The sequence below is a fragment of the Castor canadensis genome, chromosome 5 (genome assembly GCF_047511655.1).
Source record: "Castor canadensis chromosome 5, mCasCan1.hap1v2, whole genome shotgun sequence".
NCBI classification, from domain to species: domain Eukaryota; kingdom Metazoa; phylum Chordata; class Mammalia; order Rodentia; family Castoridae; genus Castor; species Castor canadensis.
In genome coordinates, this window is record NC_133390.1 from 70,394,993 (window position 1) to 70,467,081 (window position 72,089).

Sequence of the window (72,089 nt, forward strand, 5' to 3'; positions counted from 1 at the left end):
GAGGAAATTAATCACCTGAATAGATCTATAACACAAAATGAAATTGAAGCAGCAATCAAGAGTCTCCCCAAAAAGAATAGTCCAGGACCTGATGGATTCTCTGCTGAATTCTAGACCTTTAAAGAAGAACTGATACCAACCCTCCTTAAACTGTTCCACGAAATAGAAAGGGAAGGAAAACTGCCAAACACATTTTATGAAGCCAGTATTACACTTATCCCAAAACCAGGCAAAGACACCTCCAAAAAGGAGAACTATAGGCCAATCTCCTTAATGAACATTGATGCAAAAATCCTCAACAAAATAATGGCAAACCAAATTCAGCAACACATCAAAAAGATTATTCACCACGACCAAGTAGGCTTCATCCCAGGAATGCAGGGGTGGTTCAACATACAAAAATCAATACGTATATACCACATTAACAGAAGCAAAGACAAAAACCACTTGATCATCTCAATAGACGCAGAAAAAGCCTTTGATAAGATCCAACATCATTTCATGATAAAAGCTCTAAGAAAACTAGGAATAGAAGGAAAGTTCCTCAACATTATAAAAGCTATATATGACAAACCTACAGCCAGCATTATACTTAATGGAGAAAAACTAAAACCATTCCCTCTAAAGTCAGGAACCAAACAAGGATGCCCACTATCTCCACTCCTATTCAACATAATACTGGAATTCCTAGCCAGAGCAATTAGGCAAGAAGAAGGAATAAAAGGAATATAAATAGGTAAAGAAACTGTCAGAATATCCCTATTTGCAGACGCCATGATCCTATACCTTAAAGACCCAAAAAACTCTATTCAGAAGCTTCTAGACATCATCAATAGCTATAGCAAGGTAGCAGGATATAAAATCAACATAGAAAAATCATTAGAATTTCTATACACTAACAATGAGCAAACTGAAAAAAAGAATGTATGAAAACAATTCCATTTACAATAGCCTCAAAAAAAATCAAATACCTAGGTGTAAACCTAACAAAAGATGTGAAAGACCTCTACAAGGAAAACTATACACTTCTGAAGAAAGAGATTGAGGAAGACTATAGAAAGTGGAAAGATCTCCCATGCTCATGGATTGGTAGAATCAACATAGTAAAAATGTTGATACTCCCAAAAGTAATCTACATGTTTAATGCAATTCCCATAAAAATCCCAATGACATTCATTAAAGAGATTGAAAAATCTACTGTTAAATTTATATGGAAACACAAGAAGCCACGAATAGCCAAGGCAATACTCAGTCAAAAGAACGATGCAGGAGGTATCACAATACCTGACTTCAAACTATATTACAAAGCAGTAACAATAAAAACAGCATGGTACTGGCACAAAAACAGACATGAAGACCAGTGGAACAGAATAGAGGACCCAGATATGAAGCCACACAACTATAAGCAAACTTATCTTTGACAAAGGAGCTAAAAATATACGATGGAGAAATAGCAGCCTCTTCAACAAAAACTGCTGGGAAAACTGGTTAGCAGTCTGCAAAAAACTGAAACTAGATCCATGTATATCACCCTATACCAAGATTAACTCAAAATGGATCGAGGATCTTAATATCAGACCCCAAACTCTTAAGTTGATACAAGAAAGAGTAGGAAATACTCTGGAGTTAGTAGGTATAGGTAAGAACTTTCTCAATGAAACCCCAGCAGCACAGCAACTAAGAGATAGCATAGATAAATGGGACCTCATAAAACTAAAAAGCTTCTGTTCATCAAAAGAAATGGTCTCTAAACTGAAGAGAATACCCACAGAGTGGGAGAAAATATTTGCCAACTATACATCAGACAAAGGACTGATAACCAGAATATATGGGGAACTTAAAAAACTAAATTCTCCCAAAACTAATGAACCAATAAAGAAATGGGCAAGTGAACTAAACAGAACTTTCTCAAAAGAAGAAATTCAAATGGCCAGAAAACACATGAAAAAATGCTCACCATCTCCAGCAATAAAGGAAATGCAAATTAAAACCACGCTAAGATTCCACCTCACCCCTGTTAGAATAGCCATCATCAGCAACACCACCAACAGGTGTTGGCGAGGATGCGGGGAAAAAGGAACCCTCTTACACTGTTGGTGGGAATGTAGACTAGTACAACCACTCTGGAAAAAAATTTGGAGGCTACTTAAAAAGCTGGACATTGATCTACCATTTGATCCAGCAATACCACTCTTGGAGATATACCCAAAAGACTGTGACACAGGTTACTCCAGAGGCACCTGCACATCCATGTTTATTGCAGCGCTATTCACAATAGCCAAGTTATGGAAACAGCCAAGATGCCCCACCACTGACGAATGGATTAAGAAAATGTGGTATCTATACACAATGGAATTCTATGCAGCCATGAAGAAGAACGAAATGTTATCATTCGCTGGTAAATGGATGGAATTGGAGAACATCATTCTGAGTGAAGTTAGCCTGGCCCAAAAGACCAAAAATCATATGTTCTCCCTCATATGTGGACATTAGATCAAGGGCAAACACAACAAGGGGATTGGACTTTGAGCACATGATAAAAGCGAGAGCACACAAGGGAGGGGTGAGGATAGGTAAGACACCTAAAAAGTTAGTTAGCATTTGTTGCCCTTAACGCAGAGAAACTAAAGCAGATACCTTAAAGCAACTGAGGCCAATAGGAAAAGGGGAACAGGAACTAGAGAAAAGGTGAGATCAAAAAGAATTAACCTAGAAGGTAACAGCCACGCACAGGAAATCAATGTGAGTCAATGCCCTGTATAGCTATCCTTATCTCAACCAGCAAAAACACTTGTCCCTTCCTATTATTGCTTATACTCTCTCTACAACAAAATTAAAAATAAGGGCAAAATAGTTTCTGCTGAGTATTGGCGGGGAGAGGGAGGTGGCGGAGGGGGTGGTAAGGGAGGGGGTGGGGGCAGGGGGGAGAAATGAACCAAGCTTTGTATGCATATATGAATAATAAAAGAAAAATGAAAAAAAATGTAAAGTCTAAATATTTCTATTAAATGATTAAATTATAAAACAATTAAAAAACAAAAAAAAAATTAAAAATATAACTACTGTATGATCCAGCAATACTGCTCTTGGGCATTTATCAGAAGGAATGTAAATCAACATACAAGAAAGACACCTGCACACCCATGTTTATTGTAGCATTATTCACAATAGCCAAACTATGGTATAAGCCTAGATTCCCTTCAACTGATGAACAGGTAAAGAAAATAAGGTATACATACGCAATGGAGTATCATTCAGCCATAAAAAGAATGAAATTATAGCGCTTTCAGGAAAATGGACAGAACTGGAAATGTTAACAAGGTAAGCCAGATTCAGAAGAATAAAGGTTGCATATTCTCTTTCATATCCATGTATATCACATACATGTATATAACATGATTATAACTGTGGAACTGTTGGTGGTAAGGAGAAGAGGGAGAGAGAAAGATAATGATGAGGTGAATAATATATAAATAAATTATATCTATGTATGAGATGGCATGAGGTACCCTACTGAAAGCTGTTGAAAATAGGGGTGGGGTGAAAAAAGGAGAGAGCAATAGAGGGGGTTAATCTGGTCAAAGTACAGTATAAGCAGATGTGAAATACCACAGTGAAACCCTTTGTATATCTAATACATACTCACTTTAAAAAATGCTGGTGATGATGCAAGGTAAAGGAACTCTTAGTCACTGATGTTGGCAGTGTAATTATTCCAGCCACTAGATAAATCAATATGGAGTTTCCTCTATAAAATTAAAAATAGAATTCCATATGATCCAGCGATACCACTTCTGAGTTTATACCCAAAATAGTCAAAGTCACTTTACTACAAAGATACCTGTATATCCATGTTTACCATGTTTATCAACAGCCAAATTATGGAATCAGCTTAGAATCCCATCAACCAATTAATGGATAAAGAAAATATAGTGTATCTACATAATAGAATTTTACTCAGCCATTAAGAAGAATGAAATTATGTGGTTTGCTAGAAAATGGAACTGGAGATCATCATGTTAAGTGAAATAAGCAAGGGGAAAACAAACCAAAAAAACAAGGTTGTGATAGCAAAAGGGGGACATCGAGGGAGATGAGAGGGGAGAAGAAAGAATGAGTACTGTACTTAAACTACACCATATGCATATATGGACATATCATGAAGAAGCCCCTTACTTTTACCATTTAATTCATGGCAATAAATACCATTGCCTGGTATAAAAAGGGATTCATTTATACTGAAATTTCTTCATGTTCATGATTATTAGATTTATAAGTTCATATGTAGGATGGAGGTTTAATTTGTTTTAATTCAGGAATACCACTGACTTATGGAAGCAGAAAACATTTTCTAAATCTCTTCCATAGAACATATTTAGAATGTACTTTCTGAGTGATGATAGATACAACATCCAAATAACCTGAACTTGAGAAGGCAAGGAGGAAGGTCACTGCTGATTTCTTCAAGGAGGTGCTCATGGTTGATGTGTGAAAAAAACACAGAATGAGTACTTAGCACTTATTCCTAGTCATTGACCTGCTCTTATCCCATGGAATTAAAAGATGCTTTAAAATGTCACATCCAAGTATGTTCCAGGTTGGATTCTCTTGGGATTGGCCTCCTCTAACATGAAATCCAATGTGCAGAAAATTTAGTAGGAAGTAACATTGGGGTCGATACCTGTGAAAGGGAGACAGACAAAGTAAGCAAAGAGGTCACGCTACAGCCTCAGCCTATCTCACAGGAAGCAAACAGGATAAAATGACCCATCAGAGTTGCACCATATTCAGAGGGAAAGGCTGAGTGTTTATGGTTGCAACAGAATTGGTCATTGGATGCATACCCCAGGAAGGGTATGACCTTGGACAAGGGGCTCTGAAGCTAAGACAATCCCTAATGCGACTGAGCAGATAGCACTGCCTGCAGTTGAGTTAAAACATCCTTCCACAAAAAGTACTTTACACAGTGGATAACTGTGTTGGATCCCTCAAAAGAGAATAAAACTTTTGGCTGAATACACATCATCCATTTTGCTTCTAAGGAAACTTTTGAAGCAAATACTTCAGGATTCAAAGATGATGGCCCATTTCAAGTAGAACTGACTGAGCTGTGAGCAAAAAGGACTCAAGAAAATTTCATAGACTACCTGGAGTTTTAGGGATGATTTTTTGAACCTGTGAATTATTCTAAATTTTCTATGGGCCTGAACTTAATTTTTTAAATTATATTTGTCCTTGTGAGACAATTCTCATTACTCTTTTTATTTTTTTCCTGAGTAGATTGCCCAAAAATAATGAATATATTAATGAACATTTTTTTCTTGATGGCTAACTGGCAATAGGGATGAAGGACAAAAATCCTCTTTCTAATTTATTTGATTAGGAGAATCATAGTACAATTTTCCTAAGGTGTATGGTATTCAGATACTTCAGTATCTAATAATACTACGTATCTTGGGAGAAGAGTATAGTTTCTGTTGGAGTTGGTACATAACAGATCCCCAGAGCTGATTGTTAAATTTTCAGAAATTGTGTGAGCCAGTAAATAACCAACATTACTTAGGATAACATCATATGAACTTGTATCTAAATAGGTTATATTTCTAAGGTGATAAGCATTGAAAATCATCACTTTCTATTTATTTGACTACATATTACTACTGTCTATGCTCCTGTGCTATTTATGCCTGCTGAATCTATATAGTAGATTATATAATCATGTGCTACTGTTCATCTCTTCCCAACTTTGTTTTCAGCAATATTACATTAGGAACTTAATATTTACAAATGAGCAAACACTACAAATTGTGACTTCATTTGTTTTGTTTATTATAAAGACTTCAGAAAACATTGGAGAGTATGTTCGTAAGACAGATTATTTAAAAGGCTGTCAGGGTATAGCCATTATATTGTAAAGAGCACAGTTTAGGAAATATTCTGTCAGTATTTGAAAACTAATTTCTAATTCAGTACTGAAAGAGACATGAAATTGGTCAATAAAGTGACGTATGTCTTCATTATTTCATTTGCATCTTTCCTGTTAATGTAAGCAAAAGTCTCAACCAATATTTTGCCAGAACTACATGTATACATCAACCACAAACATAGTTTGGCTACAGATAGGTTTGGAAAAATCTTTGAAACATGCTTTGAGAATTGGTTGGCTATTTGCAACATAGAATACTGTATATTATGTCATTATTTATATACTGTGTGCTATACAATAATTATATCAGTAAAACTTGTAATAAACAGATACACATAGGCAAACTTTTCTTCCAGAGAGCAGACTGTTCAATATTTCACAGCATATCAATGCATCATGCATAGTATTATGTGTTTATAAGCTATGTACTCTGAGAGCTAATGCTTGTCTTGAGAAATACACATGTGAGTCTGATTCAATGAGTATAACTGGATGATCATAGATCTTTATTCTGCTTTAATCTTCTCTCTATACAAACTTGAAAAATCAAGTCTACTCTGGACTCTTCTGCAGAAGCCACCCTCTACCACCCACACAACTGTAATACTGGTGAACCTGCATACCTCCTATTAGGGAAAATGCACCACTAGGGACTCCTGTGCAGACTGACTGAGAAGTGAAGACTCACCCTAGGGAACTTGAAGAAGATAAAACTCCAGAAAGAAATTTGTATATAGGGAGTAGGCATCAGGTGACTCCTTCTGAGAGCACAATTTCTTGGAGGCTTCTTCCTTGGCCTATGGCCACATCCTGTTTTGAGGAGACTGGCCAAGAGTTTCACAGCGTCATGAGGTGGAGTGGTAGGCATGAGGTGCTATAATCACTGATTCAGGACAGATGGGAAAGCAGCCCTTTCCCCAAGTTAGATTTCAAGGCAGAACTGGAGAACCTGATGCTAGTTTGTGGACACTGTGAAAGGAGCCTAATACTAAGCTATCAAAGTCTGTAGAGAAGCTGAAAGAGGGAATGTAGATGAAGCAAGCAAAGGGAAGTTCGACCCCAAAGTGCAGACGTGGTTGTCGTGTTACTATTACCTGTGGCTGTGAAGTTGAAAAAAAATCAAGGAACAGGGACGTGAACATGCCACCTGTATATTAGAAGGTCACTTCCTACCCAATCCCCAGCCCCTGAGGGGACACTTGCCTCCTAGGAATAAAGGAAGTTTTAGGAGGCAGACACCATAAGAGACAAAATTGAGAGAGGATGAGCATGCTGCTAGAGAACGGAGGGCTCAAGTGCACAGGGTGAAAGTAACTTAGATAACAAGGTACCGCATAGACTAATGGTGCTCATTTCTGCCTTCCAGAAATTTCTTTCTGTGGCTTTCCAGACGGGCCATCCTGATCCTCTGATAGCTCCTTTCCAATCCACTCAGAAGTGATAAGCAGACTTCATTATAGTAAGCCAAATTTCTGGTAAATAACTTCTGGAAAGACAACCAGAAATGACTAGCTAAAACTTCTATCAATGAAGGTTTTACTTTGACTTAATTTCTTATAAATTGATGATGTGAAAAAAACAGAGATCAAAACCATTTGCCCAGTTTTGGACCTCCACACTGTGGGGCAGTGGAGGGAAGGGGTGATGACAGAGTTCAAGCCCTGAGTCACCACCCTTTGATTGAGGGTTATGACCTATCCTGTGCACTTGCCTTTCTGGGATCCAGGGTTGCTTGGATCAGATCACTAGTGCCATCTGCAGGTAGAAAGGTCAAGGCAGGAGAAAAGTATCTGGACACTGTTTAGCATTGCTATATTAGGAATAAAAGCCCAGGAAATTCCCTTTGGCCCTTCTCTGGTTCTCATCAGCCTGAAATTTAGCTTCATTGTGATTAGGAGAATATTCAAGGTCCAGACCTGCAAAGGAAACAGCTCTGATTTTGGCTAACCCTAAGAGACTTCACTCCTCTCTCAGCGATTCAGGAATCTATTGGCTGAGAACTCCCAGACTGTCCCACCAGTGCTCATCCACAATGACCTGCTGCTGTGCTCCATCTCTGCCTTGCTGCTGGTGACCCAGGGACTGTCCTTCTCCTAAGGTTGATGCCACCAGGAAGCCCTCCACCTTCTTCCAATACCAGTACCTTGCTATTCTACTATCTTAAAAATGTTTAAATTCAGGAAACAAAAATAACCACTTCCTGATCCTATGACCATCCCATCCCCCAGCTGCTGCCTAGCTCCTTCTTCTCTTCCACAGTCACATTTCCAGGAATTGCTGACTATGCTTGTTGCTTCAGCTTCCTTCTCTTCTTTCAGTTTTCAAACCACTGCCACTGCCCCTCCTTCGCCTCCTTCTCCAGGAAGCAGAGATACCAGGGCCCCCAGCAGGTCAACAGATAGTACTCTGGCCTGAGGTATAACAGACACTGGAAGGACAACACTTCCGTGTGACTGGAACTACTCTTGCTTCATGGGTGGAGGACACACACATCTCAATCTTCTCTCCCACCTCTCTGGCTATCCTAGAGTCCACCCATGTCCACTATGCTCTCTTCAGCCACTCGCTTGGGCCAACCATGGACGACCATGGAGTCATCTTGAGCTTTTCCTTCTCTCTTGGCTCACATTCTTTAGCTCTGCCTCCAATACCAATTCAGCCTCCGCTTACTTAGAGTACTTGGTCAGTCACTTGGCTGGCTGTCCAGACTCCACTCTAGCCACCAGCAGAATTGATTCTGTACAAGTAACTCACACCAAGGAGCCCTCCCTGCTTCCCAGCCCTCTAAGATCACCCCTTGATCGTTCCTAGACCTCAGGCAACATGTCACACCAACCTCCTAAAACCCACACACAGGGCTAGGAGCCCCTTCTCATTTGTTCCCAGAACACCCATGCTTTCCTTCTCAAAGTGCCAACTCCTGTCTAATTCCTATTCCCTGCAGTTGGTAAGGGCAGGGACTGTGTCCATTGATAGAATCCATACTGAGTCTCATGGTACCTACTAAAGGTTTCACCAAAACAGGGCAAGTATCATTTCTTCCACATTTTAGACACATGGTATCCACAAGTCAGGCAACAGAACTAAGGACAGCGAAGACACAAGGAGAGAAAGCAAAATTCTGGTAAGTCCATTGATTGCCAAAAAGTTATCCCAAAGTGGGCAGCAAATATCTTAGGACATTTGTGAGCTGTTTTCTTCTCTTGTAAAAAGTGACTTGTAGCAAAAAGGAAAATGTCTGTGTTTGTTGAAGAGTCAGGTGTGGGCTGGGTAAGTGGCAGGCAGTGCTAAGATCTGAGATCGAGACTTGTATCTGTACACAGGTGGAGGGAGACCAGACACCTACAGCCAGCTCCAAAGGGTTAATTCGTGTTTGTTGTGGGTCTGGAGGGAAGGAGAGAACTGGGTGCGGGAGGGTGGAGAACACTATTCCAATCCTGGGGCAACTAAGGGTCAGGAGGAGTTTCCTGAAAAGGAAAGCGAAAGATGTAAAACTAACTTTCCTGAGTCAGGGCAGCCTCATCAGCCCGGTGGACGAGCCCAGCAGAGGATGGCCGCGTCCGGCCCGTTCCCGCTGCTGGTGGAGGGGTCTTGGGGCTCCGACCCCCCAAAGAACTTGAGTACCAAGCTGCAGATGTACTTCCAGAGCCCGAAGAGATCGGGAGGCGGGGAGTGCGAGGTCCGCGCGGAGCCCGGGAGCCCGGGGCGCTTCCTGGTGCTCTTCTTCCCCGAGGACGGTGAGGGGCGCGAGGGGAGCGCTGAGGACCAGGCCGGCTCCTTCTGCGGGGACACTGGTGGCCCGATGGGGGAGGGTGGAAGAAGGGTGGAGGAGGAAGTCTCCAGCAGTAGTGAGGGTAGGTGGCAGGGGTTGGACTCAAGAGCACAACCTGAGTACTGCTATTCCCCTGCGCGCTTGGGCGCAGCCTGGAGGAACTGTGCGAGTCAGTCTGTCAGTCTTTCCTGTCTTTCCCTGTTACGATTATTTCACTTGGGAAAGAAGGGGGCGAAGAAACATGGGAAGTCTCGGGCATTCTTCGTGGTTCATGGACATTTCCAGTGATTCTGGGGTCCCTTGGGAGGGGGAAAGGCACTGTTACCACATTTGGATGTGAAAACGCAAAGAGGAAAGGTACTGTTGTGTACCTCTGTCCAGAACCTGTTCTTGTCTCTTCTGGGTCTCACAGTGACCTGACATTCTGAGGTGATGTGGGTTGAGAGTTTTGAGCAAGGGAAAAGTTCCCTCCTAGCAGGCCTCTGAGCAGCTGAAGGCTCCCCTGTTCCCCACTCTGTCCCTGTTCAGGAAGGGAGGCCAAGAGCCACCTGTTACCTGCTTGCTCAGGTCTGCAATGGGAGGCCCATGGGATTCACAGACTTGGGATTCCAAGAAGGCCACCTTTTCCTCTGGGAGTTCACACACTGCTGGTGACCCTCAGGATGTAGACAATGCCACCTTCCTGTCCTTGGACTTGGGGAAGCATGTGGGCCAGAGGAGAGGCAAGGGGGCTCTGGAGAACATGCAGTGGAGCAGTGGAATGCCCCAGCAGGGCTCCAGAAAGGAAAACACAAAAGAGAGAGACAGGTTGAGAGCAAGAGGATGGACTGGGACAGGAGACCTGCTTGGCTCAGATCCCTTATGGAAAACAGAGTGCAGTGTTGTCTAGGAATTAATTTCACCAGGAGGGTGGAGAAGGGCTGCTGCCTAGTGTCAGTCATTTCCCCTCCATCTTTTCCTTTTCCTAGAGAGGCTCCCCACTTTGATTCCAGCTGTCACCTTCACCATGGACGTGACCCTCAGGGATTTCTTTCTTCTCTAGAATCCTTTCAGGAGTAGCTCTCACACTGGGGACAGAGGAAACCTGCATCTTAGTCACCTACAGGGCAGGTTAACCAGGCACACTGCCAGCTCTGTGCTGGAGATTGGGTACAGTGAATGTGGGGTAACTGGCAATCAGCCTGCTTACCCATCCCCTATGTGACTCTCCTTTCTAGCTCCCAGCACACTATCCCTCTCCCTCCACCCCCAGGCAGGTCAAGTGGTCACTCTTGTCCTTCCTCTCAGCACAGATGACTCAACGCTTACTAAAACTCAAAACTGTTAATAGTAGAGTTCTTAGGGCATGGAAATCCCCATCAATTTCAGGGTCCCTACCTGAGGAACAACTTTCTTAGGAGCAAGTTATCTAGTATTTTCTAGCAATGGGCAGCTTTCCCTTGCAGTCCTGATCTTTCCCTGAGAGAATACCCTCTACCCTCTACCCTGCATGCTAGGAAGTAGCCATAGCTGGTACAGGCCAAAGTGTAATATGGTTTTATTCACATAAATCTGTAATAGCCAAGTCATCTGAGTGAGTCTACCAACACTTCCTGAAATTAGTATATAGCAAATAGAAAGGAATAGGAAACTGAGTTTCACCTTTATATAGTTAACTGTATTTCTGAGGATTTTATTGGAATATGATTTTTTTCCTGTGTTGGTAGTTGAACCTAGGGCTCTGCTCATGTTGCCTAAGCATTCTACATCTGCCAAGCTACATTTGCAGCCCCTGAATAATATTTTAAGCTCCAATGTGTACATTTTATCATTCCTTATTAGTCATAGTTTGATACCTGATTACTGCCTAGGATCCCAGGGGTCCTGGGAGTAAGGAAACTCATCTGCTTAAATAAAATTAGATGTGGATGACCTGAGGTTGGTGCAGGAGGGAGACTGTCAATGTAGGTAAGAGAGGCTGGGCACAGAGTTTCTGTTCTTCCTCTCAGATTGACTTTCCCCTTGTTGGGGATCCCATACTGGTGTTACTACCATCCTCTCCTGGAATATCTATGTCTAGACATATTATACTTATTCTGAGAAGCTGCTGGCAGTTCAGATGCTTGGATGGACTTTATCAAAATCCAGGAAATAAAGGTAGGAATGCAACACAGAGGTACATGACATCAGAGAATGTGGCTTACAAACAGCTTGCTCTCAGCCTTCAGGAGTCCAACCCAGTCCTCAGTCCTGGCTCCAGCTCCGTACAGACCCGCATGAGTCTTTGTGGAAACATCTTCCCTTCCCATGAAGAGTGGAGTTAGAGTGCACTCTTATTCTCAGGTAGATTCTAAGGTCTGTTTCTGAGTGGGCACCCAGGGAAGGCCTGACTTGGCTCACCACATGGCCTCGTGGCTGGCCAAATTGGGAAAGCTATCATGCCCTCCCTTTGTGAAAGATTCTCAGCTCACACATCATCCCAGAGCCATAGCTCAAACAGCAGGGCTGTCAAAATTCCCTTTCTCCCTGACCTCTTTGTACCATCTCACTATGTTGGCCACACCCCCTCCTTTAAACTCACTCCTTCCTTGTTCTCCATGATCTGAAACACACTGATTTCCCTTTTCTCTCTCTCTCTGGCTGCTGCTTTTAATAATTACAACTGACATTTGCATTGCTTTTGAGGGCGTTACCCAGAGTGTTCACAGACAACATGTTGGGCTCTACAGAAGTTAAGATATTTCCTTACAGTCACTCAGCTAGTTTGTGAAATTGGAAGTCAACTCTAGATCTGACTCTTATGTCCCCTGTCCAGTTTTTTCACTGTAGCATACCTGCCTTATGTATGAATTCTCTTTTTACTTGTTTATTTTTGCAACAATTTCTCATCCCTTTTTTCTACTCCCCTTATTATCAGATGTCAGGCCCTTACCATTATAAGTAATGAAGTGGCTGAAATGGTTTTTAGCCAGATGCTTGGTAATCTGCACATGAACACCTGCATTAGCTTTCCAAAATACGGCTTTCATCATACCATTTTCAGTATGCCTTTTTTCCCAGCTCTCCAATTGGGATTCTTTCATTAGTTCACTGAAGTATAGAATTAATATTGGTGCCTTTTTGAGTGCCTACTGAGTATCAGGTACTGTACTAAGTTTTTAAAATTTTTTTCAATTTAATATACACAACAAGAGTACATTCACTAACCTCATTAATAGATATCATCATGTGAGTGTTTGGCAAAGGAAGCCTCCACCTCATGGCCAGAAGTGAAAAAGGGAAGAAGAGGAAGGGACTAGATTCCCAGTAGCCCCTTCAAAGGCATGTTCCCATGCCTTAACTTCCTCCCATTCAGCTCCACTTCTGCAATGTCCCAACACCACCTTTAGCACTATGCACTGACCACTAAGCTTTAAATTCATGGGCCCTAGGGGGACACTGCAGATCTAAACTATAGCACTAAATACTAAAAGGTATGTTCAAACATGAAATTCAAATCTGTGTCTGCTTATTAAACTTTTTCCATTTTTACTACACAGAGACTCCTTTGAGAAACTGGGTGGTGATGAAGTTCATAAATAAGAAAATACTTACATAAATAAAGATTACTTGTCATTTGGCCTTTGGGAGTTTTTGTTGTTATTTGTTTGTTGATTGATTGATTTGACATTTCAGTTCGGCAGGAAGTTCTGGAGAAAGAGAAACATGAATTGGTCTGGCCGGGGAAAGGAACATTCAAGTTAACAGTTTGGTTGCCCACAGGCCCAGATGAAACCACAGTCATTAAGGGGAGGACACCAGCAGAGGTAAGCAAATCTGAGGAGTGATTCAAAGGGAGGGTGTTCTCCCAAGGTGTGTGGGATGGGAATCTCAGTGAAAAAAACATGGTGGGATGAGGAGTGAAAATCAAATTGGAGTGAGAGTGGCTGCTAAGAGATTTGGATTGAGTGAGAGCACTGATGAGAAAGTATGAAATAATGAAGGAGTAGGCACTTTTTGTTGGAAAGGCCAAGACTTGGGGGTTACAATGATGTTGGTTTGGTATATATAAATGGTTATCTTGGCTTCTTTATAACCTAAAAGTTGCTACTTTGTTTTATTTCCACATCATTTTGAAGACAGTGTGGTTCATATTATATGTGTTATCTCCTCAGATGTAAAATGGGTTGTCAGATTATTGTGAGGATTAAATGAGACGACATCTATCAAACACATGGCACAAAGCATGTTGCATAGTACTCTCTCAATAAATGCTGAGGGGGGAAATCATAAGCTAAGCTCTTTTTCTGATTCAGGTCTTAACCCACACCCCAAACACCTGGTGTGAATCGGGGATTCTATTATTTAAGTCTCATTCTCACCAATGATTGTTGTCACTAGCAAGTGGACATGAAGTGACATGTGGCCCCAGATGCATTCAAAATCCCCACTGCAGAAGTGTTTCATTATCACTTCTGTTTGCCCTACATCTGCAGGCTGTCTGGGGATATTTTCTTGATGTAAAGAAATAATTAGTAGTATACTGATCCAGTTTATTGTTTGATTTCAGGAATCCAAGGTGAAAGAAGATGTCAAAGAACCAGGTAAAGTCTCAGTTGAGGTAGCTCCGACCTTCACCAAGCAGTTTTGCTGTCATTAAGGAAGTCACTTGGGGATTTTCCCTCTGTACTTGGCCTGCACTACGCTGGGCTGCATCATCTTTGTCTCTGAGCCATCTGTGTGGAGGGCAGACCCTGTGGGTTCCCTTGGGCTCAAGTCAGGACCTCCTCTGGGTGCTGGGAGATGTGTGTAGTTGAAAAGTGCCTGGAAGTTGACAATGAACTGAAAGCTAGGGCCCATCCGTGCCCAGGCAGCCAATGAGAGGCCAGGACAGGACGTGGCCATGGATGCTGTGTGGCTGAGTCCTTTAGCACTGTTTTGTGAACAGTGTGTGTCATCTGAAGCCACGGCAGGGAGGAGTGACTTCTTGGTGGACAGTAGCTCCCCAACCCTTGTGCAGAAGTGGGTGCAGTGTCCCCAAGGCAGCAAGTCTTCTCACCTCAGCTCTGGTGAGAAATAGCTAGAGCGAAGTAGCCTGTGGACTCTGGCATTCAACTCGTGGCTGGGCATTGCCCTGACATTTATGAAGAAGCAACTAGTTTCCATGGCTAAACACGTTGATACAAAGGGTAGGAAATGATGAACCTCGCTGAATGCACCAAGAGTGAGAAAGCGACACATACATCCAAATCTTACGGAAATGGCATTCTTAAAAATGTGTCAGCATTGTCCTCTCGTCTTGAAATCGTCATGAACATGTGTGGTTTTCTGCACCTTTCTCTTTTTCAAACTGGCATTAGAATGAAAGCTACTTTTACTCAGCAAAATGACTGGTTAGGGACGCATAGAGTTCACCTAATATGGATGTGCTCTTACCCTGTAGACTTGTGTGTTTTTCTTAAGAAGCCCAAGATTTTTATGAGATAGGAATCTTTTTTTTTTTGTCCTTAGATTAGTCCCACTCTCAAGAGTCTTAGGAAATAAGAATTTTTTTGTCTGTTTAGAAAAATTCCTGCTTCCTTTCATCAGATATGAAATTGACTCATCAGTTTCTAAGTTTTTTTTATGATTCCTTAAATTTTTACCATTTTTTTGGAAGACATCATAAGTGCTGTACTCTCAAGTTCAATTTTAGACCCGGAAGTGGCTTGATATTTGTGTATTTATATTTGCACTGTATTTCTGAATCTAAATTTTAATTGTCAGTGTTCTTGTAGTTTTATAGATTTTATATGAACTTTGTTTTAACTGATTTGCTAGTGTTGTTGCAAACGTGCTTCAAACCCTGAGCATATTCTCAATGGGATCTTGCAGTCCCTCTCTACCATGGAATTTTCATCATCCTGGAGATCTTAGAGCCATTTCTAACAGGTTTTTACGTGACCCAGACTCTAAGGGTAGCAGGCAGGTGGGAAGCTGGGTGCTCTTCAGTAGGTCCTTATGTTGGCTCCTTACAGGGAGGAAGAAAAGACAGTTTCAAAATAGAGCAAAATATGTGTGGAGGGTAGTTACCTAACTCGTCCTAAATCTCAAGCATAGGGAAGCAGAGGATTGGGCATACCTGAAACTCAATGCAGAATGTTGAAAACTCAGAAGTTTGTAGGAGTTGACAGACCAGGGCCTGGCCCACACCAGCAAAACCAGTGCCTGGTGCCAGGCTAGGCTTAGTTAGGCTGGGTCAGAAAGGTGAAAACCAAGAACTGGAAAAATCTTGCAGAAGAAATAAGGGCAAAGACAGAGAAATGCTGGTCATTTGTGGTCAGCAAATTCTGAAATTTCCTCATCCTTATCCCCAATGTAGACTCCATTTTAAATTCTAGCTCTCTGTTGGAAATCAGGGCCAACATATTTGAATCCACCTGTGTCTTCTTCCTCCCCAAACTAGTGCCCTTTTGGCTTCCTTGTGTTTTTTGAGGTACACAACCAATTTGTCCTTCACATTCCAGGAATTTTAGGCATCTCTCCTTTTTAACCTTTCATATATCTTGATCACTTAGTCCACTGTTCTCATTTTATAATTAACAGACTTGCCCAAAGGTCACTTCACTAAAGAGGAGCAGCCAGGGATTGAAGACATATATGTTCGTCCGTAGCCCAGTACCTGTTCTAGTTGGTCACGCCTATCTCATTTAATACTGCTATGTTGACAGTTACTCCTTAAGCTATTTTTTATTTAGCATGAGTGTGTGCACATCATCAGATATTCTTGTAGTAGTTCTCCAATTCAGCAAACATTTACTGAGGCTCAGCTATATACCATGTGCCAGGAATACAAGGATGAACATGCTTTGATCTTGCTTTTAAGAAACTTAGTTCTGTAGTTAGAATGTAGTGCTGTGATAGAAATAAATGTCAAGTGCTATGAAGGATGAGGCAGGCTCCTTGGAGAGACAAGACATAATAAAACTGAGCTAGTAGTAATAATAAATAATAGACGATTAAATGCTACCTTTTATTTTTTAATTCACTAAAGCAAAAAGCTATCCAAGAACTGCTTTTAGTTGAGGTAGCCAAGTCAGAAAAGAAAGGGGTCAGGTCTTAGGATAATTTACTCTGCTAAGACCATGATAGATGAATATAATATCTTGTATGTCTTGTTTCCCAAAAACCAGATGTATCAGAAGAACTGGATACAAAACCTTCTCTCAGTAATACATCAAGAAAAATGGAAGACATCCCAAAAGAATGTGAAAATGTTTCTTCTTTGGTGGCATTTGAAAATCTCAAGGAAAATGTGACTGACATGATGTTAACCTTACTAGTGGAGAACATAAGTGGCCTGACCAGTGATAACTTTCAGGTGGAAGTCATACGAGAGATTGATGTTGCTGTGGTTACCTTTCAAAAACATACTGGTGAGCTCAAGTGACATTCCATTTGATAGTCCTCTTTGTATAACGTTTTGGGGTTGGGAACACCCAGTTAATGTAACATCTCTGAAAGTGTGACTCTTTGGAATATGTTTAATACATTGACCTTTATTTATGAGTTCTCGTGTGTGCATGTGTGTGTATGTGTGCATGTGTGTGTATGTGTGCATGTGTGTGTGTGTGTGTGTGTGTGTAAAAGGAAGAGAATAAGGGACAGAGAGAGAGAAGAGAGAAAGAGAGAGGAAGAGGGAGAGAGAACACTCCAATAGAGGTCTAAAGTCTAAGGTTATTAAAGTGATAACAAGTAAGGAGTCAGCATTTTCATGTGTTGCCTCACTGGGAGGAGTAAATATTGATCTATTTACAGCTGGACTTACTGGGAGGTAACAATATTAACAACCACACATACACTTACTGTAAATCAGGTACTATGCTAGGTTTTTACAAGTATTAATTTATAAGTGTTAATTTATTTGTCCCTTTCAACAACCTTATGGAATTACTTACTATCCCCCAATCCACACTTGGGAATACAGAGGCACAAAAGTGCTCATAAATGGAAGAACCTGATTTGAATCCAGGCAGCAGACCTCTACAGCCTGTTCTCTTACCCACTTTACCATATTTACCTAGTGATTTCTAGTCATTCACATATTCATGGATGAGTTAAGTGCATGTGATGTAGAAAACAGTGCTCTTTAAGGTCATTGTCATGAGGAAGAACATCTCCAAGTAAAACAAGGGACATTTCCAATTCCACACCCTTACTGTCCCATGGCCATGGCAGTGGAATGGTAATTAAAACACAGATCATGCAGTCAAAATCCTAGCTCTGGCATTTAACTATATGAGGCTGGCTAAGTTGCTGACTTTTCTGGGCCTTACTTTCCTCCTCTGTGAGCTGGGGGATAATAATACCTACCAAGTTTCTCTAGGATCAAGTGAAGTTATGTTTGAAAGGCAGTTAACATAGTAGCTAAGACATAAGGATTCAATAAAGGAAGCTATTCTTATTTCAAGCTTATTATTATTTCTTTTAAGGGAAAAATCTAAAGATGGACTTGCTTTTGTTCATTGATCAAAAATCTTGCCAGGTGCCAGTGGCTTATGCCTATAATCCTAGCTACTCAGGAGGCAGAGATGAGGAGGATCATAGTTCAAGGCCAGCCCCAGCAAATTGTTTGTGATACCCTATCTCAAAAATAGCCTCAAGTGGTAGAGGACCTGCCTAGCAAGCATGACACTCCAAGTTCAAACCCCAGTACCTCCAAAAAAAAATTTTGAACTTCTACTGTGATAGTCAGGTTTCTGTTACTATAATGAGTACCTGAGATCATCAGCTTATGAAGACAAATGATTTATTTTGTCTTACAGTTTTTAGAGGTTGCAGTCCATGGTCAGTTGCTCTTGCCTATGGTAAGGCATCACAACATGGTGCCAGCACATGGCAAACTGCTTATCTCACGACTGAAACAGAGAGAAGAAGGGGCAAGGTCACCCTATGCCCTTCTATCCCACCCAGTGATTGGAAGACCTCCCACTAGGCCCTACCTCTTAATGTTTCCTCCACTTGCCAATAGCACCAAGCTAGAGACTAAGTCTTTAGCACATGGGACTTGGGGAACATTCTAGATCCAAACAATAGCACCTACTATGTGCCAGGCACTGGTTTAGATGCTGTGGGCACAAAGATGAATAAATCATATTTCCTGCTCTTGAAGAACTCACACTCTGGGAGCAGAGAGGAAGCTCCTGTGTAAGTGAATAATGAGAAACTATGATCTCAGCTATGAGTAACAAGGTGCTTAGTCCTCCTCTTCTCAAGTCTGTACACCAGAAGGACCAGTTGATTTTGCCCAAAATGTACTAAGCTATTCCAAATGCACTAAGCTGTTTCCTCTGTCTCTGTCTTTTACCTTATCCACCTGGTAAACCCCTCTCTATCATTCAAAACCCAGATCAGAGACCATGTACAGTGCAAATCCAAGTCTGCTTCTCAGTGTTTTTCCCTTATTTGATCCCATGAGAGACAAATTTTTGCTTTTAAGACTTCTTCCTTCTGGATGAGAAGCTGGCAAGGACTTAGATTCATACCTGTATTCCCAAACCCTCACACAGTGGTACATCATGGGCCCACCATCAGTCTTTATTAACTTGAAAAAAGACATGAAGGATGAACAAAGGCAAGATTAAAAAAAGTTGCAGAGGGCTGGGGATGAGCTTGGTGGCAAAATGTTTGCCTAACATGACAAGGCATCTATCACAGCAAAAAACAAAAACCAGCAAAAAAAAGTTGGAGAAGGGCATTCCAGACACAGGAAATTAAAAATAATGACTGGCATTTGTAGCAACATGAAAAACAAAATGAATGGCAGGGAAGAACCAAAGGTGATGCTTAGAAATTTGTTTGGAATCTAACAGTCAATGGCACTATGAACCTGCCTAAGGAGCATGGTCTCCTACCTGCAGATAAGGGGCCACTGAAGGGTCTGAGAAAGGAATGAAAGGAGGAGATGTATTGTAGAAAAACACTCAGGGGGTGGCCACAACTATGACCTGAGAGACATAGCTCAGTGGCAATAACAAGGTGAGACATTTATATGTGTATCTCTCAGAGACAGGGAGTTTTAGGCATGTGTGTTTTCATGTAGGTATTAAAATCTTATGGCAAATTAGTAGCAATTTACAGGAACTCTACTCCAAAATGGAGTGATTAGCTTTCTCTTTTATCTCAGTTAATGATCATACCATTTCTTCTATATAATATAGAAATATAAGCATGAATTTCTGATGTTTTTCTTTTGTAGATACCATGAAGTTTGTTGATGATTGTACCAGGCACCATTCAATTAAAAAACTTCAGATTTCTCCAAGACTTCTAGAAATAACAAAAACAATCAAGGTTGAAAACCTGCCACCTAGTGTTGATGACTACCAGTTACAGCTTTTCTTTGAAAATCCTTTTAATGGAGGAGGAAGAGTTGCCAGTGTTGAATGTTTTCCTGAAGAGAGTTCGGCTCTGGTTGAATTTTGTGACAGAAAAGGTAACAGCTCTCAGCCTCACACACCTGGCATGAAGTAGACTATTTTAGCAGGTCTGGTGCATTTTGCTTGTTTATCCATATGATTTTGTCAGAAATTAAATTAGTCATCTGTACACTTGGGATATGATGTTTAATGAGGGCAGCAATTCAAACTTTAGAGAAGAAATACCTAGTTTTGAAAGAGAAGGGGAGATTCTCTAATGGGTCTCCACCTATGATTGACTGAAAAATGTATCATTTTTAGAACCATTAAATTACCATAGATGAAAAAACAATTTGATTTTAGCCATTGACATAAATTCTCAAATTAATTCCAAGAAATTTAGATTAAAACATACATATGTAAGAGTTCCTGTAAAGTTTTGCTATTTTGTATTGTACCTGTGTGTGTCATCACGTATTATTCTTCCTCTCTACTAACCTGATGTTGCCAGGATGGAATTGCTAGGCATATTAAGGTATGATGTCAGTGGTTCTTGAGTCAAACAGACCTGAGTTTGAATCTTAGCTAAACTGTGATCTTGGGCAAGTTTCTGTAACCCACCAAATCCTCTGTTTTCTTATCTATAAAATGGGTATCACATTAAATTTGCTACCTTAGAGAAATGTTAGCATAATTAAATGAAATGGTACCTGCAAAGTTTTTTGGCACAGGGCTCTGCTCAGTATTATCTATTATCCCTGTTGCTGCTATGGCACAGAGCCTCTTTTAGGCCTTTGATGGTCATATTCTTTCCGTCATGCCTGACACCAGCCCTAGCTCCCAGCCACACATAAGATGAGCTTATTTTAACCTCGTTCACCATCAAAGCATTTTAATCCAAGTATTATTGGGATTCATTCTTATCCCCCTGCTGATACTTCTTGTACCTGCCTAAAAGCTAACACAAAATGAGGAGGGGCTTGGAAAAGAAAACACAGACACACACACACACACACACACACACACACACACACACATGGTGGGGGCTGTCCCAGTACACGTGGCAGGAGGGAGATTGTAGCAGAGGCAGGAGAAGGTGCAGAGCTCACTGAATCATAGTCTCTGGCCTGGGCTCCCAGATGACCATGAGGACAATATTGGGTTAATAGAGGGGAAGAGCATGGGCTTTGAGGCTGACAACTGTTGAATATTAGCTCAAATATTTACCCTATTCTGTAGAATCCTGCTCAAGTTACCTAACCTTTCCCAGCCTCAGTGTTAGCATTTATGAATAGGGATGATAATAATAGTGTCTTTACCTCAAAGAGCTGTTGTGAGGGTTCCATGAATTAAATTTGTGTAAAGCACCTAGAATAGTGTCTGGCACATGGTAAACTGTCACAGTTATTACGCTTTTCCTTGTGAAAGTATTCATGGAATGTTAGTCAACTGTGAAGGCTTCATTTCTGGGACTTTACAAGAAGGAACAAATAGCATGAGACTCAGATGAATTGTACTTTAAGCACCGAAATATTCTTTACACTGTGTCAAACATCTTCCACATGCTTAGGAACACACTCTTATCTGTTTCTTAACATGGTAATAATACATCAGTGATATCAAAAAACAGAGAATAGAATTTAATTAACAGGATTTCAGCATAGAGTGATCTAGGGTAGAAAACAATTACTGCATTAAATAAGATCACCTGTGCACTGTTAATACATAACATTTACATCTCCGTACTGTGGGGATACTTCTGGCTTTTAAAAATGTCACATCAAAGTTCTATAAACATTAGGATTTCTCTCTTCTAGGATGGAAGTTTTATCTTCTTTGGTTTCATTTGACACATATCACATTGAGATTACTTTATTTTTATTTATTTTTTTATTTTTTGCTATTAAAGTTTGGAACACCGTCATCAAAAAGAAACATAACTTCAATAAGATGCCGCTCTCTGTCTTCCCCTACTACCCCTCTTTGGGCACGGCCTTGTATGGCAAGGAGAAGCCTCTGATCAATCTCCCAGAACCATTCCAAGAGTCACTGGATCCTGCCTTGTGGAAGTTCTTTCAGAAAGTGAATCCTCTGATTGAGGAGATAAATGATGAAATGAGAGGTTGTCACTGTGAGCTAACCTGGTCCCAAGTCAACAGTATGGTGACCATCAGACCTGCAGCCACCCTAGTCAATCAAAAAAGGCCGATGATCAAGACCTGGCAGAAAGATGCATCCACAGCACTCTCTGGCATCAGGTCTAAATATAAAGTGACCTCATTTAAAGTGGACCCAGTAGTGTGGGATGCCATAAAATATGACTTAGAAGATGATAGCATTTTGATTGAGTTTGATACACTTAAGGAGATTATTACCTTAGCAGGAAAATCAGAAGATGTCCAAAATATTGACCTGAAAATTAAGGAATTAATAAAAAGCACCATGCAAAAAATTAGAAAGGAAGAGGAAAGTCTGGAGGAAAAGGTGTGCATCTCTCCAGGAAAGTATTTTCTTTTGCAACACAGAGGCGTCCTGGAGCATCTATGCACAGAGTGCCCAGAGATGGAAATTTCTTATACTGAAGCCACTCGGTTCCTACATTTGAAAGGCCCCCGTGCAGATGTGTATAAAATAAAGTGTGAAATCCAGGCAAAGGTGTTTGCCATGGATCAGAAAAACATTCAGGTTTCTCTTGAGGTCTTCAACTTTTTACAGCAGGTAGACTGTAAGGAATTGTCTAAGCTTCTTTTTATAGAGAAGAAGATTCTTGCAACTTATGAGCTAAAGGGTAAAAGTGTTGTATTAACCAGCTTTTCTTTTGAAGACCTGGTACAAGCTGAGAAGCAAATGCTCAGTGCCTTAAATTATAAGCGCATTGAAGTTGAGGACAAGGAAGTTCTCAACAGCAATAAGTGGAAAAAGAAAATTCATGGCTTGCAAAAGAAACACAATTCCTTCATAAACATTGTGGTAACCAATGAATTAGCTGCAGGAACTCCGGCTGCGGTGACCATCACAGGCTGCATGAGAGAAGTCACTGAAATCCACAGCTTGCTTTTTGACTTCTTGGAAAAAAACATGAAAATGGAGAGATTGATTGAGGTGACGCCAACCTTGCTTATGCACTATTTAAAGGCAAACAAGAAGGACATCTTGTCAAAAATAAAGAAAGTAAATGTGCAGATAACTTTCAAGCCTGACAACAAACAAAAAGGCATTTTGCTAGTTGGCTCCAAGTGTGAAGTGCTGGAAGGTGCCAGCATCATTGAGAAAGTGCGGGATTCAGTCTGTCTTAAAACATTCCAAATTGATAAGCCAGGAGCCAGGCAATTCTTCCAGGATAAAGCAAGGTATTACAAAGGGGAGGTCAAACGGTTGTATGGCTGCTTCATTGACCTCCAGGAGAATGAAGAGCAGGAGGGGGGCAGCGCTGACGGGCACAAGTGCTTCTGTAAGAGGGATCTGGCCCCTGGCATCACGCTGATTGCACAACAGGGTGACTTGACTCAGTTTCCCGTCGATGTGGTGGTGAATGCTGCGAATGAGGAACTTAAGCATAGTGGTGGTCTTGCTGCTGCTCTCTTAAAAGCAGCTGGCCCAGAGCTGCAAACAGAATGTGATCAGATAGTGAGTATAGAAGGCAGGCTTCTACCTGGCAATGTCACCATCTCGAAAGCAGGAAAGCTCACTTGCCACCGTGTGATCCATGCAGTAGCGCCACGATGGAAGGCAGACGAGGCTCCCAGGTGTGTGTATCTGTTAAAGAGAGCTGTGGATATGAGCCTCCGTTTAGCTGAGAAATACAAGTACCGGTCCATAGCCATCCCAGCTATTAGTTCTGGAGTCTTTGGCTTTCCCTTATACCAGTGTACAGAGACCATTGTTTCATCCATCAAGGAAAACTTCCAATATAAGCCGGATGGACGCACCTTGAAAGAGATTTACCTTGTGGACCCATCTGAGAAGACTACTGCAGCCTTTGTTGAAGCTATGAAAACTATATTTAAAGATACCAGACCCAACAGAGCCTCCAAGTCCAAGACCGAATCCCTGTCCAACACTGCCTCCCATCACCGTTTCACAGTAGCAGCCAAACCTGTACAAATATCAAAGAAACCTTCATGTTTGGTGTCCCCAGAAGGACTGAGGATAATGTTGGTGACAGCAGGTGTGCAGAATGCTATGGTGAGTTTCTCTATTTACAGAACACCACCGGTGCTGTGATGCCTCTTAGACTGTGGCTGTCTTTGAGGGCCAAAGGAAGACAGGAATGGCGGGGAGAACAAAGGTGATAATCCCATGCCTTCTGTCCCTGCCTTGAAACTGGTTTCTTTAGAAAATTGGGCTGGTTATCAAGTCACTTACTAATAGAGATTGGCTCATTATTTGTGAGTAGTTAAAGGGCATTGAACTTGGATCAGAGGTTGCGAGTAAGTATGAAAATCCATAGTGAGATCATACATTTAGATGGCTCCCTATATAGTTTCATTATCTTTACACCTCCCATATTTTGGTATATCTAATTTGGTTTTCTATCATATTTACTGATCACAGATACAAAACAGAGTATGGGGGATACAGAGGACAGGAATCTTGTTAATGGAGTTGAGCAAGGGGGAGTTTGGGGCCAGAATCTGAGAGGCTATTAGCACCTATACCAGTTTATCTGCTGTTTATGGTTAGAGGGGTGTAGTGAACCTAAGGAAAGTCCAGGCATTAGGTAGGAACAATTCTTGTAGGCTGGATGTGTGTTGAGGAGGAAGGCTTAGTGGGATAATGTGATTTTTTTTTTAATATTTAACATGCTTTCCAACATGGGCTCTCACCAATTAGAACAACATCCATCTTACGGATGACCTGGATCCCTTCTACTGAATCAGGTTACACTTCTTCAATTAGAGGATTATGAGGAGTCCTGGGAAGAGTTTCCTGGTGGGAGGTGGAGTGAGTTGGTGGGAGCATTGGGGGCAGGGCAGCATAGCCCCTGCTTGCCAACCTACAACCATATTTCTCTGTACAGCAAATCTGCTTTATTCACAAATTTGTTGCACATGGTTGTGAGCAAGAGCAGTCAAATATTATAATAAATTTTTTTAAATGAAAAGAAAGTTCCAAAACAGAAGTTTTAAGTTCTCACACATGCATTATGCAGCTCAGTTGTCATGAGGAAGCTCTTAGTCAGGTCTACTTTATCAGCAGTTGTGTTAAATTCTTGTATGATCTTCTGAGTGTTTCTTGGCCCTTGATTTTATGAAAATTTGTCTCCCAAAAAAGCAAATGCTGACCCCAAACCAAGGTAAAAGTTGTAATCCTCCCAAGCCAAAAGTGTATGTATTATGCTTAATCTAAGTGATAAAGTGAAATTTTTATATTTGTTAGAATACAGAATGTCTTTAGAGGAAGATGGGCAGAGTTGTAGGAAAAATGAATCAAGCATCCACAGTGTTTGAGAAATAAGATCTAGTTTTTGGTAAACATTGTTAACGTTCACAATGATTTTTGTGACAGCAATGTAGCCTACTCCATACAGCTTCAAGTAATGGATGCTCAGACCTACTGTATGTATTGTATAGGTAAATTCAAGTAATTTTAGAATACTTAACTCCATGCCTTCTGAGCATTCTGTTTTCCTCAATGACTGTCTTCTTGGAACGACATTCCCACAGATACCATGGGTCTACTATATATATTGCAAAAGTGCCATCACCATAGCTGTGTCTTCTGGTGAACATTAGCCCCAGCCTTCCCTTGCTGGCTTTAGAGGGGCTGGGGAAGTACTCAGGCTGCCAAAAAGAGCATGGGGCACAGGATGGGTGAATGCCCTGCCTGTGTCCCAGACAGCTCTGAGGTCTTTCTGGGTCTACTTTTTAAAAGGAAGATTTATTAGCACAATACACCTAAAAGGAAAAAGGCATCACAACACAACACAATGAAGTTTGTAATCAAGCTTCAAAGTTTTATTCAAAAACCTCAATTGTCACCATTAGATGACACTTGTCCTTAAACACTTATCTTTAAACAGCACACAGCTGGGTATGCTTTATATGATATTAGATGGAGTAGATTTAATAAAACTGTTAAATGTTTTGCTATAAATTGTTTACAAGAAAGGATATCTTTTAGAATCTAACCAAAACAGTGTCCAATTCAATGTGATAGCCAGTGACACATTTTTATCACTCCAGAAGGAAAACTGTGTCCAATATCAGTCACTCCCATTTGATCTACCCATCAACCACACCTCTCTAACCCTAGGCAACCACTAATCTTCTATTTTTCTACAAATTAGACTATTCTGGAAATTTCATATAAATGAAATCATACAATAAGTGATCTTCTGTGACTGGCTTTTTTCACTGAGAAGAATATCTGTAAGATTCATCCATGTTGTAGCATGTATCAGTACTTCATTGCTTTTTAAAACTAAATGATATTTCATTGTATGGATATATATTTTGTTTACCCAATCATCAGCTGGTAAACATTTGAATTTTGAATTTTTTATACTCTTTGACTTTTTTAGTGGGACTGTGATTTCAACTCAGGGTCTTGTTCTTCTTGGAAGGCCCTCTACCACTTGAGTCATGCCTCTAACCCTTTTGGCTTTGATCATTTTTTGAAATAGGGTATCATATTTATGTCTGGGCTGGCCTAGACTGTGATCCTCCTATGTACACTTCTCACCTAACTGGGGTGACAGGTGTGTGCTACCATGTACAGCTTTTTAGTGATTGAGGTAGTATCTTGCTAACTTTTTGCCCAGCCTGACCTCAAATCATGATCCCCATCTCATAGGTATGTACCACTGCACCCAGCTTACACTTTCACTTTTATGAGTACTGTTTCTATGAGCATTTATTTACCAAATGTGTATTAACAACTATTTTTGATTCTCTTGAGTGATGTCACCTAGGAGTGACATGACTGAGTCATGTGGTAACCCCAGGTTGGACTCTGAGGAACCAGTAGGCAATTTCCCAAGTTGTATCATTTTATATTTCTGTTAGCAAAGTTGAGCATTACAATTTCTTCACATCCTTGTTAAATCTTATTTTTATTTGTCTTTTTTATTATAGCCTGCCTAGAAGTGTGAAGTGATAGCATACTGTGGTTTTGATTTGTAGTTCCCTAATGACTAATGATATCAAGTGTCTTTTCATGTGCCTTTTGGCCTTTTAAATATCTTCTTTGAAGAAATGTCTATTTAGATCCTTTGCCAACTTTTATGTTGGTTGTCCTTTTATTGTGTTGAATTGTAAATGTTCTTCATATATTTTGGATACAGGTCCATTATTAGATATGTGATTTGCAAATGTTTTTTCATATTCTGTGGACCAAGTTTCCTCTATTTCACGTTGCTGCATTTTAAAAAATATTTTTGTTTTAGTTTAAAGTAATAAACTGGAAGATTAATTTGATTTCTCCTTACAGTAAACATAAGCAGTAATTGCAAGAATAATGGCTAACGTTGACTGTTACTTTGTGTCAGACATTGTGCTAAGTGCTTTACCTGCATTTTCTCATTCAATGTCATGCAGTAGATTCTAGGGCATTATTCTCACTTCACATATGAGGGAATGACATTTAGAGGGGTTGAGTAATTTGCGCAAGTCCCACAGCTAGCAAACAGGTAGAGCAAGGATTGAAATTTGTCCAGATTCTTAACTATTGCAACATTCAATATCTTGAAAATAATTTTGTTTCTCATTATAAAAACCAAACAAATAAAGATCATGCTCTTTTGCCCAAGAGGAATGGGAATGAGTTCTGTTCCTGGTCCCCCTGACATGAACATGAAGATGTTCTTTCCATTCCTTTTCCTCCCAAGGTGTGTGGCTTCCACTGCCACAGTAACTACTGTGCTTACTCCTCAGAGACCCACGCAGAGGGACACATTTCTTCTCCTCTCTCTTCTCCGCCTCTCTAATCCAGCCTGATTATCTGCTCACATGTACTCCGATGGAAAAGCTTCCAAGGTTGTGGCTTGGCACACAAGGTGGGCCATCTGCAGTCTACTCCAGGGCACCATGTCTACCCTGGTGGCAGAAGCTCTCCATCAGCTCAGACCAACGTGCTCACAGCTCCCAATCCACCATGAGTAATGCAAGCCATTCCCTGGTGCTCTCTGCCTGCTGCAACTATTCCCATTTCTCAGGCCCCACATTGCCCATGGCATCTTCACCAGGCATTGAAGGGCCTTCTTCTGAACTCCTCAAGTTATCCCATGCCATTTACAGGTTCTTTTTTGAAAGCTCTCTTTTTCCCTGGAGCTTTGCTTAAATAAGTGTCTAGCAACCCTTTGTCTTGGATTGGTATTTCAGTCTCCAAAACCTTAATCATCTTCATTGTTCCCCATTGTGCCAAGCTCAGTGGCTTCAATGAAGCCATGGATGATGAATGCCTTCTGGTTTTGTATTTAAGACCCAGGTCATTGTCAATTCTGTACCCTTGGATCTTGGGCTCCAAGGAGGGCCCCTTTCTCAGGCCCTCTTGGAAAAAGCTGGGCCAAAGCTCCAGAAGGAGTTGGACGCCGCTGGACAAGGAGTCACTGTCAATGTGGGCACAATTCTCCAAACCAACGGTTGTAACCTGCACTGCAGTCATGTGCTTCATGTGGTGGCTCCAATTTGGGGAAATGACAGCACATCTTCACGACAGGTAGGGCCTGTTTTTAAATTCTCTAGGACCTGGGGTAATATTTGGATTGTCCTTTCAGTATTCTCTAGGTTAGATGCTGTCTACTTCTCTTCTGTAGTAATATCACATTTGAGGCAGGTTCCATCATTATGGCCATTGCTTTCAGCTGTGGCTGACATCTTGCTGGGCTAGTTAATAATATAAATTTATTATTGTGCTCAGTAACTACTGGGGTGAGAAGCTATTGAAAATTTTCCTACATTAGTCAGAAAAGTGAGGCAATGCCTGAAAATGGAAGACAATGGAGAACAAGTACATTTGTTGCTTTTCTGCCTTCCTTCATGACAGAGTGAGTTTGAACCATCGTACAGAGTCTCCCACATTCTCTTTTCCCTTTCCTTTTTTCCTGTGTTTTTCTTTTCTCTTCTGACCACTCTTAACCTCTATGGATAGCAAAATAGACAGAACAGAGATCACAAAGTTTATTAATTCTTGTTCTTGGTTCTAACTCTCATTTCTAGGCAAGACATATACAAATGTGCTTTGTGCTTTTCAGATCATGGAAGACATAATCAGAGGCTGTTTGGAGATCACTGAGAAATTATCTTTACAATCAATTGGGTTTCCAGCAATAGGAACAGGAAATTTGGGATTTCCTAAGCCTTTATTTGCTGAATTAATCATTTCAGAAGTGTTGAAATTTAGCAGCAAGAATCAACTGAAATCTTTACAAGAGGTTCAATTTCTGGTGCACCCGAAAGATCATGAAAATATCCAGGTACAACCTTGACTCATTTCTGATTAATTTCACCTGTGTGTGAAAACTAATGTTCTCAAAAGTCTTCTTGATCTAATAAGATGTGTCCTTCATGTATTTCTCATATAGGAAAATAAAAGAGTAGTTGACCAATTGTAACACAAGTTTCAAGAAAAATTATCAAAAAAATTAAGTTTTATTCAGGAAAATTTTAAATACATAAAAAGTTGATTATTCTAATTAACTTCTTCATATCCATTATTTGGATTCAACTGTTATCAGTCCATAGACAATATGTTTTATCTCTATCTACACTAATTTATCATATTACTCCTTTTTGCTGTCATTAGTGAGACTGGAGTTTAAACTCAGGGCTTTGCCCTTGCAAAGCAGGCAATCTACTGGTTGAACCACACCTCTAGCAGGTCATTTTGGAGATGGAGTTCTCACAAACTATTTGCCTGGGCTGGCCTTGAAGCATGGTCATCCAGATGTCTACCTCCCAAATAGCTAGGATTAAGGCTTCAGTCACTGGTGCCCAATTCCCTCTCATATTACTTTGAAGCAAATCCCAGACATAAATATCAGCAATTCATTTCATTTCATTAAAATTTCTTTTCTATACTGGAAGTTGAACCCAGGGTCTCTTGTTTGCTCAGCTAACACTCTACTACTTGAACTACAACCCCACAACTCCCAGAAATTTATTTTAAACAAGGATTTTTTTAAAAAGGTAACATAGCTGCAGTATTGTATCATATCTAAAGCAAATATGGTAATCAATCTTTTTGTTTGATCATTATAAAGTCAATGTTCAAATTTTCAACTGTCTCATTAGTGTTTTGTCTTTACTACTTATGTTTGAATCAGAATCAAATAAAGCTTCCATATTGTAATAGTGGTGACAGATTCCTTAAGATTATTTTAGCCTATAGGATTCCTTTCCATGTGCACCACCTAGACATGATAATACATAATATAAAAGCACAGTTGTGAAGATGTCAGGATGGATACAAATAATTCCTGTTCCTATTCCTAAAAATAAGATTAATTATAAGTGAAAGGTATAGTTAGAATGAATCAGCATATCCCATGTGAGTAGGAGAGTTGGGACCAGGAATACCAAAACCTTCTCAGTAATAATCTACCAGTCAGCTCATATTTACTGAACACTGGTTGGGGGTGAGTCCCTAGACTTGGCGATATGGGAGAACCAGAGGCATTTAAGCCCCTCTCCCTGTCCTCCAGATCTTCATAATCCAGGAGAGTAGATGGCATTAAATGTTTGAAAAGTTCCATGATATTGCAAGAATTTAACTAACTGATTAAAGCCAGCATCCTAAGAGATGTCCATGGATTATTGGACCATCTGAATTTTTAAGTCCTATAAATTCTTTGGAAGCAAGCACATCTGACCCGCATTCCAACAAGGCAACTAAACCATGTGGGTAAAATGCATGATCCATTCAGTTGGCTTCTATAATTACAGTTACTTCTACTCAGTAAAAGAGCTTTTATCAACCTCTCTCTGCTTACATTGTTTGAGGTGATATGGGTCATGGAACACAGTATATAGCATATACTTTCCCTCTTATAAATCATAATTACTTTGGAAACTTAGATTTATATACACAAAGCAAACTAAACTAGAGGCATGAGGTATTGAGCATTTAGAATGGATGGCTGAGTGGCTAGAGGTGTGAATCTGGTAACACAGACCTGCGTCTTCAAACCTTACTGTTTTCATTTTCTTTCCTAAACACTTGAGTATTCGGCAAGTATTCTTTAAAATGGATTAGTTTTACAGATACCTTTAGTACTACTCAAAATGCTGTTTATTCTCCATACATGGCTGTTACATTTTTCTCTTAAGTTTTTTTAAAGACATTTTAACTTTGATTGCATTTTCACAAAAAGGGAAACTTACGGAGATGCTTTTAAGTGGAGAATATAACAGGTTGCAAAACAGCAGCCCACAGTCTAACCATGCTTTCTAGATATGCTTTATTTGGGTTTTTTAAAAATTTTTTAAATTAGTGTCTAATATTTAAAAGCCAAAACATTTCATATAAAACTTCAGATGTCCAAAAATGATGTGGCCTAAAACCTCAACCTTCTGGAAAGCTGGACAGGGATCCCTGCCAAGAAGAGTTTGCTGTGACTGAGTGGCAGGTCCTCACTTGTTCTCCAGACTTAAATCAGTTCACTTTTACCGTGTACTTTACCTGCCTGGCCCTAGAGGCCTGTGAGTCTGAGACCCTTACTCATCAGTCTCTTCCCATCCCTTCCCCACCACTGTGTCAGTCTAGCTTGTATACTGCCAACAAAACTCTCTGTTTCTTGTTTATAAGGAAAAGAAAGTGCTGGGTGCCAGTGCTCATGCCTATAATCCTAGCTACTTGGTAAGCCAAGATTAGGAGGATCGAAGTTTGAGGCCAGTCTGGCAAATAGTTCCTAAGACCTCATCTCCAAAATAACCAGAAGAAAATGGACTAGAGGTGTGACTCAGGCAGTAGAGCCATAGGTTCACATCCTAGTCCAGAAAGGAAGGAAGGAAGGAAAGAAAGGAGGATATTGCAGTGTCCTACTAGTCTTCCCCCCAAAAAAAATGAAAAAAGAAAAGAGAAATTCACAGATTCTTATTGTATGGGATACATGTACTAGCCTCTTGCTCCTCTCCTGATATAGTTAAGAACTTAAAAACTTGTAGGTTTGAGACTGTGGGATTGTCTTTCTTTTAAAACACTATACTTTTTTAAATACATATTGACAAGTTATTTGCTTTTTCTAATTATGAAGGCAATTGATTTTAATGGTAGAAGCTTGAAACAATACAAAATGCATAACTTCTTTACTTGTCTTTCATCTCAGTCTTTTTTGGTGCAAATAGATTTTTAAAGTGGTATTAGGTCTGGACATGGTAGCACATGTCTGGAATCCTAGCTAGAAGGGAGGCAGGGTTAGGAGGCTCACAGTCTAAGGCTACTCCCTGCAAAGAATCAAATTCTATCTGAAAAAAAAACAAAAACAAATGGAATCATAAAGGACTGGGAGCATGGCTCAAGAGATAAGAGTCCTTGCCTAAAAGTTCGAATACCACTACTGCCAAAATTAGTAAAGTGGGATTATATAATATGTAATTTAATATCTTTCTGTTTTTATCTAGTAGGACAAATGAACACTTCTCAATTGCATTAAATATCTTTAATGCAAATGTTTTTCAATGGGTGCTAAATATTCCATTCTAACACATGGACATATCAAAACTTACTTAACCATTTCACTGTTGGATTTTAACTGTTTTATTTTTCTGTATTATGAGTAGCAACTAATGAATATCCTTGTATTTATAGCTTTGTTCACATCTTTGATAATTTTCATAGGACATATTTATAGAAACAGAACTATATGTATTTTTTGTGACTTTAAAAGTCTATCAAAAAATTAAGTAATACTCTTTGAGAATTGTTCTTTCCTAAGTATGTATGTGTAGGTGTATGTGCATGGATGTTCAAAAGCCCTGATGAATCAAATTCATTCATCACCTGAGGGTTGTAATGGTAAAAATTATGTTTGTATTTCTAGGCATTTTCAGATGAATTTTCCAGAAGGAAAAATGGAAATCTTAGTGACAAAATTCCTAAGGCTGAAGATACACAAGGTTCAGTAAGGCTTTTATTAGCATACTAAATTAAGTTCCATAAACCTTAGTGTACAAGACACAGACTTTAGTGATCTGCGGTAAAAGGTGGGACAAATAATATAATCCATACAATGGGTTTTTAAGTAGTTAGTGACCAAACTACTACTTTCAAAGATAATATGACATGTACTTTCCAAAACAGACATATTGAGAGATGGTGCCAACCAAAGGCTTCTCCTCTGTCAAATCTGAGTTGTTATTTTTGAGTTTATCCTGTTTTGAGATTCACCAAGGTATTTTTTGTTGCCCAGGCAGCCTTGAACTCCTGGGGTCAAGTGATTCTCCTGGTTCGGCCTCACAAACAGCTTGGGCTACAGGCCTGTGCAATTATGCCTGGCTTCAAAGTGCCTTCTTGAGTTTAAAAATGTATCTCTTTCATCAAGTTTTGGAACTTCTGAATTATTACAAATGAGACACTCTCTGCACAAGTTGTATCTTTAAGTTTTGAGTCCCTTCCCTAACCTGCCTGCTGCTGTTAACTGTTCAGAGTTCTAAGGTGGTGGCATTTCGAATCTGTTTTGAGTTTCTAGTTGTACTTGTGAGAGAGATTCTAGGACACTGACTTCACCTCTGCCAGTCCAGACACCATTATGATATGAATTGTATTTTCTAATCCTTTTCTAGAAACAGGACATCACTAGGGCTCAGAGACAGGAGCAGGGTAAAGGGTAAAGTCACAGAGAAAGAAGGAAGCCCATGTAAGTCATTCTTGCTCTTGCTGACTTAGTGATTGGCTCCACTTTTTTTCTTGGCAGGTCTCTGTGGGGCTGTTTCTAGCCCTGCTTCAGGAGAACATGAAATGAAGATTGGCCCTATCCTGTTTCAGGTGGCCTCTGGAGATATCACCAAAGAAGCAGCAGATGTAATTGTAAATTCAACATCAAATACATTTAACCTCAAATCAGGTACTTCACTCATATGATTTTGACTAGTGTAATAATTAACAAGGTAGATCCTATGAAAGAGAGTTTCTGTAGCCAAACTGGTTTTGATATCATGGGCTTGCTCATATTAATTGGTAATTTTTAAATATTTTGACAGAATTTCCTAAAATTGGCAAGTTCTTTTATGAATTTTTGTTCATTGCTATCAGTAATACCCAGGTACAGGACTCCATTGATGATAATGAGGCAATTTCTAATTATACTGTAGTGATTTCTTTTTGTTTATTTCTATTTTGATTTTCTCACATAGGAGTCTCCAAAGCGATTTTAGAAGGTGCAGGACAAAATGTGGAAATGGAATGTGCTCGGCTGGGTAAGGACAATGATACTTTTGGTTGTAAATTTTAAGTAGAAGACTGACTATGGGAGGCTATGAAAAGACCAAGAAGTCTTGGGGCTGGGAAGACAACACATTTGTCTTTAAATCATCTATTTTTTTTTTCATTTTTCTTTTATTATTCATATGTGCATACAAAGCTTGGTTCATTTCTCCCCCCTGCCCCCACCTCCTCCCTTACCACCCACTCCGCCCCCTCCCTCTCCTCCCCCCTCAATACCCAGCAGAAACTATTTTGCCCTTATTTCTAATTTTGTTGTAGAGAGAGTATAAGCAATAATAGGAAGGAGCAAGTGTTTTTGCTGGTTGAGATAAGGATAGCTATACAGGGCATTGACTCACATTGTAAATCATCTATTTTATTAAAGAATTCCAATTACAGAAAATTAGACATTAAAAAGAGAAATTAAGCCATAAAATTTCATCAAGGATAGTGTTTCAGGAGTTTCTTATTCACAAAATGCTTCCTTGCCATCTCAGACATTTTGCTTTCTAAACAAAGAGTAGGTTCAACATCTAATTTTGTATTTTTTGTCCATGTTTCCAGCTCATCAGGGCAACAATGAGTATATAGTTACTGAAGGTGGATCACTGAAGTGCAAGAATATTATTCATGTTCATGGTGGGAATAATGTCAAGAAATCTGTTTCCTGTGTGTTGAAAGAATGTGAAAAACGGAATTACTCATCCATTTGCCTCCCAGCTATTGGGACAGGTTTGTGTCCACTTTCCCATGGATTTGTGCCGAGTGTTAATGTGGTTGATACACAACGAGTTCAAGTGAGGACAGTGGCAATGATCTAGGAGTGGAAGCTTCCTCACGCCAAGGCACCTCTGAGGGAATAAGCAAAGCCTATGGGTGCTTTAAGTAAAAGAGGTAAAAAAAATAAATGGGTGCAGTGTCAGAAGTGCCTAGTCCCACTACTGAGAAACCCGAGACAAAAGCTCACACGTTCCAAGCCAGTCTGAGCAACACAGTGAGACACTGTCTATAACAAAATAAAACAGTGTCAAAAGATTAGACAGAAGGGAAGGGAAAGTAATGAGGGAGGAGAGAAGGAAAGCCATGGAAAAACCGTCCCTCATGCTCATTCAGCTTTTCCTCCCTCTTTTTTCACTTCCCCATATATCTTACAACTTGCTTCTCTACCCCTCCCCATGGAGAATATCAGAGCATCTACTTTCTCTGGCCTTAGCTGACTACCAGATGAGCATTTCTAGCCCTCAGCTCATAGTTAGCTCTGCCTGTTGACCTTCATCTACCTCTCTGTAGAAGTCTCTGTTTCCAAAACATAGTAGGCCAGGAACTCAACTCTCCAAGTCCCTCTTTCAGCCCACTTGCTTCTTTTGAGTTTCTCAAACTATGTGCTGATTGTGTGACTCTTCACAAATAGTTATAGTATTTGGGGTTCATCTTTACTGAGGAGATGCCCTTCGAGCTCTGCTCCAGGAATCTGAGTCATGTGCACTGATGAAGGGTTTCTTCTTGATCTCCTAGAGGGGAGCTGGTCAAGAGAAGCATGCACTCTCAGGATAAAAGGGAATTATTTGAACTGGTCCCAGTGAGGGAGCACCCAGCACTGAGCTTTCAATCTTCTTCTCTGGAATCATAGTTTTTGACTGTCTCAGACTGCCATTTTAGGCTCTCCAAAAGTTTAGTCTCAATAAGCTGAGACATCCTAGTCACTCTGGGCCTTCTTCCAATCCTCTGTCCCACACGTTGCTTTCTATACTTCTCTACAATTACCCATAATGTTCCAAGATGAAATTATATGCCTACTTTACAATTTTTGTATTTCAAAAGTATAATTTATGATCCTTCTAAATTTTTATTACCTTATTTTGTCAGCTATTTCTAGCATATTAGCCAGCATTTCACCTGTCCCTCTATCTATCTTTGTACTTATCTACCTTTGTAGACACTCACCAATGTTTCTTCACTCTCTGTGTCCATCTTTTTTTCCTATGAAATCTAGTTTTGTGTTTTCATGTTAAATTACTTTGGCCCAAGAAAGCAGCAGCCCAGGGGTGCATATATCTTCCTGAGTGGAATCAAAAGAAGAAACAAGGAAATAAGGCATTTTCATTTTGTATAAATATGCACACATATTTGAGTATTTCTGTGTTTTTTCTTCCACTTACCTGGTTGAACTCCTGTCTATGAAAATAAATCAGAGTTAGCAACTTCTCCTTGATTGTCTTCATCACCTTTAGCTGTCTTCATCACCACATAAGCTGATCTTTAGATGACCCCTTAGTAGAGTCTATCCAGAGTAAGGACTGGGCTTGTGATTCCATGAAACTTCTCCCTGTTTCTTACAGACACCTATATAAGGAGAGGTAAAAGGGGTCAGCAATAACTGGAAGCACCTAAAACTCATCATAAAATCTAAACTCCTAGTCATTTCTCCCACCAATATAACCTCCATGTTATACCCCCAATCATATGGAAAGCATAGCTTTCCATTCTGAATCCTTAACTCTACTCTCTTTTTCATTCCTGTGTTTATTAGCTCATTACTTTCTGTGATTAAATATTTATGTGTTCAGGACATGAAACCAGAAGGATAACTAAGGAAAGGGTCCAGTCCACAGCAGCTAGAGTCAGAGCACCTAGCCATGTGGGAGAATCAGATGTGTAAATGAATGACTGCAACATAGCACAACCCATGATATAGTGAGGGTATGTGGGTGGCAAAGAGGGATTGGGAAGGGTCAAGTATAAACTTTGTTGGTAACTAGGACCTCTAATTTTACTTCCCAAATGTCTCTTCAGTGCCTGCAGCTGAGTCTTTATTCTGGTCTCCCTACTTTTTTTTTTAAACTGGTCTTTTGCCTAAGTTTGTTAAGGATTTCAGGCTAAACCTGGATTCCCCACTGCAGTGCCACTTCAACCCCTCCACATTTCTCTTTCTCAAAATCTGGTCTATTTTTCTGTCCATGCCAGGCTGACCATGTCATACCCATGACACAGTACCATCTGGCAGTCTTTCCCTTGATTTTCCATACTTTACCTATTGAACCCTCTGTTCATCTCACACATCATATCCTCTATGTCCTAGTGGGTGGACAGGTGCATATCTCACACATAATAGGACATGGCAGATATTTGGAAGGGAACTTTTATGATTTTACTTAGGCAGTAGCTTTCATGGCTTCAGAAACAAAATATGGAGCATTGTGGAAACTGGAATGGATTTGGTCAGTGGCTACCTTGAACCTTGAGTGTCAGCTAAAGTCTCACTGAGTGTGGGACATAAGACTTCCTGGAAGCTCAGAATAACACATGCAAAGAATTATACACTGTAACAAGTAGCTTATAGTTCTGGGTATCTTCCAAAATCACCTTAGTTTAAATGAGGTTACCAACAATATCTGGAAAACATGGATTCATGCATAAAAGCAAGTGATGACAAAGCAAAAAAAGTTGTTTTTTTCCCTCTAAGATGTATGCTCTTTCAATGTGCATTAGCATCTTCTGTTTTTAATAAGCCTTTTGAGGAGGCTAGTAAGCCAAGAAGAAAAGTTACTTATACTCTGTAACAGGTGGGGAGGAACACAGAGACCCGGAGTCAGCTGAACAGGACAACATGAATGTCACAAATCAGAAGTTAGGTTCCAGGGTCCCATGCTGGATGCTAGCTTGTGTACATCCTGGTACAAAAACTCCTCACTATACTTAGGACTTCAAAAATGTTACTGTTTGATGTGTTGTTAGAAAGTTTACAGTTGATAAAGGAGTTGGGGACCAGGAATTTATTCTGCAAAAATAAGAATCCCTAATTTATATTCTTTAGTCTTTTCCAGTTGGATCTTGTTTCCCTCCTCCAATCATTTTTATTATTTGCTTTTGCAGGAAATGCCAGAAAAGGCCCAGATAAGGTTGCTGAAGCCATAATTGATGCCATTGAAGAATTTATCCAGGAAGGATCAGTCCAGTCTGTTAAAAAAGTTAAAGTTGTTATCTTTCAGCCCCAATTACTGGATGTGTTTTATTCCATCATGAAAAAAAAAGAAGGGTCTCAGCCTCCTCCCCAACCATCTGTGGTGTCTAAAATTATCTGTGAGTTGTTCATTGTTATGTAATGCATGTTCCTAACATTGCAATTGCATGGGAAATAGCTAATCTCTTTTTTCTCTTTAGCCCTTTTGAACTTTTCAAGGCCATCACCCAAAAACCAGAATCCCTCGGTTTTGGAAAAGAAAACAGAAGTGACAACTTTCCAGGTGTGTGGTGAAGATGTAAACTGTGTTGACAACACTATCTCCTGGGTACAGGAGCTGATTAAAAAAGAGCACTGTCCTTACACTACTGATAATGAGTGTATCAAAGACTTTGATGAAAAGGAGTATAAAGAACTGAATGAGCTGCAGAAGAGGTTAAATATTACCATTTCCCTGGACAAGAAGAAACCTTTGATTGAGGTTTGGGGACTTAGCAGAAATGTGATGCAAGCTAGAGATGAAATCGAGGAAATGATCAAGAGTGCTAGACTGGCCAAAGAAAAGGAAAACCGAGCAGATTGTATCAGTGAGTTTATAGAATGGCAATATAATGACAATAACACTTTTCATCATTTTGACAAAATAACCAGTCTGCAATTAGAAGATGCAAGGAGAGCAAAGGACAAGAGCACTGTGGTCAAAATTAATAATCAGGACTACACAGTGAACTTGAGCACATACACTGCCACAGGTCCAAATGGACACAGCTTAACTATTCAGCGCCTAACAAAATCTGAAGGTGAGTTAAACGTTCATGCTTGCAATCCATTACTTTACATACACTTTTGGCTTAATACTATTTTATATATACAACTGCAATGCAATAAGCTAGAAAACTTGGTCTCTGATTTTTTAGAGCTTACATTATGGCCAGGAAAATGTAGTGTGGATGTGATAGACTGAGAAAGACCACATCAATGGTAGCAATGGCCAGACCTTGCATTTGTTCTCATCTCTACAGTTGAAAAGCTTCCCAGAGCTGGTTCTACTAGGGGGAAATGATTGCTTCAGTCAGAGGAAGGAAAACAATAGCCTTAAAGGAAAAGTGATCCAAGGTTTTCTAGAAAAGGGCAAGGGGTAGAGATGGAGAGGACAGTCAGGTCAGAGAGTGGGCTGTAACTGTGACTGTGATTGATGACCCAAGGAGGATCCTGGTTCTACCCCCATGTCATCTCTGTCCTGAGCAGCAGGTTTCTGGGTACACACATCAGGAAGCAGCCTTGGTATCCCCTCCTGGATCAGATCTCCAGGAAAAGATTTGTACAGACACCAATTCTTGATTTAGACCACATAAATCCCCCATTAAAAACTAATAACTTGGCTTCCCGTACCCTATATTCATCTTTTATGAGATGAGAGAGAATGGGCTCCTCACATTCTGAGCAGCAACAAATTACACGTATTGTTCTGCTTAACTGGTAGGAGATAGAGTTGCCACCACAACGGATCACATACAAAGCCTTCCATCTGTAAACCTCTTAACTATGCAGTAAATAAAAATGAGATAAGATACATGGTGTGCCCTGTCACGGTGGTGGTGAGGTGTTCTGGCAAAAGTTCATGTGTAAACGAAACCATAGTGAAAACATGGTAGAAGAATAATGTTTTGCTAAATTACAACAGTGGACACTTAACAGAAATGCAGATGAGTTACACTGTGTCAGCTATTTTCACATCTTAACATGATCAAAACTTAAGACACACAAGCTCCACCCTTCAGAAATCCTGATTTAACACATCTGTGGCTGTTTTGGGGTAGGGGAGGTGTTGTTGGTAAGTGAACTTAGGGCCTTGTACATTCTAGATAAGTAATCTACCCTGAACTAAGCCTCTAGCCACATTTTCTTTTGTTTTTAACAAGCATTACAGTTGGTTCTGATCTGGTTGGTCTTTTTCAAAGTTTCTTATCCTAGAAAGATAAGAAACTTCTTGAAAACATAGAATTGGAAGATAATAACACAAGAACCCATAAAATTAGTTTTTCAAAAATACCTGGAATGTGCAGGGAACCCCCAAATGTCTCCTTTGCAGCTGAATTCCCTGCATACTGGAGTGACATGAAGCAGCAGAATTTGTGTGTGGTCCAGCTGCACCCTGCTGATCCAGAATACAACACTGTGGCTAGCAAATTTAAAGAGACCTGCTCATCCTTTGTCATAGAGAAGGTAAGCCTGCTGCTGACGTGGAATTTCCTGATGATAGAAATAAAAGTTATCACGGTCCTGTATAAAACATTTCACTCACTTCCTAGGTGCCTTATTTGCCAAGAATTACAACTTGGATGGTAACTAAATTGTAGATTCTACTCACGTCACCATAATTACTGAGATGTTAAGATGATTGTTGTCAGTTATTACAATACAACAAGATGGCAATATGATGTTAGAATATTAAAGATTCACCATATTTCTTTGTGAAGTAGACTAATAAAAATTCAAAGATATGATTTCAAAGTTGGATTTGATAACCAGCAAACAGCACAGAGACACATGAAGACTCCTCAATCAGGATTCTAGTCTCCTGTCCCCCATTTGCAGGCCAAGATTTATGTCTTGATAAGTTCAATGGTCCTTTCCTTGTTCATAAATTATTTTGTTATCTTCCACATTTAAAAATTATTAATATTACCTTTTGAAATTCTGTTCTTTCTTGACTTCTACTGCAATGTACTTTATTCTTTTTGCTCCCTCTTCATCTAATTTTCCTTGCGTTATCATTGGCATCTATTTCTTCCCCAAACCCCCAATCTCATTTTATCCACAGGATTTATACTTTGGTCTTCTGTTTGGGCAATGTTTTTTACCCTTCTTGACTTTGGCTATTATTTCAGTGTAGGCATCTTCCAAATCAACGTTACTAGTGTGGATCTTTACTAGAGTTTCTAGAATGTGCTCCCAGTAGTGTAAAAAAGAAAGTCTCCAATTCTCTTTTCACTTCCTTCTACTTTCTATCCCTGATCCCACTACTTTTTGAGAAAAGTCAGAGATCTGTCTGTCTTCCTTACATCAACAGCAATGAGTCTGCCAACAAAGCCTCCCTTTTCTTTCTTTGCAGTTTTTTCCTTGCTCTCTATCTGCCTGGTACCACTATGTTTATCATGTAGCAAAGCAAATAATAATTGAAAAGATTTTAAATGTATACTTAAATAGTATACATTTAAATAGATATATAGTATACTTTTAAATGAAATGAACAGATGAAGAAAGATGGGGAAAGAGATAAAGAAATTAGGGAAAATAAGATGACATGGAAGTATTGCTGATATACAAAACATATAACAGGAAGTCCTAGACAGTTGTGCACATCCCCTTGAGTTTCCTGGTAGACAAAGCAAAGAATTAAGCTCCCAGCTCAAGACCCATAATGTCCACAATGATGACTCACAACTCTGCACAACACTAAGAATGATTCCCCAGAAATTTCTCCTGAGGGTCAAGTACTGGAGAACATCCTTAATATTATCTTTACAATTAATTCATTATTAAACTTATATGACTTTTTAAAAACATTCCTTATTGCAAATGAGTTGAATAAACTGGTGCTTGGATTGACTGAATCAATTCTTTGAGGCATCAAGACACAGTGGGCTTCAAGCATGCAGCTCTTTGGTGGTTTACTTCTGAGATAACAAAGAAGTGTTGTTCAAAATACCAACTGAAGACAAGTGGTAGTGGTTTATTGCACATTGTGATGAGATGCAAATTCAGATTGAGCGGGAATGAAGTCCCAGTTCAGCAACGTCTGCAGTGGGCCCTGGGGAGGGGGGCGGCTTGCTGTGTATTGGCAGCCTCGCCCTGGACTTGACTTTTCCTTCTCAACATAACTAAGCATTGTGTGCTGAGTGCTCACTGCTGCTGAGGTGCTTCCAGGTCCTTTCATGGCAAATGCTAAGAAAATTATGAGAAAATTCATGTTTTCAACTAAAATTTAATATTAATAGATATTTATATTTATGTCTCTTTTATTATAATTTTGGTTCCTAGTAGCAGTGATTTACTTGTTTTATTCTACAGCACACATGAAACTTTTTAAAAAATAGGGCACCAAAATTATTATTACATATATGTAATATATTAAAGTAGCAATGTTGCATTTCTTTGGTTATTATTAGCATATTATTCTTTTTCTAATTATTCTATAACTGTATCTATAACATGGCTTTCAGTAACATAATATCCTTGAATTTAGTTTTACTTTTTATCTTTTCATTAAGGTTCTTAATCAGTTTACTTAGTTAAATAAGTAATCAGTTTATTTACTATGTTTACTGATATGTTTGGATTTAAGTATTCCACATTAATCTTTGTTTTTTATTTATAACATCTATTCTTTACTCTTTGTTCTCTTTTACTGTCTTCTTTTGGATTAAGTATTTCTTGTTATTCTATTTTCTCCCCCATTAGACTGTGGGTTATGTGTCCTACTAAAATCCACCCTCAATTTCTCTAACATTATGTTTATCCTCAACTTATGAAATTCTAATATACATCATTTCCTTGCAAATGCAATAATCTTTATCCCCCTCCTGACATTTGTGCTACTTTTAACATTTATGAATGTACTTATCCTTTCCTCCCACTGTACTTTACACTGCATTTCCATGCTTCCATGTGGGATCATTTTCTGTCTGGATTTAGTACTTCTTCTAATACAGATCTGGCAGTGAAGAATTCACTCCAGTGTTTGTATGGACATGTCTTTATTTCACCTTCATTCTTTGATTTTTTTCTTTGCTATTTTATGGATTTGTTGTTATTTTCTTTAAGCACTTTGAAGAACTCAATCCACTATTCTGACCTTATTGTTTCATTTTTTACTTCCCCTCTCTCTGGGATCTTGGCTCATCAAATCTTTCTTGTCTTCAAAGAGAATTTTTTCTTCCCCAGCTCTTCTAGTAGTTGTTAGTGAGAGGGTTAGTCTGATACAAGTAATCCAGTGCAGGCCATAAACTTGTTACTGATAATAATCTTACAGTTTAAGACTTAGTCACAATTTTTGACCTTAGAATTTATCCAGCTAAGAATACAGAATCAGGTTATGGTGATCAAGAATATTTGAAACAATTTTGTGGTGCTGGGAATTGAACCCAGGGCCTCACACATGCTAAGCATGCACTCTTACCACTGAGCTATATACCCTGGGCCCTGAAATAATTATTTTGTGTGGTTATTAAAATTTAAAAATATAAAAAACAACCTTTCAATTTTTAGAATTAAAACAGTAAGAAACTGAGGATGCTTTCTATACTCTATGAAAAAATTTAAAGGTGTAAAAATTGAGTGACATAAACAAAATTTAAGGTGAGGGGAAGCAAAAATGGGCATAGTTTGAAGATTGAAAATTTAACTATATGTAAAGACTAGTAGGGAAAAAGAAGGTTAAGGTCATAAATCAGATAAACAGCCTATGTGATAATGTTGAGACTTTTAACTAGAGTAAAAATTGTATCTTAATTAAAAATAACAACCTCAAAGCAGAACAGAAAGAACCAGATGATGGTGGGTAATAATGGTAGGCCTAAGATTTCTCTAGAATGGAAAAAGTCTCTGATGGTATGGAACCTTTAGCATGTTCTTTTTCATGAGAGAACAAAGCCCTCTTACCTACCCCATACTTCATCCAGGATATCTTTACAAAACTGCTATACTTGGTGATTAGAGGAACCTAAAAGATGCTTGTTATCCATAACCCAAGCAAATTTTACAACACTGCTGGAGGGCACTGAGCAAATGGTTTGGTCTAAGCCTTGCTACTTGGTCTACAGCCAGATCCCCTCATCAGGATTCATGCCCTACTTGTCCAGCTGGTCCAGCAACTAACTTTCCATTACTTTCCTTCTTGCCTAGACATTCTAGTGTCTCTCCCACTATTACAATATGGGCAGGACAACCAGTATCCCAGGAGGGCTGGGATGGCAAGAGGGAAAGTGACAGAAACAGGTAGACAGCATCAGCAATGTTTATTGGAATGCATATAAAAAAGCAAGGGTTGGAGAAGCAGAGTCAGCAAAGTTCATGTAATGACTATTAAAGATCCTAGACATGTTTGCTCTCGTGAGGTGCACATAAGATGCTAAAAACTAAACCAACATTTGCCCCAATGCCTTTGTTTATGAAACACTGAATCTCAGAAGATTTCTGGATTCAGGAAGCTGTCATCTGGCATTGAATTTTCTGTTGAGCATACTTTTTATTTGTGAAAAGCAGTGATCATGTTTTGTTTCCTGTACTTTGGCAAGCGCCCTTGACCCTAGCAGAATACTTTTCTTACTAATTTACAGATTGAAAGGATCCAGAATCCAGATCTCTGGAATAGCTACCAAGCAAAGAAAAAAACCATGGATGCCAAGAATGGCCACAAAATGAATGAGAAGCAACTCTTCCATGGGACAGATGCTGGCTCAGTGCCACATGTTAATAAAAATGGCTTCAACCGCAGCTATGCTGGAAAGAACGGTAAGGAAGGGAGTAATCTGACTGTTGTGAATGAAGTGTCAGCCCTGAGAACCCAAGCTGACTAGGGACAGTGTGGATGCACTGTTTCTCCTACACTAGGCAGCCAGCGGGTAGCCCAAGTTTCAGGCTAGGACTCAGTCAGTGTATTTTTCCTCCCAAAGGGCCTGACTGACCATGAGAGGTGGAATATTTGAGTTTTTATGAAACTCATACACACACACAAAATGTTTAAATGGAATGTTCTCTTTTACATTGTTTGACATATTGGGCCATATACTACATTGAGTTTCTTTAAAATGTTTTTTTTTTCTCTTCACAGCTGTGTGTTATGGAAAGGGAACCTATTTTGCTGTAAACGCCAATTATTCTGCCAGTGACACATACTCCAGACCAGATGTAAATGGGAAAAAGCATATGTATTACGTACGTGTGCTCACTGGAGAATATGAACGTGGACATCAGTCATACATTGTGCCTCCTGCAAAGGACCCTCAAAATCCTACTGACCTCTATGACACTGTCACAGACAATAAGCAAAATCCTAGTTTATTTGTGGTATTTTATGACTACCAAGCATACCCAGAATACCTCATTACTTTTAGACGCTAATGTTTTTCAGTTCCTTCCTTAAAATATTATTCATTTGTACATAACTAGTTGTATTACAAAGTTTAGTCTTTTTTTCTTTCTTAACAGATTTTTTTAAGATAAAAAAATCTTTCTTTGTCACTGAAGTCGAAGTTACCTCAACTTCTCTTTCATAATGGAAAGAGACCCATATTGAGGTCTAATTCCCAAATAAACTTGAGAATTTAAATCAGTTAAGATAGTTACGTGTAGGTAGGACACTCAGACCCAGCAACTGATCTTGGGGATGATGTCAAGCCCTTCGCTCTTCCCATACAGATTGATGCCATTGCTTCAGGAATATCTCAGAACTGTGAAACACCCCGTATTTTCTTTGCGCTTTTTTTTTTTCCTTCCAGCTTTGGTTTCCTTTGCCTCTCTTCATTTGGGGCTTCTGTAGATCAAGAAACCAGAGCTGATGCTGCTATGGAGCAAGTGAAGAAGACATACTCTGTCACTAGGGGGTGCTGGGAGCATTAGAGTGCTCTTCCCTGACCCCTAGGAACACCAGACCTTCAAGTGGTCAGGGCGAGGGGGCTTACTATGCTGCTTCAATGACACAGAGGTCTTGAAAATTCTGCTGCTGCTGTTTGTTTACAAGTGGACTGGCAAACACTCTTTATGACTTGGAGGTGGCTTGCTAACCATTGGCATCTGAACACTACCAATGATGAAAGAAACTGGAATGGAACAAGAGAACTGTTCTTATTGACTTTTGTTCTCCAGTGGTTTGTTAACTCAGGGAAAGGCTGAATAGCCAAGTGTGTTACACTGAAGAATAATTCAATCAATAAATATGTCAAATAATTTGTCATTTTCCTCCTTTTTCCAGTAAAATTCCTTGACAAATGTTACTTGGTAAAAATTCTGTTCTAAAGGACAAGTCGGGGGGAGTTTAATGTTAAAGAATGGCCACTGATCCAGACAGTACTAACATTCCGTTGGAAATTGCAGGAAGGGCATGATCCAGGCATGGTTTACTCAATCTGGAAGGAATAAAAACTACAGCAAGTACCCCTGCTCAAACTAGTTCATATCCAGCCTGTAATAGATCTTGGTGGTTTAGAGCCAAGAACCTTAAACTTTTTCAGTTTTTGGATCAGCTGAGGCATTTGCCAGCTCTAACACATCCCAAAAGAAGCAGAATCTGTAGCTTTGGAATGGTGCCCAGGAATCTGTACTTCAGTGAATGCCTCAAATAATTCTGATGGCCCTGACATCCAGGACCCCCCACATGTTCATGGGCTCCAGGCACTTCTGCCTTTATGGACCCCTTAGTGCATGAACAATACTAAAAATTGTACTTTGCAACAGTATTGATTTTAGCATGAATGTAATCAAGACTGGATAGTATCCTTTTTTTCTGATTTTAAAAGAAGCTAAAACATTTTGGGGAACCCCTAAAAGCTTCATGGGCCCTAGCCACTGTGCCTACTAAACCAACCAGAAATGTTAGCTGACTGCTACCTTAACACTGTGACATTAGGCAACTGGCTGAGCTTGTATTCTTTAACATTTTTGGCCTCTGGAGGGTCAACAGAGTCAGTTACCACGTTATTTTACTCACTAAGGGATGCTCATCAGGGAGATGCAGCATGAACTGGGAGCCAGCTGGGGTGGTGGCAAACAGCCCCCCTTACTGTCTTGTTCTCACACTCACCACACTCCATTGCACTGAGCCAGGACCTCCTGCCTCATAATCTCTAACTCTACAAAATCAGGAAATTATTTCCCATCACTCATTTATACTAGCATTTAATTTATACCAATGTCTTAACTTTCTTCCCAGGTCTCTACATGTCTTCTAAGGCTTTCTCTTAGAAGAGAATTCACTTTTCTGATCCCAACATATACTAAGTACTTTTTATATTAGGCCCAGGACACATGCAGAATTACTAAAAAGTTCATGAGAAATGTACTTACCCTGATATAACATTTTCCTGAAAAGTTTCAGGAAATAATGCTTGCACCTACCAGTGAAATTCACTGAAATTATGCAAATAATTTTGAATATTTGAATAATTTTGACATTATCTATTCTTTTCCATTCTATTCTATGCTGATCTTGCTCACTAAATTGATTTTATGGTTCACTAATTCACACATAGCAAACAAAAGTTTTATTGTAAGAAAAAGATACACACATTTCTACAGTAGGAATAAACTACTAAGAATAACAGAAATCTTCCCTTTGCCCACAACATACTTGGCCCCAATGCACTTGATGGAGTATTGTCAACAAGATATCCTTTTCTTCTGCTTACTCAAATATTTAATGAGTACCTATCAAGTGCTGAGCACTGATCAAAGCTCTGTGAATATTGCAAGGAATCACATAAAAGCCCTACCCCATGGAGTTATATTCTGATTGGGGAAGATAAACAATGATCAAATAAATAGGTTAATATCAGTGGTCAGTGAAGGATAGTTCTCTGGGTGACTTGAGCCCATGCAGTTGTTAGGAATAACTTTAGATGTGCTGATATTGCAAAGTCCTGAGTTGGGGAGGGACTGACCACAACAGCCCAGGCTTCTCAAGTACTATCCTAGAAACAGGAGGTCTTTCAGTGGTTTACTTTTTCTGGAAATGGACAGTGAATATTTTTGCTTTCTAAACCATACAGTCTCTGTGACTATACAACTCTGGCACTGTACTCCTAAAGCTGCCATAGACAGTATGAGACAAATGGCATGGGGGTGTTTCAATAAAACTTTATTTACCAAAACAAGCAGCAGAATGATCCCTGGTTGAAGCTGATGAAGAGATTGTCTTCCACTGTGAACACTTAGGGCTTGCAATTAAGACAGGCTGAAAGAATGGAATGGAAGAGCTGAGGAAAGGTGACCACAAATAAAAGGGACCAGTTTGGCCAAAGAGTAATATGCCTGAAAAAAAAATGAGCAAAAGGCAGTCATAGACTGAAATTTAATCAGTTAAAACAGTAAGTACACTTGCAAACATGTGCAAATTAACCTTTTCCTGCTCCATCTTTTATTTTAAAATCATACTATTTAGATCCAGGCCAGGTATTGTATATTTGTAATCCCAGCACTTGGGAGACTGAGCCAGAAGGATTGCGAGTTTTAGGCCAACCTGGGTACAGCAAGATCCTGTCTTAAAAAAACAAACAAAAAAATCATAGTATTCAAAAGTTACATTTTAAAAATGTTATTTAAAAAGTCATCCTTGATTAGAATCACAATCATTTCCCTTGTATCAAAAGTTGTACTACCAACCTGATTACTTGCAGATTCACCAAGCAGTCCTGCAAGTCATCTGTATAAGACAAATGTTTGAGAAGGGGCCATAGGTACTATTTGAAGCTATCTGTTCCACCACTGCATTTTCACTGTTACTTGTCATTTGTTCTCCCCTGGCACAGTAAAATTTGCAGTGTTTTCCATCTTTGTCATTACTTTTAAATATGCCTGCTCTTTCTGAAGGGATTCTTTAGATCTTGGTGTTACAGTTACCAGATCAGGGCCAAAGGGACTTGTTACCTTCTGTTTTACAGTTCCTATGGTTAAGTTCTGGAACTGTGTTTTTTCCACTGCCATGTGGTTGCTTATATTTAATTCTTCCTTTTTCATGTTCTCCCCATTTCTTCTCAGTGCTTGAATTTCTACTACTTTACTACTTTAGATGTTCTATAATTGAAAAAAAAAATTCCATATAAGACATGACAGTTGACTTTATGACTTATTTCCTCAACCTAAGGAATAAGAAACATCCTTTATAATGGTTACAAACATTTAGTTAAAGTAGAAAGCTAATGCTCTAGCCAGGACTGATTTATCACAGGAAATCAACAGCAATGATGGAATCTACAACCAGCCTACCTCAGAGGGTTTAACCAAGCTCTGGTGTTATGTGGATCCTCCACACTTTTCAACACAAACGTAGGCACACAGTTGATTGTCTCTTTAACCCGGGCTATGTCCTCTTCTTAAATTGAGATTAAAAATTAAAAAAAAAAAAAACAATACTACTTTAAGCATTTGTCTCTGTGCCTCATGGCTTAAAAAAGAGAATGCAGTCTCCTGTAATTGTGTGTTTTGTTCACTTAACACAATCTTTGTTACAGAAGAAATGAATATGCTCTTGACAGCGTTGTAAGGTTTGTACAGTCACTATGATCTGCCATCTAGAACAGCAATCTAACAGTTCAACAGGCAAATTTAAGAATGTATTTTGTTTGTAAGACATGGGCCTTAAGTATGAACAAACTTACAGTGTTTTTTACATGTTTAAAGTTTTTCAAAAAGTATTATACACACATAGGAATAATCCTCATGGAGTCTGAAAAGCAAATAATTCTAAAAATAGGAGAGAAATTATAATAAACATGCTTGGCTACAGGGATGACATGAGCAGGCTGAGGGTACATCTCAGTGGCACACAGGTTATCTACCATGCACAGACCCTGGGTTAGATCCCCAGCACTTGAAAAAAAGGGCTGACCATTTAAACAGATTTCTTAAAGCACAAAAAAATATACAATGTAGCCCTACTGATAATTGACATTAAAAGCAACAATTTCTCTTCATTAGTAACACAAGGGCAAAACCCAAATAAGATGTCTTTAACATAAGATTACTATGCAAAATAAATTTAAAAAGCTTCTAGGGATAGGTTGCATAATAGAAGCTTCTATTCTATGCAACTCTATGAATGGGAAGTGTCAGGTTAAAAAAAAAAAAAAAGGAGAGAATATATTCCAAAGAGAGGAAGAGCATCAAGAATCACAAAAGAGGTGACAGGACAGCTAAAAATTGATGTACAAACAGAAAGGTGAATGATAAAAGCAAGATGCAGTAAGTAGTTCCAACCCTGGCTTCATAGGGGGAAGGGGAAACTAAAGCCACAACCTCAAGGGAAGCCAGATGACCCTGGTGAAAACGGACTGGTAGCCCCTGCCACAGAATAAACCTATACTTCTTGCAAGCCTTAAATCCAGTGTGACAGTAATTCCTCTGTGTGGCAGGCTAGCATTGGGAAAAGACCATTTTGTCACTATGTCAGAGAACTATAGCCAGGCAGCAGGTTGAAAGAGAACTTACTATTTTTAGATTGAGCTACTCTGGGGACTTGACAACAAGTAACAATCACAGATAAAGGATCCTTGAGACATCCTGCCATAGAGTCTGAATGGGAGATAGCCATAATAGGTAAATGCTGGTGAGGACTTGATGTGGACCCAGGGAGAAGATTCAGTAGTAGGAAGCTTGGATGGCATATGGCTGTCAATAACCCTGTTCTCTGTGACAAGGAGAGAGTCCCATTATCTGAGGATAATGGCAGACACAGAGTCAGAGCCACAGCTGGTGGATTGCAGCCTTCAGAGCTGACTCCCTGCTGAATGTGGTTTGATGTCCAGTGAGACTGAGAGCTCTGAGCCAAGTCCAATGGATCACTCAATTTCTCCAGCTTCCTCCCTCCCACAGAGTGTTAACAGCTGAGTGAGGTCTGTAGGCTGAGTTCCAGTTACCCTGGCTTTCCCACTCCAATGTAGAACTCAGTGCTCTCTTTGCTTCTTCCACTCTCTGCTGAATTTATGCAACACCCTTAGGCTTAGAGGTTTGCTAACCCTATAGGAACAAACTAGGGGGCCTGTGAAATGAGTAGGACCCTGCCTGCTCATAGGCTACGAAGCTCCATGGGTTCAGGGGCAGCAATGACTACAAACAAGGAAAGTTTGTAAAGTGAAAGCCACCTTATATGAGTGATATACTTTCTATACAGAATGAATATAGAATTTTTAAAAACTGAATATAAAATTTTTATATCTGTTGAACTCACCATAAGAAGAGAACTAAAGTAGAAAGGAGAAAAATGGAGGAGATAAACCAATTTGGGATACAATACACATATACATGAAAATGTCATAATGAAACTCTGTATCTTAAACAAACAAAAATGTCTTTTTTTCTCCAAAACAGAAGACAAGCATGTAAATCAGGTCCTGTCTTGGGGGTTGGTACCAGTGGGAGGGGGGAAGATATAAAGAAAAGGTGTAGGAGGGTGAATATGGTAAAAATATTATATACTCATATATGAAAATGGAAGACCTATTGAAACTACTTTAAGAATGGCCGGGGGATATAGGAGAATAATAGAGAGGGTGAATTTAACTAAGATATATTTTAAGTATTTTGTAAATGTCACAATGTATCCCCAGTACAACAATATAACAATTTAAAAAAAAATAAAGAAAGTCACCCTAAAACAAATAACCCTTGACCAGCCCAACACTCAGTCCACATACAGCACCAGACTGAATGGCAGGAGCTACCAAAGGACTCCAGCTAGTTTTTTTTTTTCTATTTGACTGGTGCTGGGTATCACGCTGGTACCCTGAATGCATGGGCTAATGTTTGTCTACTGAGCTATACCCCAGGCACAGCCCAGAAGTGAAAAACTCTACCTCAACACATCCCCTACAGAGTTCTGCCTGAACACTGAGAATACTTCAACTGAAAGAATACAGGTGATTAAAATCTTCAATCAATGATTGACCTCAGGTATGCAAATGCCCATGTAGAAACACAAGAAATATGATATAACAAGGAACCATGACACCCCCAAGTCAACAATTCCAAAAGAATGGACTCTAATGATAGTGAAGTGGATGAAATAGCAGGCAAACAATTCCAAAGATTATAGAGTGGCAACAGTGACAACAGCAGCAGCAACAATAGCAGAGATTGTAGCACTAGGCCTAGTGCAAAGTCTCTAAAGTGATAGAGAAATCAGGAACTGCCATGCCACACTTCCAATCCCACTGCAGACAAAAGTCTGCACCCTGGTGCATAAATACAGACTTCCTCCAGGATCACAAAGATTCATCTTTGCTCCAATAGACAACTGAAGATATTGAAACAGCAGCAGTAATTGATCTCCTTTAGGAATTGCTGTAATTTCAAAACTGCAGTTTAGTAACTGTGATAGCTTTAGCAGCTAAGCCTCCTCTCCCTGTGTGGAACAGTGAGTAGTAATCCAGTATCCCGAGAACAGAAGATGAAGGCTTGACTATTGAGCCCCCACTATCTAGAGACAAGAAAACACACCAGAGATCAACCACTACCCAGATATAAATAATCTTTTAGAAATCTCCAACTAAAGGGACACAGGGGATTAGAACCTCCAACCAAAAATGATCCAAGATAAAGCTCAGCAAAGAAACATGAAGGAACAAGGCAAGGGCTCTCCTTCAAAAGCCAATTTCACCACTAAGGACTTACATAATAGTGAAAAGGAGGAAATATCAATCATTGACCTGAAAAAATAACAGTAAGAATGATCGATGAGCCTAAAGAAGAAATGCACAAGCCAGTGATTGAACTCAAAGATGGTATGAATAAACAACTAACTGAGCTCAAAGAGAATCAAATAATAAGATGAATGAAATAAGGAAAACAATGCAGGATATGAACTAGAAAATCAATAAAGATATAAAAATAGTGAAAAATAATCAGTTTGAACTTAATAGCTGATATTTCAAATACAAACCTCAAATGAAAGTTTTGCTAACAGAGTGGAGCAAGTTGAAAATAGAATATTAGGAATAGAAGACAAATTAGAGGAATTAGAGAAATCATTCAAAGACCATGCAAAAATGCTAAAAAAGATGAATGGGACATGCAAGACCTCTGAGACACCATCAAAAGATCAACTCTATAAATCATGGATATAGAGGGAGAAGAGATAGAAACTAAAGACATAGACAACTTATTGAATAACATAAAAGCTGAAAACCTCCCCAATCTCAAGAAAGGGAGGGACTTCCAGGTAAAGGAGGCTTCCAGAACACCAAACTGAAAAGACCAGGAAAGAAACACCCCCAGACATAATATAACCAAAACACTCCAGTACACACAAAAAAAGAAGCTTCCTAAGGGGAAAATAACAGAGAAGCAGACAACTGACCCTGGATGAGCACCACTCCCAACCCATGTATAGTACCAACCTCCACTCTAGGGACTACAAGAGACACCAGCTAGTTTCTTTCTATCTGAGTGGTACTGATGATCAGGACTGGTGCCCTGAGAACTTGGTACTGAGCTATTCACCCAGTCCAGTGGTAAGAAATTACACCTCAACCCTGCTACTGTAACAGGGAGGAGGATCAGAAGAAAACAGACTAGGCCTGAGTCCTGAGAAAGTAACAGGGAGGTAGGGATAGCATAGCAGAGAGATAAAACCTGAGAAATCTGAATGTGAGGAAGGTCGCATAGCATCAGAGAGAGGAAAAATTCATGTAGCTAGGGTAAAGTAGTCTATAAAATTAAATATAACCATATATGGATTAGACCTTGTTTTTTGCTTCTCTAATCTGCTTACAAGGGTTAAAAGGTGAGACCCCTTTGTTCTCAGGGCTCAGCCTTTGGACACAAGTCTGCTGAGTCTGTGCTGGCACAATAAAATGTTACTTTCTTCTAAATTGCCTCAGTGTCTCATATCTCAGGTAGCAACTTCCTGCAACACTACTACACAGTCCTACCTAAGCATTGAGAACACGTCAACTAAAAGAATATAGGTGATTAAAATATCAAACCAATGACTTCACTTCAGAAGTGCAAATCCCAGTACAGAGACACAAGAAATATGAGAAAAAACAAGCAACGTGACCCCTCCAAAAGTAAACAACTCCACAGTACTGGCCACTGATTCTGAAGTGGATGAAATAACAGACAATGAATTCAAATAAATGATTATAAGAATGAACAACAAATGTAAAGATGCCACAAATAAATGTCTGAATGAATTCTAAGTCAATACAAGTAAACATCTGAGCAAAATTAGTAAGATAAAGCAGGATCTGAAGTAGGAATTCAATAAAGATATACAAATCCTGAAAAAAATCAAACTACAAGACTAGAAATGAAAAACTCAATAAGGCAAATAAAAAACTCAGTTGAATGCTCACCAATGGACTAAGCATATTTTCTTAACCACTATGTAAAGTGTCCTCAAATTGCAAGTGAGTTTAAATAGTGATGGAACTTTTTTAAATAAGTATTTATTTAAATGGATATCACAATATGGTAGGGTTTATGGGGAGTGGGGCAGAGAAAAATCAGATTTAGGAAATAATATTGTATTCTAATCATTATTACTCTTAAAAGATTACAAAGTGACCGCACATACTTGGTTACATCTGGAAAGATAATTGCTGAGCCTTGTTCTTAAAAGTTATCTCAAATCGGAGGTCGTTGTTAAACATCAGGATAGGCAATGTAGGGTAGATTGGAGTTGAAAATATGAAGTGTAACTTTACATGGAAATTAGCCTCTAAGGCTGATGCAGTTGTTCAAGTGGTGGAGTGCCTGCCTAGCAAGCCCTGATTTCAAACCCCAATACTGCCAAAAAAAGAAAGAAAAAAAGAAGGGTGGGAAGGCGGGAGGAAGGGAGAGGAAGAAAGGAAGGCAACGAAGGAAGAAATAAACTAGCTTTTAAATCATACTACTTTTTAAAACCTATTTTATTCTGTTATATAATATAATTACAGTACCAATAAACTGATTCTTATTGTAGATGTCAGCATATATGTTAATGTGAGGGATACCATGGAGTTCAGTAATGTCAGATTCTGCCAAGAGATCTGGAACTGACAACAGGAAAGCTCAGTTTTGGTTGAGTTTTCTGACTGCAAAGGAACCATCAATTTCCCTTTCTTTTTTGTTTTTTTTGTTTGTTTGTTTTTCAGGCTGGCCTTGAACTCACTGTGTGGCCTTAAATTTGAGATCATCCTGCTTCAGCCCCAAAGACTGGAATTCCTTCTTTCATAAAGTACAAAGTAATCATTAACCATTTGATACTGAACAAAGTGGGATGACAGAGGTGATTAGGAAACTCATTAAGCAAACCTACGACATTCCTACTGGAATATGCTATGAGTTAACTAAATCTTGTTACAGATTCATGTGAAAATCTAGGTTACATAACTGTGGGATTTTTGTTGTTGTTTTGCTGTAGCATCAAGAAAACAACAAAAGTTTACTTGACCCCAATTTCTCTCTAACTACTACTTCATTTTTGCAGCAAAATTTCTTTATGGCATTTGTCTCATTTCTTCTCCTTTCATCCTCCCTCCCTCCCTCTCTCTCCCCCTCCCTCTCTCCCGCCCCCCTCTCTCTCTCTATCTCTTTTTGTGGTTCTGGGGATTATGCACTAGACCAGAAAGTACTTTACCACTTAAGTCTTGTCCCAGCATCTTTGCTTGTATTTTGACTTGAGATAGGTGCTCATTAACTTTGTCTGGGCTGGCTACAAACTTAGGATCCTCCTTCCACCATGTACTAAGTAGCCGGGACTACAGTCCTCATTGTACTTATGCTCTTAGCCTCACTTAATGCAATTTCTTTACTTGCTGCTAGGATATTACACTTAATTTTTTTCCTATCTCAGTGGCTGCTGCTTTTCATTCTCCTTTCTTCATTCATCTTCTTTCTTCTGATTTTTTTTTCCACTGATACTTGGGCTTGAACGGACAGCTTCACACTTGCTAGGCAATCACTTTACAACTTGAGCCTTGCCTCCACCCTATTTCTTCTGATTCTGAACATAGGGCTCAATCCTTGGTTCTTTCTTCTTCTTTACTTACACTCAGTACTTCCATGACATAATGGCTTTAAATACTATCTCTATACCCAAAACTTCCAGTTTATATCTCAAGTCAAAACTGTCTTCTGAACTTCAATGTCTTTACTTATAGCTTAGTAGACTTCACTTGGTTGGCTAAAAGTATATGAGGTAAACAGCATGTTCCAAACAAAACATTCCACCCCTACAACTTACATGACTAATGTGTTTTCCTATCTCAAGTGATAGCAATTTCAGCTTTTTTCAAGCCTGGGCAAAGACCTGGAAGTCATCTCTACTCCTCTTTTATCTCATATCCCATTTCCAGTCCTTCAAGACATATTTAGAATCTGATCATTTCTCAAAGAGTTCATTAAGCTTCTGGAAAATGGCATGAGCCATTTTGAAGACAGTAACAGTTTCTTGAAGGATTTATTGTGCCATGAAGTAGTTTATATTTTGGATAATATGACTAAATAAATACCATTTTTAATGATCATACCTAATCTGCATGTCCCCTCCAAAACGTGATCCTAAGGAAGAGGGAGCAAGGCCAAAAAAGCATCCCTAAAACTATAGGTGGGAATAAAAGACTGGGCAGAGGAGAGAAGCAGGTGTTAGAATCTTCCTCACATGGCTTTGATGGAAACTTGCAAGAAAGCCAAAAATTGAGAGGCTATTTAAAAAGAAAAGGTGTTAACTTTCATTAGTGATGTCTCAACTTTCTGTTTTATAATAAAATTCCTAAGATAATCAACTTGTACAGAGAGGTTTATTTTGGTTACTGGTTTCAGAGGTTTTAGTGCATGGTCACTTGACACCATTGCTTTTGGGCCTGTGGTGAGGTAGCAGCTCAGAGCAGGCAGTGCATGACAGAGCAAATCTTTTTACCTTTTAATATCACCACAGTAGGGGTGAGATTTCAATATGAATTTTGGAGGAAAACAAACATCCACAGACCATAGCAAATAAAGCAAATGTGTTTAGCAGTAGGGCAAATGTTACCCTGGTGTTTGTAGCTGACATAGCTGATTCATAATACAGCAATAAATTGATGCCGCTGGAAATTTTCATTGCTTTATGACCTTTATGAGAAGAAAAACAGCAGACTTTTACACTAGAATTGTAGAACCCTTGGACTAAACCAACCACCCACACTTGTAGAATTTAAAATCCTCCTTTCTCACACATATTTTCAATAGTCCTTAAAGTTCCTGTTTTCATCTGGAGATCTTTGTTTTTTTTAAAAAAATGATGTCATCATAGCTACATTCTGGTTATCTGGTTAATGTTTGAGCATGTTCAATTTTCTGTAGATAAGATAGACATAATGGGTGGTCTACAGCCTCGTCTGTACTGAGCCATTAGTGAAATAAGAACCAGTAGAGCAGAGAGAGTGATGTAGAGTGCAGTAGAGCACTTTACAAACTTTTAAAAACCACTCTGTATCACAAAAAAATGTATTTTGTATCCCAAACTATACCTTACATAAAAGCAAAGTTATCTACTGTGATTTGGAAATGCGTTTGCAGTAGGAGTGTTTCTTGGTAATGAACTGACATACTCTATTTCCTACTCTATAAAGTAAGATATAGATTTTATATATATACATACATAAATACTTAAAACGTGTTGTTCATATCACTGGAATAGTGACTACACGCTGGCTTCTAAACAATGACTGCTACAGAGGGTTAGGGCCTGAGGGTTTTAGCCCTATTTCCAGCATCAATTCCAGCTGCCTCCCAAAAGTCATCCTAAATAAGCATACAATTTGTATTAGTTTTCTATTGGCATAACAAATTACCCCCAAACACTTAGTTCTTAAAAATTACAGGCATTAATAATCTCACACTTTTTGTGTGCCATAAATTGAGCAGCTTAGCTGGACAATTTTGGCTCTGAATCCTTCCGGAAATTGTTAATAAGAAGTTGGTGGGGGCTATAGTCACCTACAGGCTTGAATGAGCCTGGGCTCCCAAGCTCACTCCATGACTGCTGCCAGATACCTTGGTTCCTTGGCATGAGGACCTTTCCATAAGGCTCTTCATGACATGGTAGCTGACTTTCCTAGAATGAGTTACTCAAGAAGATACCAGGGAGAGGAGATGGAAAAAAGAAGCATAGCAGAGAGAATAACTTAGCCTTCTCAGTGCCTTTTATAACTTAGCCTAGAAATGCCATAGCATCACTGCTGCCATATTCTACTAATCACACAGACTACTACAATAAAATAAGATAGGAGACAAAACACAGACATGTTTCCTGGGAGATAAGGGATTGTTGTGAGTTATATTACTTGTACAGTCCAAGAAAATATACCTTTAAGACAAGTTCCCATGATCACCCCCTACTTTTAGCCAGAGTTTCAGGCCTAAGACCTTTGTATAGAAATTCTAGAACAACACACACAAACCTCCAACCTTACAATCCCAAAACTATAGATTTAAATTCTTCTAGAATTTACTAGCTGGTTATCAGACACAAAGATACTTTCTGACTCTCTTTCTTCATTTAAAAGTGGATATAAAAAAAATCTTCACAAACATTGTGAAGAATAATGAAGTTGTGTGAAATATCTGTCATATACAGGCATTCAAAAACCAAAGTTATCACAGCAATCAAATGGGAAACACAAGCTACTAAGTTGATAAGAAATAATAGTATAAGTTGTGCTTTGAGCAGCTATATATCTTGGTAGATATAGGTATAAATTGTCATAATTACATGATGCTAAACTATTTTAGCATCCTTCATGTTTATAGTATCACCTCTGACATAAAAGTAACTGTGATAAATGATTTTTACCAGAAAATTATATTTGAAAATAGAACAATGAGTTCAATTAAGAAAAATATTTTTAAAAGGCAAAATCCATAAGTTAGATAGAAAATAAGTGACAGTACATCTTCTGCTTGCTTGGGAACTCACTGGCTCACATGATGACCCATTTCATCTTAGCAAAATTCTAATTATACAAAAATTTAGCTTTATATTAAACCCAAATATGTTCTGCTCTAGTTCTACATATTAGCCCTTGTTCTTCACTATAGTATTGTAGAAATTAATCCTTCATAACGTAGGTCTTCAAGTGATTAAGAACAAAAATATGTCCTGCCCTGCATCTCATCCCACCCATTAACTCTGCTTCTACAAGTTAAGTAACACTGTTCCTTTTATAGATCTGCATGTGCCATGATTTTGAGTCCTTTCCCTTTTCTTAAGTCAATTTCTCTTCTGAACAGATCTTGCTTTCATAATCCCTTTGAAAAGTTTGTTACCTTGAACTAAGCACAATACCCCAAGTGCTGGTAATTTTTACCAGTGAAAAATGGAATAAATTTATTATTCACTACACCTCTTTGCTATGTTTCTAGTATTACTGTCCTCAGAGTCATTATTATCTTTTAAAATGAGTGGATTTTGTTTAAGAGCAGTTTTAGGTTTCCAGAAAATTTGAACATAGAAAATTCCTAAGTTTTCCCATTTATCCCTATTAACATTTACAACAAAGTAAAAAACTTATTATGGTTGATAAACCAACACTGATACATTTCATTAACTAAAAATCATAGTTTATATTAGAATTTGTGTGTGTGTGCTATACAGTTCAATGAATTTGACAAATGCATATGTCATATGTCCACCATTATAGTATCATACAGAAAAGTTTCTCTACTGAAACATCTCTTGTGTTCACCTATTTGTCCCTCACTTCTTCTCCTGAGTATAAAATGAAATTCCTGGCAAATGAAAAGAATGGCTAAGCAGCCTATTCCCACTCCTTCTGGAGTTTCATATTTGTTACAGAAAGGGGAGAATGAAAATTTCTCTGGCTATTGTAAGCAAAGAAATTTCATATCCTTTTGATTTCATTCATTCTGCTGCAGTCTTGCAACTGAATGTTTGTTTGACTTAGTAGCTTTTCATTTACTGAGCATGAATTTAATTTCTTCCAGAATTCCTATATCTTTATTGAATTCCCCTTTCATGCCTTGCATTGTCTTTGTTATTTCATTTAGTTATTTATTATGGCCTCCTTGAGTTCATTCAAATGTTTATTTGTATCCTTTTTGAGTTTATTTAGTTCCTTATTTGTAACCTTTTTAAAATCATTTAGCTATTTATCCATTTTCTCTTTTATTTCATTGAGAAGTTTCTACATATCTTCTTTCATATCATTAATTATTCTTATCATTCTATTGAATTCACATTTTCAAGTTGCATCCCCTTCACATCATTCAGATCCCTTGTTGTGTGATTGCTGACTTTTTCAGGTGTTGTGGTCCCCACTTTTTCATTGTTCATGTGCTTCTATGTTGATATTTGTTCATCTGTAGTCAATTTGTTGGTTGGGGGTTTTAGTAATCCAATGTCTTTCCTCTGAATTGTTCTCTATGCTCTGGCAAGACTAGGTAGTGGCAGGGTTGATGTGCCATTTTTCACCATTGGCCTTGGGGTATAACTCAGCAATAACAAATTAAGTAGATGTAATTTAAAAAATCACATAAAGATAAAGAATGAAGAAATACAAACAGAATATGCAATAACACTGTGAGTCCATTTAAAACCTATGAATCATGGGCATTGAAGAAGTACAAACTAAAATCATAGGCAGCATATTCAACAAAGTAAGAGACAAAGAGATGCCCATCCATGTACAGAAGGCCTTTCAGACTCCAGACAGATGAAAGAAAAATACAACCTCTTCACAGCATATTACAGTTAAAACATTAAGCAGAAAGAACAAGTAAAGAATATTGAAAACTGCAAAGGAGAAGTGCCAAGTCATCTATAAAGGCAACCCCATCAGAATAAGAGCAGATTTCTCAACAGAAATCTTAAAGCAAGGAGGACATGGAATTACATATTTCAAGCACTGAAAGAAAATATTTGCCAACTTAGATTACTCTACTGAGGAAAGCTGTTATTTGTAACTAAAGGAGAAATACAATCCTTTCATGATAAACAAAAACTAAAGAAATTTATGACTGCTAAACCAGCATATGTATAGGACTCCTTTGAGTCCTATACATGGAAGAGGAAGATCAATGTAGTCATGCAAATATGGGAAAAAATAAATTTTTCCAGATGAGTAGATTAGCAAATAAAGAACAGAAAAAAAATCAGTACTAAAATAAACAACAAAATGGCAGGAATTGCTACATACATTTCAATGTTAACACTGAATGTTAATAGTCTCAATTCTCCAATCAAAACACATAGAATACCATGTTGGATCAAAAACCAAGACACAACCATTTGTTGCCTAGGGGAAAGGCATCTCACCAACAAAAATAAACATTGACGTAGGGTGAAAGGGTGAAAAATACTCTTCTAAGCAAATGCACCTCAAAACCAGGCAGGAATAGCTATACCCATGTCCAATAAAATAGACTTCAAGCCAAAATTAGTCAGAAGAGACAAACAAGGTCAGTTCATATTAATAGAGGAAATAATAAATCAAGAGGAGACAATAATTATTAACATGCATGTGTCAAATATCAGTTTACCCAACTTCATTAAACAAACACTACTGTACTTAAAAGCACAGATAGGCCCCACCACAATGATAATGGAAGGCACAAATACCTCACTATCACCAATAGATAGGTAATTCAGATGAAAAAATCAACAAAGAAACCTCAGAATTAAATGACACTGTAGACCAAATGAACACAGTATTTCATCCAGCAGCTGCACAATACACTTTCTTTTCAGCAGCCCATGGAACTTTCTCCAAAATAGATCATATCTTATGACACAAAGTAAGTCTTAGGAAACATAAGAAAACTGAAATAATTCCCTCTATCCTATCAGACCATAATAGAATAAAACTAGAACTTAACAGCAAAAAAAAAAAAAAAAAAAAACCCCACAGAAAATATCCAAAAACAATTTATTGTTGAATGACCAATGGATCATTGAAGAAATAGGGAAAAAATACAAAAGCTCCCAGGATATAATTAAAATGAAAACACAACCTACCAGACTCTTTGGGATACAGCAAAGGCAATGCTAAGAATAAACTTATAGCTATGGTGTCTACATTTAAGAGAAAAAGAGAGAGAGAGATCCCAAATAAATAGCCTAGTGATGAGCCTCAAGCTCCTAGAAAAACAAGAACAAGCCAAACCCAAAATTAGCAGATAGAAAGAAATAATAAAAATTAGGGCAGATATAAATACAGACCAAAAATCTATATAGAGAATCAGTGAAACAAAAAGTTGGCTCTTTGAAAAGGTAAATAAGATTGATAAAGTCTTAGCCAGTCTGACTAGAAGGAGAAGGGGAAAAAGACAAATTAATAAAATTATAGATGAAATGTGGGATATTGCAACAAATACCAAGGAAATCCAGAGAATTGTGAGGGAATACTTTGAAAATCCATATTCAAATGAACTTGAAATTTTAAAAGAAATCAATAAATTTCTAAATGCATTTAACCTACCAAAGTTTAGCCAAGAGGATATAAACCATTTAAATAGACCTATAACAAGCAATGATATTGAAGCAGTAATAGAGTATCCCAAAAAAAAGATAATCCCAGGCCTGATGGATTCACTGCCAAATCCTACCAGACCTTTAAAGAAGAACTAACACCAATATTTCTCAACATTTTCCATGAAATAGAATAGGGGAGGAATGCTACCAAACTCGGTCTATGAAGCCAGAATTACACACCTTCCCAAACCATTTAAGAACACAGCAAAAAGAGGAGAATTACAGATCAATCCCTTTAATGAACATAGATGCAAAAATTCTCAATAAAATATTTTCAAATCAAATTCAACAACATATCAAAAAGATCATACATCGTATTAAGTTGGTTTCCTTGCAGGGATGCAAGGATGGTTCTATATACATAAATCAATAAATATAGTAGAGCACATAAACAGAATCAAGGAAAAAATCACATTGCTCATTTTTGGAACCTAGACCTAAAAGGATAATGATAATAATCACAATAGTAATTGGATGTGCATGTGAAAGGGGAAAGGTCTGTGGGGGGATTGATAGGAGGAGTGATCAGGAAAGGAAAGGATACTGAAGGATGAAGAGGATTGAAGTATGCTGCATGCACACACACACACACAAATACACACATACTCACATACATATATATTTATTTACTTTTACTATTAACCCTTTTTTCTCCTTTTTAATTCGACTGTTTGATTTTCTCTAGAGACTTTTTAAAAATGTTTTATCTTAAGCAGATACCTTGAAAGCCACTGAGGCCAACAGGAAAAGGGGACCAGGAAAGAGAGAAAAGGTTAGATCAAAAAGAATTAACCTAGAAGGTAAAACACATGCACAGGAAATTAATGTGAGTCAACTCCCTGTATAGCTATCCTTATCTCAACCAGCAAAAACACTTGTTCCTTCCTATTATTGCTTAAACTCTCTCTTCAACAAAATTAGAGATAAGGGCAAAATAGTTTCTGCTGGGTATTGAGGGGATTGGGGGGAGATGGAGGGGTGGAGTGGGTGGTAAGGGAGGGAGTGTGGGCAGGGGGGATAAATGACCCAAGCCTTGTATGCACATATGAATAATAAAACAATAAAAAAGTTTTATCTTATTTTATTTTTATTTATTTATTTATATTATTCATTTATTCACATGTGTGTATATTGTTTGGGTCATTTCTGTCCCCTGCCCTCTGCCCCCCTCTAGAGACTTTTTAACACCAAGCCAATTGATTTAAATATTCATGTGCAATTTTTATTCTATTTCAAAATATTTTTTCTCTTTTCCTTGCTTTTATACTTCTGTGTATTACTCCTCATTTAACCATTTAATAGCTAATATCTTTAACCTCTTTAACCTGATTCTAGTTGTGGTTATTTTTCTCTTCATCTTTTGATCTTTCCTTGAGACAGGCTCATTACACAAAACCCAAGTTGACCAGGGACTTGGTCTATTTACCTCAGCCTCCTGAGTGCAGGGGTTATACACATTAGCCACAACATCCATGTTTTAAAATTAAATTTTTAACCATCTCTCTTCCTTTCTCTCTTATCTCCCTGCCCCAGCTTTATTTGCATTCTATCCTCAGTTGAATCAGTTCTGGCTCTTATTTTTCACTTCTCTCTATTCCCTTTCTATAATCTTTCTATATTGTCATTGTTTTCACAGGTTGATTGATTGCTACATTTTTTTCCCTCAGTCTTACTATACCTTTAGCTTAATTGTTAAATTTCCTTCTTTCTTCTTATTCTCCCTTTCTATTTTTCTTTAAACTCCTCCCCTTCCTTCTTTACTTCACTTTATATCTTGTACTATTCACTAGTATTATGCCTCCTATTTTCTTTTTCTACCATAGTGAATTAGTTTCTTCTTAGTTCATATAGTTACTTTCACTCCTCTATTCTTCTAAATATCCTGCAGTTGTGGTGGTGATTATTCTTAATTAGTGATTACTGTATTTTCACACAGGGTATGTCTATCAACTACGATTGCTGCTTCAACTGTTTCAGGGGTTGGATATTAAGCCAGCATTGCAGAAAATTCTTAAAGGAATCCTACAAGCACAGGAGAGGAACATAACTTAACCATAAGAGTACAGAAAAGAATAAATTTCAATAGAAGAGTAGATAAGCAAATAAATATTAGGAAGGAATGAAGCATTGACAAAACAACAAAATGACAGGATTAATACATACTGTTCAATAATAACTCTGAAGGATAATGGACCCAACTCTCTAATTAAGAGAGATAGACTGCTAGATTGGGTTAAAAAACAAGACCCAACTGGGTTTTGCCTGCAAGAAAAGCACATCACTGGTAAAGATAAATACAGGCTTAAAGTGAAAGAATGGAAAAAGACACTCTAAGCACCTGTCACCTGAAATCAAGCAGAAGTAGCTAGATTCATATCTGGCAAAAATAGACTTCAAAAGAAAATTAGTCAGAAGAAACAAAAATGTCACTTCATATTGGGTAAGTGGAACAATGCAATGAGAGGATTTAACAATTGTAAAGATATACATAATGAATGTCAGAGCACCCAATTTCATAAAACAAATACTACTGGACATGAAGTCACAGTTAAAATCCTGCACAATTACAGTGCATGACTTCAATGTCCCACTCTCACCAACAAATAGGTCATTCAGACAAAAATAGCAATAAAAAAACCTCATAATTAAATTACACTATAGATGAAATGGACTTAATACACATCTACAGAATATTCCAACCAATAGCCACATTCTTCCTAGCAGCACATGGAATTTTCTGAAACATAGGTAATATTTTAGGACATAAAGCCAAACAAATACAACAGGATGGAAATAATGCTTTGTATTTTATTAGATTACAATGGAATAAAGCTAAAAATCAACAGCAACAGAAAATATAAAAACATGGAGGCTGAACAGTACATTTTTTGAGTTTTCAACAGCATTTTATTTTGCATAATATATTTTTCCAAACTAGAAATGCTATATTTAAATGTGAGCAAACATATGGCTTATTTTTAAATTATTATTCCTTTACTCTGGTGCTGACGACCTTTATTTCTTCTTCCTGCTACTATACCACAGAAATAACAGAATATTCTATCAAGAAAGAACCCTAGGAGTCAGTGAGTCTAATGCTACAATTCAGTGGTGAAAACACTACTGTCCAGAGGTGCCTGGCCCCAGTTGGAGTCCTGGCTGGGACCAGGAGTCATGATTCTCAGATTCTGTGATTTCCACTGGTTTTTCCCTAGGAATCCAGGACCAGATAATGAACCTGAGGAAGGGGTCTTATGCATTCTTTTGTGCATTGTAGACAGTATCAGAGAAGTGGAAGGGTGACAATAAACTTTTGAATGACCAATGGGTTATTGATGAAATAAGTGGATAAATTTTTAAAATTCCTAGAAGCAAATAAATATTAACATGTGTGGGAGACAATAAAAATCAGTTCTAGGAGGCAAATTTATAGCTATAACATTAAAAAATCAGACATCTCAAATTACCTAATGATTCACCTCAAAGTCTTATAAAAAGAAGATTGAATCAACCCCCAAATTAGTAGAAATTACAAAGATCAAAGCTAAAAATAATTAAATGGAGGCAGATCCAAGATGGCAACTAGGGTACAGAAGCATACAGTGTGAACTCCCTGAATCAAAAACCTTTCTGAGACACTAGGAGCCACACTTGGTGGAAATAAAGCACCAAGGAGAATCAAAACTTTGACACCCTGAAACCCTAGCCCATAGAAAGCTTCTCCATGCCATGTTACAGTGAGAAAACAGGAGGGCTGCCATCGCCACCAGACACCAGCTCCAAACCTGCTTGGGAAACATTCAACAAACCAAATAAGTGAGCACCAAGCATCACGTAGAATTCCCCCAGCCACCCCTGGGATAAACCAGTATAGCCCCCTGGGCAGACTGACCCCCTCCCCAGCAAAAAAAGAAAAAAAACTGAATAGTAAACAAGGAACTGAAAACTAGCACACAGCAGAGGGCATGGGAACTCTGAAAGCACACCAGAGAAGTGGGGAGGGACAAGGAGCCAGTCTCCATGTGAACTTCAGTAAATAAATGCTAGAAAGGCAGGAGGGCTGACATCAGGTGGGTGATAAGCCACTGCCTGAAATAGGGCAGGTAGTGGTCCACAAAGCTCATCTCCTGGGCCAATGGGCAACACCCAAAGCCAAACGTCCCCACAAAATTGAAAAACAAATGGCAAACCATCACAACATGCTGACAGCGGGGGACCAGCTGACAGATCACTGACCTTGCCCCAAAGAAAGGGGGTGAGGCAAAGAAACAAGCCCCTAGCAAACAAGCATAGTGAAAACCCAACTCCAAAGCAGGACAGTTGGTGGGCTACAGAGATAATTCCAGAACCTGAGGACAACATACAAACTTAAACTGCCACACCGCACTGAGGGAGGAGCTGACCAAGCAGCTGCCGCTGAAAGACAGAAGAAGAAAAAAAAAAAAACAAAAACCACTATCGAACCTCCTCACAAGACTACAACAGAGCTTTGGCTTAAATACCAACATCAGGACTGGAAGCTGGAGGAGTAACACCAGAACTTAAACTAAGTCTAAAATTCTATTGTTCCTGAACCTGGAGTTTTGTTTTTGTTTTTGTTTTTTTGTCTTGTTTCTTGTTTGTTTGTTCATCTCTCCCCATTGATTTCTTTGGGTTTCTTTGTTGTTGTTAGTTTTATTATTGTGAATTAGTTAACACTAAATTACACCCAGACCAGGGACAGAAATAGCACACACACACTTAGATAAAAACCCAATGCAGCCACAAAACAAAATTAAACCAAAGGAAAGAAAACAGGTGACTGAAACCACCAACTAGCTTATAAAGAACATACTTGCACAGTACCAAGTGGAGCAATGGGAAGAAGAAATAGGGATGGAAACCATTCTCCCCCCAAAATAATTTAATACAGGATTCAGAGGGAACTAAAGAAAATGGATACCCAGTTCCGGACTCCAACAAAACAAAGATAAATGACCCCAACAAACCCAATGATACCCACAAGAACAACCTCAAAGAAGAAATCCTGCAAGTAATCACTGAGAATTTCATGGAGATGTTATTAGACATGGTTAACCAAAACATACTAGAGGCTCTCAAGAAATTTCAAGACACCAAAAATAAAGAATATGAGAAGACACAGAAACAAATAAATGAACTCATAGGATCCCTAAATAAACACCAAAGGGGAACAGAGAACACTATAAATAGATAGATAAATGAATTAAAGATAAAAATAGACAATGTTAAAGAGGAAGTAACCCATGATATGGAAAACCTTAGAAAAAAGAATGAAATCAGGAATAAGACAACAGTGCCTTCTATCCCCTCTCCTAGTCAACATAGTACTGGAATTCCTAGCCACAGCAATTAGGCAAGAGGGAGAAATAAAAGGAATACAAATAGGTAAAGAAACTGTCAAAATATCCCTATTTGTAGATGATATGATCCTATACCTTGAAGACCCAAAAACTCCTAGACACCATCAACAGCTACAGCAAGGTGGCAGGATACAAAATCACCTTACAAAAATCATTAGCTTTTCTATACACTAACAACGAACAAATTGAGAAAGACTATATGGAAACAATTCCATTTATAATAGCCTCAAAAAAAAAAAACCCAAATACCGAGGAGTAAACTTAACAAAGGACATGAATGGCCTATACAAGGAGAACTACAAACCCTTGAAGAAAGAGATTGAGGAAGATTACAGATGTTGGAAAGATCTCCTGTGCTAGACTCAACATAGTAAAAATGGCTATGCTACCAAAAGCAGTCTACATGTTCAACAAAATTCCCATCAAAATCCCAATGACATTCATCACAGAGATTGAAAAATCTACCCTAAAGTTCATTTGAAAACACAAGAGACTATGAATAGCCAAGGCAATACTCAGCAAAAAGACCAATGCTGGAAGCATCACAACACCTCACTTCAAGCTATATTACAAAGCAAGAGCAATAAAAACAGCATGGTACTGGCACAAAAACAGACATGAAGACCAGTGGAACAGAATAGAGAACCCTGATATGAATCCATACACCTATGCCCACCTTATTTTTGACAAAGTTACCAAAAACATCTGATAGAGAAAAGATAGCTTCTTCAGCAAATGTTGCTGGGAAAAGTGCTTATTCATCTGTAAGAAACTGAAACTAGATCCATGTTTATCACCCTGTACTAGTATCAACTCAAAATGGATCAAGGACCTAAATATCAGACCTGAAACTCTGAAGTTAGTACAGGGAAGAGCAGGGAATACTCTGGAAGCAATAGGTATAGGCAAGGACTTCCTCACTAGAACTCCAGCAGCTCAGCAACTTAGAGAAAAGATGGACAAATGGGACTACATAAAATTAAAAAGCTTCTACACAACAAAAGAAATGGTTTCAAAACTGAAGAGACCACCCTCAGACTGGGAGAAAATATTTGCCAGCTATACATCAGACACAAATACATAGGGAGCTCAAAAAACTAAACTCCCCCAAAATCAATGAACCAATAAAGAAGTGGGCAACTGAACTAAACAGAACTTTTTCAACAGAAGAAATTCAAATGCCAAAAAAACACAAGAAAAAATGTTCACCATCTCTAGCCATGAAGGAAATGCAAATCAAAACCACACTAAGATTCCACCAACAACAGGTGTTGGTGAGGATGTGAGGAAAAAAGACCCCTCACACACTGCTGGTGGGAATGCAAGCTAGTGCAACCACTCTGGAAAACAATATGGAGGGTTCTTTAAAAATTAAACATAGATCTGCCATATGATCCAGCAATCCCATTCCTAGGGATATACCCAAAGGAATTCAACACAGGTTACTCCAGAGGTACCTGCACACCCATGTTTATTGCAGTGCTAGTCACAATAGCCAAGTTATGGAAACAGCCAAGATGCCCCACTACTGATGAATTGATTAAGAAAATGTGGTATTTATACACAATGGAACTTTACTCGGCCACAAAAAAGAATGAAATGTTATCATTCACAAGTAAATGGATGGAACTGGAGAACATCATCCTGAGTGAGGTTAGCCAGGCTCAGAAGACCAAAAATCATATGTTCTTCCTCATATATGGACTTTAGATCTAGGACAAATGCAGTAATGTTGTTGGACTTGAGTCACACGCTAAGGGGAGAGCACATATGGGAGGAATGGGGATAGGTAGGAAACCCAAAACTTGAAAGTGTTTGGTGTCCCCATTGCAGAGAAGCTAATGCCATAACCTTAAAATGACAGAGGTCACTATGGGAAGGTGACTGGGAAGTAGTGAAGAGGTCAAGTAGAGATGAATCAATTTGGGTTGTAATACACTTGTACATGAAAGCAATGGTAGGAATCTCCCTGTATAACTCAACTAGCAAAAATGCTTTGTCTTTCTTATGACTGCTTATGTCTTCTCTTCAACAAAATTGGAGAAAAGGGCAGAACAGGTTCTGCCTGAAAGTGAGGGGAGTAGGGGGGAGAGGAAAGAAATGGGGAGCAATGGGGAGAAATGGCCCAAACAATGTATGCACATATGAATAAATGAATAAAGAAATAATAATAATAAGAAGAAGAAGAAGAAGAAGAAGAATTAAATGGAAACTAAAAGAACAACACAAGAAAATCTATGAAAGAAAGATTTGGTTCTTTCAAAGGATAAACAAGGACAACAATGCATCAGCCATATTAACCAAAAGAAAGAAAAGAGAAGACACATCTCAATAAAATCAGAGAAGAAAAAAGCAACATTACATCAGATACCACTGAAATCCAGAGGCTCATTAGGAATATTTTGAAAATGTGTACTCCACTAAATTGGAAAATCTGGGCAAATGGATACATTTCTAGACATGTATGGGCTACCAGAACTGAACCAAAAGATACAAACAATTTAAGCAGACCAATAATAATGAGTTTGAAAGAGTAGTATTTTTTAAAGCTCCCAACAATCTGGAAGGGCCAGATTAGCCATTGAGTCTTATCAAACCTTTACAGAAGAAGGCTCTTCAAAATAATCCACAATCTACAAAAGGAGAAACCCTTTCAAACTCACTTTATGAATTCAATATTACCTTGATACCAAAATTAGTTAAGGACACAACAAAAAAGGAAAATTATAGGCCAACTTCCCCATTCAACGTAGATGCACAAATCCTAAAAAAAGAAACCCACCAAATTCAACATCATATTTAAAAGATCATACAAAATCTCAAGTTGATTTCATTGCACAAATGTGAGGATAGTTCAATATATGTAAATCAATAAATTAAGGTAATAGATTTAAAAAAGCAAAGATATGAATCACATATTCATCTCAAATGATGCGAATTTTCTTCATGATAAAAGCCATGGAGAAACTAGGAATAGAAGATTCATTGCAGACGACATGATCCTATACCTTAAAGACCCAAAAAACTCTACTCAGAAGCTTCTAGACATCATCAATAGCTATAGCAAGGTAGCAGGATATAAAATCAACATAGAAAAATCATTAGCATTTCTGTACACTAACAATGAGCAAACTGAAAAAGAATGTATGAAAACAATTCTATTTACAATAGCCTCTAAAAAAATCAAATACCTAGGTGTAAACCTAACAAAAGATGTGAAAGACCTCTATAAGGAAAACTATACACTTCTGAAGAAAGAGATTGAGGAAGATTATAGAAAGTGGAAAGATCTCCCATGCTCATGGATTGGTAGAATCAACATAGTAAAAATGTCTATACTCCCAAAAGTAATCTACATGTTTAATGCAATTCCCATCAAAATTCCAATGACATTCATTAAAGAGATCGAAAAATCTACCGTGAAATTTATATGGAAACATAGGAAGCCACGAATACCCAAGGCAATACTCAGTCAAAAGAACAGTGCAGGAGGTATCACAATACCTGACATCAAACTATATTACAAAGCAATAACAATAAAACAGCATGGTACTGGCACAAAAACAGACATGAAGACCAGTGGAACAGAATAGAGGATCCAGATATGAAGCCACACAACTATAAGCAACTTATCTTTGACAAAGGAGCTAAAAATATACGATGGAGAAATAGCAGCCTCTTCAACAAAAACTGCTGGGAAAACTGGTTAGCAGTCTGCAAAAAACTGAAACTAGATCCATGAATATCACCCTATACCAAGATTAACTCAAAATGGATCAAGGATCTTAATATCAGATCCCAAACTCTAAAGTTGATACAGGAAAGGTAGGAAATACTCTGGAATTAGTAGGTATAGGTAAGAACTTTCTCAATGAAACCCGAGCAGCAAAGCAACTAAGAGATAGCATAGATAAATGGGACCTCATAAAACTAAAAAGCTTCTGTTCATCAAAAGAAATGGTCTCTAAACTGAAGAGAACAGCCACAGAGTGGGAGAAAATATTTGCCAGCTATACATCAGACAAAGGACTGATAACCAGAATATACAGGGAACTTAAAAAACTAAGTTCTCCCCAAACTAATGAACCAATAAAGAAATGGGCA

At 38.6% G+C, this 72,089-nt stretch overlaps 1 protein-coding gene and 1 long non-coding RNA gene across 2 annotated transcripts; one reads left to right on the forward strand and one right to left on the reverse strand.

Moving 5' to 3' along the window:
• The first annotated feature begins 9,403 nt into the window (after positions 1–9,403).
• LOC109698956 (protein mono-ADP-ribosyltransferase PARP14-like) lies at positions 9,404–46,298 on the forward strand. The gene is made up of 17 exons (XM_074073283.1): positions 9,404–9,663; positions 13,353–13,483; positions 14,227–14,260; positions 16,829–17,071; positions 19,894–20,130; positions 21,963–24,238; positions 28,475–28,711; positions 29,247–29,468; positions 33,033–33,108; positions 33,906–34,055; positions 34,345–34,407; positions 34,979–35,146; positions 38,288–38,494; positions 38,576–39,175; positions 40,468–40,601; positions 44,717–44,891; positions 45,211–46,298. Exons 1-17 carry the CDS (start codon positions 9,477–9,479, stop codon positions 45,498–45,500), a joined length of 5,430 nt encoding a protein of 1,809 aa, XP_073929384.1. The 5' UTR covers positions 9,404–9,476; the 3' UTR covers positions 45,501–46,298.
• Positions 35,135–40,548, reverse strand: LOC141423248 (uncharacterized). The gene is made up of 3 exons (XR_012447969.1): positions 40,429–40,548; positions 36,574–36,757; positions 35,135–36,473 (listed from the first exon to the last, which is right to left on the reverse strand). It is a non-coding gene; the product is annotated as an uncharacterized lncRNA (long non-coding RNA).
• Positions 46,299–72,089: the final 25,791 nt, after the last annotated feature.

Coding starts and splice junctions, on each gene's coding strand:
- LOC109698956 (XM_074073283.1), top strand. CDS start 9,477: ATGGCCGCGTCCGGCCCGTTCCCGCTGCTGGTGGAGGGGTCTTGGGGC. Junction 24,239..28,474: donor CAGGTGTGCAGAATGCTATG/GTGAGTTTCTCT, acceptor TTTGTATTTAAG/ACCCAGGTCATTGTCAATTC. Junction 35,147..38,287: donor CCTCCCAGCTATTGGGACAG/GTTTGTGTCCAC, acceptor TTGCTTTTGCAG/GAAATGCCAGAAAAGGCCCA.